Here is a 72,089-nt window from a genome sequence, read left to right on the forward strand (position 1 = left end):
AACTTGCATTTTTGAAAGTGTATACATATGAGAAAGCAGGAAAGGAGCATGGAATCTTATAGATGAACCTTACATGAATTTTATAGATGAACTTTACATAAAAGACACAAAACTACATTTTTAAACAAAAATCAAGCCTGAGATACAAGTGAAGTAACTGTTTCCTTGTAGGAAAAAGAAGTACACTTGCAATGGGGTGCATGTATCTTTTCTGACCGTGTTTTCAGACCCAATGTTCATTGCAGAAATGTTTACATTAGCCAAGATGTGCAAGCAACCTAAATGTCCACCCACAGAGGAACGGATAAAGAAGCTGTGGTGCACAGGTACACAATGGAATATCACTCAGCTGCTACAAAGAATGAAGCCGTGTCATTTGCAACAACGCAGATGAACCCAGGGATTGTTACACTGAGTGACTTAAGTGTAGAATCTAAAAAGAAATGATACGAATGAGCTTATTTACAAAACAGAAACAGACTCCCAGACTTAGAGAAGAAACTTATGCTTACCGGGGGGAAGAATGTGGAAAGGGATAGTTGAGTTTGGGATGGACATGTACACACCGCTATATATAAAGTGAGTAGCCAACATGGACCTACTGTATAGCACAGAAAATGCTGCTCAACATTATGTAACAACCTAAATGGGAAACGAATTTGAAAAAAGAATAGCTATATGCATAACTTCTTTGCTGTACTGAAACTAACACAGCATTGCTAACTATACTTCAATATAAAATAAAAACTTTAAAAAGTGCACTTGCATATTAAAATACTTCCAAGTAGCAGCAAAATATTGTTCGTTCAGCACATGGGAAGAATAATCGTGTGTGTGTGTGTGTGTGTGTGTGAGCGCCTAAGACAAAACATCTTCTAGAGACCAGCTGAATCAGCAATTGCGACCAAGGGTGGCTTCCAGTTACCACTTTACAAGAAAAAGTGATTGTAGCACCTTTTTTTTCTGAGAAAGGAAATGTTCTCAGAAGGGAAAGAAAAGTTTTTTCTTTTTCTCTTTTGGCTTTGTTATTTACTGCTTTCAGGAGATACACTGCTTGCGGTTTTGAAAGTCTGAATTGCCTGTCACTAAATCTATCTTACCACTCCCACTGGTGAAATGAAGAGTTATTTCATTAGCGTCAGTCACAGCAGTGGTAAAGAACCTGCCTGCCAATGCAGGTAGCCATAAAAGAAAGGAGTTTGATCCCAGGGTTGAGAAGATCTCCTGGAGGAAGAAATGGCAACCTGCTCCAGTATTCTTGCCTGGAGAATCCCATGGGCAGAGGAGCCTGGTGGGTTACCGTTCATAGGGTCACAAAGATTTGGACACGGACTGAAGCGACTTGGCACGCAACCAATGAGTGACTCTTTAAATGAGCACCCCCTGCATTGCAGACAGCTGCTGCAGACACAGCCTCAGGTTCCAGAGAGCTTAGAATACAGAAGAAAGTGGTAGATTCCCTTTTATGGAGCAGCTGACTCTGCACCTCACTTCACTAAACCTCCTTACAGGAGGCAACCAAAGCCAGCAGCATTCCTAGAAGCCACTCTGGATTTTTTGATACAATTAAGCCAATGAAAGAGCCATAAGTAGAGGTTAGAGAAACTAGAGCAGCTTCGTTTTGATGATTTTATCATCTTATGGGAAAGTTATGCTAAACTTTCTGGCTTAATTCTGCTCTTTGTCCATAGCACGTATCAGAATCCTTAGGTGACCACATCTGGAGGAAACTCCCCAGGTGCTTCTGAGGGTTTCCCACCCTCAGCACGATGGAGTGTGGGCTGGTCACTCCTGGCAGTATCTATCGGGGGCACGTGCCCTGTGTATCTCAGCATGTTCAGTGACCACTCAGTGCCAGTAGCCATCACCCAGTGATGACAAAAAGAATGTCTCCAGACATTGCCAGCTGTCCCCTGGGGCACTGTTCCCCCTTCACTGTCCCCTGGGGCGCTGTGCCCCTTCACGGAGTTGAGAACCATGTTCCGGCAGAGAGCTCTGCTCTGGGGGAGAGTGTGCACAGGCTGGCATCGGAGATGGGGACTGAACACAGCCACAGACTGGAAAAAAGGGCATCTTGTGGGCAGCTTAACGAGGAGGATGGCTGGCAACGATAACAGCAACAGTAGCTACAGTTGGAGAGCCTACAGTATACTGGGTTCTCGCTTTCATCCCCAAACATGTCCAAATGTTACCACAGCTTGCAGATGAGAAAGCAAAGACTAAACAGTATCCTTAAGGTACCCGGATACTATGATCCTGGGCTGGGGTCTGAACCTGGCTCATCCATGCTCTTTCTGTTGCTCTAACAAGGACTAGAACTAAAGATAAACCGTGATATTTTGAACAAAATAAAGTGCAATGGGGTCACATTAGAAAGAGCCTAGAGACTCATGCTGAGTGCAGTAAGTCAGACAAAGAGAAATATTTTATGACACCCCTGATATGTTGAATCTGAAAAGAGAGTATACAGATAAATTTAGTTACAAAACAGAAACAGACTCACAGACTTAGAGAACAAATCCATGGTTGCCAGCAGGGAAGGACGGGGGCGAGGGAGAATAAGGGAGTTTGGGATGGACATGTTCACACTGCTAAATTTAAAATGAATAGCCAACAAGCGCCCACTGCACAGCGCAGGGAGCTCTGCCCAGCGTTATGTGGCTTCCCGGATGGCAGGGGAGTCTGGGGGAGAATGGATACATGTGTGTGCATGGCTGAGTCCCTTTGCTGTCTACCTGAAACTCTCACAGCATTGTTAATCAGCTAACCTTTAATATAAAATAAAAAGATTTTTTAAAAAGACTTGGATTACCAGGATAAGGAGCTGGCTTTTTAAATGCAAGTGACTCTCTTCTCACTTATCTTGATACTTTCTCCCAGGCAGTGGCTATTAACTTTGAGCAAGAACATACTTTTTTGGAAAAGAATGTTCAGGGATAATTAAAAAGACACAGACTATATTAAAGGAGACAAGAATCATGGCAAAGCAACTAGTTATGGTCCAGTTAGATGCCTAGAGGTATACATGTGACATTTTATTAGTAGTCTCCACATGAAGAAAGAAAATAGAAACTCAGGGCTTATTTATTTTTTTTGTGTATACTTGAATATGTATGCAGGGAATGGTCCTCTTAAGTGAGAGAAGTTTCCGCTATGTCCTGATGTAAGTGAGAGTAAGACATCTCCTGGGGGCTTCCCTGGTGGCTCGGTGGTCAGGAATCTGGCTGCCAATGCCGGGGATGCGGCTGTGACCCCTGATCCAGAAAGATTCCACATGCCTTGAAGCAGTGAAGCCCCAGCACCAGAACCGCTGAGCCCACATCCCCTAGAGTCCATGCTCTGCAACGAGAGGAGCCGCCACATGAGAAGGAGACAGCCCAGCAAGAGGATAGCCCCGACCCCCACCCCCAACCCCCCTGCGACCAGAGAAAGCCTACAGTGCACAGCACAGCCTGCACAGCGATGAACTCAGCACAGCCAAAAATAAATAAATACACTTTAAAAAAAAGAAATCTCGTGAGATTCCTTGTGAGGCCATCCTCATGTAACCATCACATTACCTTAAGACCACTGGCAAGGTCCTCCCTTACTGGGGTAGATGCAGGGATATGAGGAAAAGAGCAGTGGCTTTCTTGTGGGGGAAAGAGGGGACCCCCACACAAGAGAATGCGTGATGGCCGGAGAGACTAGAGCAGATGGGGGCTCTGGTCCACAGCGTAGGCTGCTCTAGAAGGACACCGGCCTCCGCCCACTGCAGCTGCCAGGTCAGTGAATGCTGCCTCCCCATGAGACCCCCAGAGCAGCGCTCTACTAGACAAGAGTCCCCCATTACCCCCAGCACCCTGTACTTACAACAGAGCCCAGGCTTTCTGTGGTCCAGACCTCCAGCACCACAAGCACCTTATCAGAGCACCCTTATCACAGCCTGAGTGGCAAAGGAAGTGACAGGTTAGAGGTGAGAGGGCCTTTCACATTTGCCCTCTGGGAGAAGGTGCTGGCTTTCTAGGGGTGGTGGTGGTTTCGTCGCTAAATCTAACTCTTGCAACCCCACTGACTGTAGCCCGCTAGGCTTCTCTGTGCATGGGATTTCCCCGGCAAGAATACTGGAGTGGGCTGCCATTCCCTTCTCCAGGAGCTCTTCCTGGCCCAGGAATGGGACTCGGGTCTCCTGCATTGAAGGCAGATTCTTTACCAACTGAGCTAGGTGAAGATCCCTAGTGGTTCAGTGGGTAAAGAATCCACCTGCCAGTTAGGACTCCTGGGTTTGATTCCTGGGTCCAGAAGGTCCCCTGGAGAAGAAAAAGGCAACCCTCTCCAGTATTCTTTTCTGGGAAATCCTGTGGACAGAGAAGCCTGGCAGGCTACAGTCCATAGCGTCACAAAAAGCTGGACACGACTTAGTGACTAAGCATGTGCGCACACAATTCACAGCAGGTATGCTGAGCGCACGATGAACTGTGTCAAAGTTATGCTTGGCTGGACTCAGTCCTGTGAGTGAAATGATTTGAGAGTGTGCAAATTGAGCATTAAAGTAGCAAATAGGAAATCTATCATCTTGCATCTAATGCCAATGGGATTACAACAACGGGTGCCAAGATATTATTTACCACTATATTATGTTATACATGGTGAAGAATAAATTTTCTAGCGATGATGAAATAAAACAAAAAATAATTAACTATGTTACATGTGAACAAACTGAACCACTAGGAAAAAAAAAGTCATCAAAATTGAACTCAAAATTGGATTCGAGACTTAAAAAATCCAAACATGTGGTACTCACTTCATAGTTTATATAAGTAAACTTATACTTTAAAACATAAACTTCTATTTATGTATATACATTTATACACCTTAAACGGATGATTGAAGTAAGTCAAATCATTATGCTGAACATCTTAAACTTATGTCAATTATATCTCAGTGAAAATGGAAAGAAAAAAGTTAAAAATCAAAGCTTGAATATTAGCCACGAGAATGTCACATATCAAACTTTTGGGATATGGTGAAAGCTGTACTGGGCAAAAAGCGAGCAATTCTTTGTTTCTTAATTAAGCATTTATCTTGAGAAGTTAGAAAAGTCAGTTATCACAAACAAAGTTAAAAGAAAGGCAGAGATACTTAAGGATAAAAAGAAAAAGAAATTAATTGACTAGGAGAAAATGTTTGCATTGATAAATCCAAGCATTGAAAGGACTGATGCTGAAACTGGAGCTCCAATACTTTGGCTACCTGAGGTTAAGAGCCCACCCATTGGAAATGACTCTAATGCTGGGGAAGATTGAGGTCAGGAGGAGAAGGGGGTGACAGAGGATAAGATGGGTGGATGGCATCACTGATTCAATGGACATGAGTTTGAGCAAACTCCAGGAGATTGTGAAGGACAGGGAAGTCTGGTGTGCTGTAGCCTAAAAGAGTCAGACATGAGTTAGCATTAGCAACTAAACAACAACAGCAACGCAATGGAAGGGAGAAGATGGAATAGACTTCTCTGCTTGGTCAAAAGGCAGGCGGGAAAAGTGAAAGCAAAAGGAAACAAAATTAGATGAACAAAGAACCATAGAGTATATATTTAAGACGTAAGTGCTTTTAGAAGGATTAATTTATTTATATCTCTCTACAGCAATAATTTTATGTCCACAATTTCTAGAGAATTATAAATTAGCAAAATTGATTTAAAAAACTTTTGTAACCAAATTAATCAATAAATGTGATAGAAATAACACATACAGTGTAAAATCACCATCAAAGTGATACCGTACTCAGACAGTTTCATGGGCAAAGTCTTCAGACCTATAGAATAGAAAGAGTTCCCAGTCTATATGAACACTTCCAGAGCCAATAAAAGACCAAAAGCTTCATAATTCCTTTTATAAAGCCAGCAAAACATCTACAGGCAGAGTTTTACAAAGTAAAGATTTATTTCATTTGTAAATAAAAATGAAAATTCCAAGTAAAATTTGATAAATGAAATGTATCAACAATAAGATTACAGTTGGCATTCAGGAGTGCAAAAATGGTGTAATACAAAGTTACATATTAATATGTTTAATCAAAAAGTCAAAGGAGAAAAAGCCTATAATCATCTTAATATATGCCAAAGACTTGTGATAAAATTCAAGCTCATTCTGATACCTTTAGTAAATTAGGACTAAAAGATTATTAAATTTAAAGCAATTTGAATCTAACATAATTAAAAATCTTAACAACAGCAGCCAACAACATAGCTAAAGTTAAAACATAGAAACATATCTACTCTCACTTCTATGAATAAAATTCTAGACATTCTAACAATTAAAGAAAAAGAAACAAGTACCATAAATAATGGAAAGAAAAAACAAATCTATTATTATTTTCAGATTATTATCTTTTATTACATAAACATCTATGTAGGAAAAGCATAGTTAAATCTGCTCCCAAATATTAAAACTAATAGGAATCAGCCAGTTACAAAACAAAAATACAAAAATCAACAGTATCCCATTAATCAAGAATTAATTTCTAGAAAATACAGGGGTAACAAAAGATCCTAGTAACAATTCCAATAACAACAAAAACAAAATAATTTCTGGGGAGGAACTCCTTAAGAAACTTGGGCAAAGATCTACATGGAAGAAAATTATTAAAGTACAATGTTAAACATTAAACAAATATTGAGTTGAGAGATATTCCATGTTCTTAAAGAGGCATAATGTAAATTAATGCATAAATCCAAGGCAGTTCTAATCAAAACACCTTTAGAAATTTGTTGAAACTTGAGAAATTAATGAATAAACAGGGAGAGTTAGGATAGTGTGGGGGGAAAAGTATAATAGTTATAATAGTAAGGGGTAGGTCATATTTCCAGATGTTAAAACATGTAAATGCAGGCTCAGTTGTGACTCTTTGTGACCCCAGGGATTGTAGCCCACCAGGTTCCTCTGTCCCTGGGATTCTCCAGGCAAGAATACTGGAGTGGGTTGGCATGTCCTCCTCCAGGGGATCTTCCCAACCCAGGGATGGAACTGGAGTCTCTGTGGCTCTTGCATTGTTAGGCAGACTCTTTTATCACTGAGCTACCTAGGGAGCCCCGTTAAGACATAGAGTATAAAAATAGAAACAGTGTTTATGCCCAGATTTGTGAATGCTTTTTCCTACCCTTTTTTTTTTTTTTGGCATTTTCAAAATTTTACTCTAGTATTTATAAACAAGAAATCTTTGAAAATGTAAGCTATATACAAAATCCTAAACCTCTCTCACTGTGTGCCCTGCTTGAGGCTCCCACTCACTCCCTTCCATTCACCCTCTGCTCACTCACCTCTCAGCCTCTCCCTCATTCCGGCTTTATGCTCTGGCTCCAGTTTGATAAGGGGTCACATTTCCCAGAAAGTTCTCCCAGCCCTCCTATCCCCCATCCTCACTGCTCTTCTCATGTCACATTAAAATCATGTGTAAATAAAGGAACTGATAAGAAAAAACACTCAGATTGAAGCTGGTATTTCCCTGGATGAAGGAGGTATACTTTATCTTATGTGGAAAACTCTTCCGCTTATTTCTTAATCAGATTATTTTCAGGATTGGTGGTCTCATTCGTGTTTCAATCTTGAAAGGGAAGAAGAATAACTCTCCTTCTACCCCTCTGGGTTCTGTAACCGAGTGCCCCCAACCACCCTGACACACACACAAAAAGATTCACAACAGAAACACAAACTAAAGTTGAATAACACGCACACCTTCTGTCTGTATGGGTGGTACCCAGGAAATCTTAGTAAAGTCCCTGAAATGACCCAAGTGGCCACGGTAAATACCACCTCCAGCTCAAGACACAAGAAAGATGTTGAGGGTGGGGGACAGTTATGGGAAGTTATCAGTAAGTGGACAATGAAAAAGGGTGAGGCTGGTAGGCAGATATGACCAGGTGCCTTTGCCCTGGAGCAGTTTCTCGTGATGTACAGTCACCTTCTTTCTGGTGCTGAGGGTAGATTTACAAATGGAGACTTCCTCCATGAATGTATATTTCTCTTCGCTGCTAAATCACTTCAGTCATGTCCGACTCTATGTGACCCCGCAGACGGCAGCCCACCAGGCTCCCCCGTCCCTGGGATCCTCCAGGCAAGAACACTGGAGTGGGTTGCCATTTCCTTCTCCAATGCATGAAAACGAAAAGTGAAAGTGAAGTCGTTCAGTCGTGTCCGACTCTTCACGATCCCATGGACTGCAGCCCACCACGCTCCCCCATCCATGGGATTTTCCAGGCAGGAGTACTGGAGTGGGGTGCCAGAAAAGGCTAATTTCTACTCTGTTCAGAGCCTCTCCTATATCGCCATGGCTTAAAAATAATCAGCTCAAAGTATATTCTCCTTAAGCCAAACAGGCAGGTTTTGAGATGGTATATTTTTCTCCTCTCCAACCCTGGGACTTAAAACTAGCTTATCATTCTCAATTGAAGTAGTATCGTTTTTAAACACGAAGTGGTAATGTGACAAGGGATGTTTCTAGCTCTGTTTTTTTTGGGCAGATTTGTTGTCTGGAAGTAGGCACAGAGAAACTTAAACTAGAGAGGTGTTTAAAGTCTTTATACAATAACCCTTTGCTGAGATCTCTAAGGAAGGCAGAAACGGTTCCCATCGCAGGCTTCACTAATTTTCATGTTTTATTGTTGAAAAACTCTCTGGTCTCTGCCCATTCTGTTTACGTTTTACCCTTTCACATCAATGATTCAAATCTCTTTCTGATCTTGGGTGGTTTCCTTTTGAATGTCCGCCCATCAGTGGGGATCTTACAATTCTTCTTTCTTCTGTACGATATTTGCTTGTTGGTTTTTTGTTTTCCTCTTAAAAAAAAAAAAAAAAAAAAAGAAGGCATCCTATTAGTAAGCCCAGCCTGGAAGCAAAACATAAATCCACTCTTTTGTTCCGGAACAACTAGGAGTAAGCAGACTTGTCTTTTCACCTGTGAATTCACACAAGGTAGAGGCGATGAGGCGGTAAGTGAATCAGAGCGTCCTGGCCAGAGAAAACAACTGCATGTTTTTCTGCAGAATTTGTGTTATATTTCTGCAGTTTATCCTGTCCATGGTAGGGAGCAACATCAGAGAAAGAGAGAGACAAAGAGAAAAGAAGATGAAGAAGACAAATGATGAGTAGGAGGAGAAGAAAAGGAGGAGAAAGAAAGAAAAAAGAAAGGAAAGGAGGCTAGAGAGGGGGAAGGAAAGAAAGGAAGGAAGAAAAGAAACTGCATCGTGCCCTGCTAATTCTAGCTCACGGTTTCAGCTAAAATAAAAGACACAGTTAGTAAAGCCATCGCAGACAGCAGGTCCCTTAAGCTCCCCTCCTTCAAACAACCCGAACAGACGCCGAGCCACTGGCATGATCAGCACCCGATTCATTCTGGCAGGTCACCGTTGCATGACGCCCTATCTAAAGCCCGTGATTTACGTGGTCTTTACATCAGGCATTGGGGAAAATACAGAGAGAGGGAGAGAAAGAGGCTTCATCTCTCTGTTTGGTTGGGTCAGGTATAAAAAGGAAAATCCTTCAGCATCCCAATTGGCCCAGTTGGCACCAAGATGGAAAGGGCTCACAGCTGGGACATTCCTCTTTGGGACCTGTGAGCTGGCCTGGCCTGCGATGACAGTCATGCCTCTCACAGTAAAGCCTCCCTGTGCTCAGCCCTCATTTCCGTGGCAGATTGCCTGTTGCCATGCGGAAGCTGCGTCATTTGACGCGTGCTTGTCCTCCTGTCTTGCAGCATCATTTGGACCCCCCAGATATAGCGGTGACAGTGCTATTTCTCTCCTGGGTGTGCTGTCTCTTACTTGCCCGCCAGCTGCCCAGAGGAGACCCACTAATAAAAGACCCATCTGCTGCAAGCTGCTGGATTAGTAGCAAGGACCAGGTCTTACTCATTCACTCCCGACTTGTGGTGGGAAGGCATACTGAAGGAGGGCCAGGGAAGCGTGCCATTGGAGGCTCAGCTTTCATCTCATTTTACTAACTATCAAAAGCATTTATGAGGTTTTGTGTTGCTGTTGTTATTCTTTAGCTGCTCGATCACGTCCAGCTCTTTTGTAACGCTATGGACTATAGCCCGCCCAGCTCCTCTGTCCATGGGGTTTCCCAGGCAAAAATACTAGAGTGGGTTGTCATCTCCTTCTCCAGGGGACTTTCCCAACTTGGGGATCAAACCTACATCTCCTGCATTGGCAGGTGGATTCTTTATCACTGAACCACCTGAAAAGCCTATTTATTTGGCTAGATTATACCAAACAGATACATTAAAAATTGCTTCTGAGCCAGAGTCATTTTATAATGGCTCAAATCCCTTTCATCAAAGGAGATTCAAACCTAATACAGTTCTCTTATCCCTTTTTTTTAAATGGAGAAATAGATACTATTCTATAGGAAAACTTGCATTGCTTGTGGTTGATATCAATAAAAACATCTGAAGAAAAAGGTGAAAATATTGAGGAGGCTTATATTTGTCAGAATTTTTTCAATTGCTAGAAACAGACATCCACCTTAAGCAGAAAGGAGGAAGATTTAACTCCTGAACTTGAGCATTCTAGGGAATTCAGGTGCAACAGGATCCAGCGTCTCCAACAAGGTCATGAGTCAAGCTTTCTCTTTCCAGCTCTCTTTCTCCTTCTCTGATTCTGCCTATCTCTGTAGCTCTGCACTTTGGGCATTATTCTTTCTTAATTCTGACAATTTCTATGTTTATGGGAAGAAAATTTGCTCCTGGCAATCCACTTCCAAGCGAGAAAGAAAGGTGGAGAGAGACAGAGAGGAAAGCAGACAGTTTTCCCCACTTATTCCAGCTGAAAAGAACCATGGAGGATTCTGGTTCACCCAGTCTCGAGACTGTCTCCAAACTGTGCAGACAATGGTTTATTAGGATTGCCTGAGCCTGGGTCATAGACCACAGAGTCCATTTACATACAAGCGGGAGTTTCTCAATGGGATCAAAAGAAGGGTGAGGAAATGCATAGAAATGCATAGACCCCAAGTGTGGTCCACCACAAACCCAGGCCCTGTGTAGGAACAAGAAATAAAACAGGAGGAACACCATCATTTAGTGACATCATGGCATACTGAAGTCTTAAGTCAACTAACGCTGCATTCAAATACTGTTGTGTATTTAGGAAAAAGAGTTAAACTTTGAAGCTCAGTTTTAGCATCTGCAACATGTACCTCACAAGAATGGTGTGAGCTAAGTGATTGGAACATGGAAGATGCTCAATGAAACTTAACCCCCACAGTCATTGAAGTTACCAGGTGTGCCCTGTGACATGTTTACATGTTTTTATAAACACCCACATTCATTTAGCTTTTCCCTTCCTCTTATCTGTAAAGAGCATATACTGCACCCCAGAGTGGGGCCACGATGCCATCTCCCCGCAGCAGCCCTCACTGCATGTCGGTCCCTTGTCCCTTGCCAGTAGCAAATCTCCCCTTTGATAGCTCTGCTCCTTCTCAGCTACCGTCCCATTGTGACACAATCAGCTAACTTTTCCCCTGCAAGTGTGTGAATAAAGCCCCTGGGGACATCTCATTTTAAGGAACCATTCTTCTTTACACTGCATGCGTGGGTGCATGCTAAGTCACTTCAGTTGTGTCCGACTTTGTGACCCTACGGACCGTAGCCCACCAGGCTCCTCTGTCCATGGGATTCTCCAGGCAAGAATACTGGAGTGGTTTGCCATGCTCTCCTCCAGGGGATCTTCCTGACCCAGGGATCAAACCTGTGCCTCTTACATCTCCTGCATTGTCTGGCAGATTCTTAAACCCACTGTGCCACCAGAGAAGCCCAAGTTCATTCTTTTTAAACTGGGAATAAGAATTGATCTGGGGAACATACTACAGCTTTGGTGTTCTCCTATATGTGCGAATACTTCGTTTGCTCCCAAATTTCCATTCTTAAAAACAATGCAACAATAAGTATTCTTTTAACGGGGGAAGGGTTAATTTTAAATTTACACTGGCTCTACTTCTGTGCCTTTAACCCTTTTTTGTTTTTATAAGCATACATAATGGCCTGCCTTGGGGAGATAACCTGAGCTGCCCACCTGTGAAGGGCTGTAAGGAAGTGAAACTAACACATTGCCCAGTCTGAGGCGTGCGGTTCTAGGGGATATTTGCAAGATTGAATAGCATTTTACATTGTTTCCTCACTTCCCCTCCTCCCATTTCTGATCCATAAAAGAGCCTGGCAACCAGACCCTGACAAGGTGGTTATTTTGAGGTGCCATCTTCTCAGTCAGCTGGCTTCCCAAGTAAAGGCTCTTCCTCGCCTCAACCCCGTGTCTCTGATTCATCGGCCTGTCACACGTTGAGCAGAGCACCCTTGGACTCAGTAACATTCTCACGCGTGGGTCTTTGTTCACACATGTGAGAATTTCTTTAGGTCAGACCTTAGACAGCTATGCTGGCTTTTACCAAACTCTCTCCACAGTGATCTTCACCAGTTTGCAGAGTCGTCAGAAGTGGAGGAGCACTCCCTTCGCCCCGGCGTCTTGCCAGTGTTGGCAGACTGTTGGTGCTTTGCCAGTCTGTTGGCTATGCGGCAACATCTCGCCATTTCCTGCGTTTCCCTCACTGCTCTTGAGACTGGGCTTCCCTGTGGGTCTGGGCCATTTCATTTCCTGTCCTGGTTTGGTTTTCCTGTTTATATCACCTTTCTATTTTTTTTTTCTCTCTCTCTTTAATATTTAGGATTTCTTTTCATAGCTCACATATTTACCTTCTGTTATTTTGTGCAAGTAGAACCCGCCTGCCAATGCAGGAGACACAACAGATGTGGGTTCGATCCGTGGGTTGGGAAGATCCCCTGGGGGAGGAAATGGCACCCCACTCCAGTATTCTTGCCTGGAAAATCCCATGGACAGAGGAGCCTGGTGGGCTACAGTCCCTGGGGTTGCAAAGAGTCTGGCACAACCGAGCATACAAACACGGATCTTCTTTGATAGTTAAATTTCTAAAATGTTTCATTTATAAGTCTTCTTCCTGATCAGTAATTTTTAATATACTTTGTAATATAATTTTATATTGTAATGTCATTTTAATTTTAAGGACTTTGGGGAAATTTTCTATGAAAGTCGACTTTTCCTTTGGATGACGTTACAAAGATCAGTAACATTTTCCACCAAGGGTCCTTCTTCCTTTCAATTATGGGTGCTAAAGCTAATCTTCCCAGGGTGCTGCAGGGTGACGCATTTGTCCCGCTGTTACAGATGGGGAGACCAGTGCTCAGTTTTGATAAATGATTTGTCCAAGGTCACAATGCTAAGTGACCACCCAGAAGACAGATCCGAGACTGTGTTTCTGTAACTTGAAAGTTGGATGCTTGTCATTCACAAGCTCTTCACTTTGTCTTTTTAAGAGCTCTCTCCCATTTGAGCCTGTTCCGATCTGTGTCAGGAACACCCCAGATCTGACTTTGCCTCTCACGCTCCTTCCCTCCACCCTTTCTGTCTCCTTTCTTCCTCCAACACTGATTCACAGAGCTGAGTGAACAGAGGGAAGGGGCTACCTCCAGCTCCATGCCTCGGGGCGGGGGGGGGGGGGGTGAGGGAGGGTGGTGATTCTGGAAAGAGCGCTGGATCAAGCGACCTAGGTGAGGCCTTGGCACCTGAACCTTTTATCTTCCTTGTCTGAAAATCTCTGCCAAAGGGAATCTAAGCAGGATCTTTTCTCCTGTCTCCGATTTTCAGCTGAGCCTGAGACGGAGGGGAGAATGTGCTCAGTTCGCCCTAACCTAAGTGCAGACAGTTACAGCCACGGGACCACAGAGAGGCAGGGGTGCTGCAAGGGACATAGCCTTGTTGCTGGCCAAACTCTTGGCCTCCTCTGCCCACCAAAGCCAGCTGAAAAATACAGAGACAGAGTTTGGAGGAAATAGAAAGGTGGCTTTCTCAGCCAGCAGAGAGGGAACAGCAGAGAGAGGCTCGTGCTACAAGAACTGGGCCCCTCCCATGAGGAGTCTAGGGGTGTACATGAGGGCTTGCAGTCAGGTGTTGGTGATGAGGAACAAAGGTGATAGGATCTTGATTTTTTTCTCTTGCATTGTTTCAAAGACAGTCATAGGCTGGAGTCAATAACCCAGTAATCGAGGCTGGCAGTTCAGTAGCTCTGGGTCCTGCTTTCTGATATGTAACTACAAGGGGAAGGGCGTTGTAAAGGTAAACACCAGATACAGGATGTATCACACATAGAGTCCAAGGATAATGGGTGAGAAGTGCAGCCCCTGCAGAGGTGAGGGGCAGAAAAGCAAACTCAGTTACAGACATGGAGAGTTAGGAGCAGTTAAAGTAAAAAAAATAAAAATAAAAAAACTAGGAACGGTCAGGCCTGTTCAATGTTCTCTTTATCTTCTTTGTTCTTGGGGAAGGGAAAGAAAAAAAACTCCTTCTTTAAAAAAATTTCCTTTTTCCTTTTCACTGTAACAGCCCGACCGCTTTCCTCCCCACTCCCCACCCCAAGGAGCAACCACCCCAAGTCTGAAGAGACTCCATGGGCCACCTCTGCTAAGAGTGTTTCATGGAAAGAGCCTATTCCTTCTCCACTCTCCTGGTGGGGGAAAGCCCAAGAGAATTGTCCCTGAGTGAACTGTCAGACCCGGCTGAGCAACAGAAGCAAGAGATATTTATTGCTTTGTGTCAAATCAACGTTGCAATTCTTCCCAGAAACCCTTTGAAACTGAATTTTTTAAAATGCCAGGGCTCCCCCTGCAGGACGCTTAGAGCAACCACCGATGCCTCGAGGGCGGCCTGCACCAGCCCCAGGTTTGAGGTGTGGGCATATTCCCGCGGCTTGTCTGTCTGCTGTCCTGTGCTTAGGCACTTCACTCGTGTCTGACTCTTCAGTCGTGTGACCCCATGGACTGTAGCCCGCCAGGCTCCTCTGTCCGTGGGATTCTCCAGACAAGAATACTGGAGTGGGTTGTCATGCCCTCCTCCGGGGGATCTCCCCTACCCAGGAATTGAACTGGGATCTCATGCGCGGCAGGAGGATTCTTTTCCAGCTGAGCTACCAGGAAAGCCCTTGTCTGTCTGCTGCTGCTGCTGCTAAGTCGCCTCAGTCGTGTTCGACTCTGCAGCCTATTAGGCTCCCTGTCCCTGGGATTCTCCAGGCAAGAACACTGGAGTGGGTTGCTATTGTCCGTCTACAGGGGCGTTTAAAGTCAGTTCTGGTCCTTGAGGGCAGACAAGGGGGGTTCACAGAGAGACTGTGCCCTAGTGGCCTGCCAGCCGTGACTGAGGGCGGGGCAGGGGGCTGGGGGTCGCCCTGGGATGGGGGCAGCAGCCCTGACGACAAGTCATTCTCCTCCAGATTCTCTGTCGGCAGCAAAGCGGAACCTTCCCCGGATCCGGGGCCGCCACCACCCTCCATCCGACTCTCTGTCGTCAGCAAAGCGGAACCTTCCCCCATCTGGGGCCGCCACCACCCTCCATCCCAGTCAGAGTGCGGATGCTTTCTTTTCACCCTGAATGAGATGGACAGAGCCTGCCTCTCGTTCATTCGTCGTGTGTGGGGATTTTCCCAGCTGACTGATGTTATTCGGAACGGAAAAGATGGAAGCCTCGGAAGGGAATGGTTTTCAAACACGGAGGCCAGGAGTACATGTCCTGCTATTTTCCACCCACCCCAGAAAAGGATTTTGCACTGTTGACTTATTCAAAGAAGCAGATTTTTTAAAATTGATTTGTATTGGAGTAGACTTGCTTTACAACGTTTATACGTTTCTACTGTATAGCAAAATGAATCAATCATAGATACACATATATGCCCTCCTGTCCAGACTTCCCCATTCAGGCCACCTCAGAGCATTAAACAGAGCTCCCTGTGCTCTACAGTATGTTCCTATTAGTCACCTACTGTATGTGCCAAGTCACTTCAGTCGTGTCCAACTCTGTGCGACCCCATGGATTGTGTCCATGGGATGCTCCAGGCAAGAATGCTGGAGCGGGTTACCACGCCCTCTTCCAGGGGATCTTCCAGACCCAGGGATTGAACTCACATCTCCTGAGGCTTCTGCATTGGCAGACGGACATTTTTTTTTTTCTTTGTTTTACCTCCGAGCTACCTGGGAAGCCCTATCTATTGTATACACAGTATCAATAGTGAATATGTGTGAATCCCCATCTCCCAGTTCCTTCCATCCCTCTTTCCCGCTTGGTGTTCAAACATTTGTTTTCTATATCTGTGTTTCTATTTCTGCTTTGCAAATAGGATCATCTGTACCATTTTTCTTTTCATACTGTTCATGGGGTTCTCAAGGCAAGAATACTGAAGTGGCTTGCCATTCCCTTCTCCAGTGGACCACATTCTGTCAGGCCTCTCCACCATGACCCACCCGTCTTGGGTTACCCCATAGGCATGGCTTGGTTTCACGGCAGTTAGACAAGGCTGTGGTCCTAGTATGATAAGATTAACTAGTTTTCTGTGAGTATGGTTTCAGTGTGTCTAACCTCTGATGCCCTCTTGCAACACATACCATCTTACTTGGGTTTCTCTTACCTTGGCGTGGGGTATCTCTTCACGGCTGCTCCAGCAAAGCACAGCCGCTGCTCCTTACCTTGGACGAGGGGTATCTCCTTACCGCCACCGTTCCTGACCTTCGACACCACCCTTATGGCAGAAAGTGAAGAGGAGCTAAAAACGCTCTCGATGAAAGTGAAAGAGGAGAGTGAAAAAGTTGGCTTAAAGTTCAACATTCAGAAAACGAAGATCAAGGCATCTGGTCCCATCACTTCATGGGAAATAGATGGGGAAACAGGAGAAACAGTGTCAGACTTTATTTTGGGGGGCTCCAAAATCACTGCAGATGGTGACTGCAGCCATGAAATTAAAAGACACTTACTCCTTGGAAGAAAAGTTATGACCAACCTAGATAGTATATTCAAAAGCAGAAACATTACTTTGGCAACAAAGGTCCGTCTAGTCAAGGCTATGGTTTTTCCTGTGGTCATGTATGGATGTGAGAGTTGGACTGTGAAGAAGGCTGAGCACCAAAGAATTAATGCGTTTGAACTGGGGTGTTGGAGAAGACTCTTGAGAGTCCCTTGGACTGCAAGGAGATCCAACCAGTCCATTCTGAAGGAGATTAGCCCTGGGATTTCTTTGCAGGGAATGATGCTGAAGCTGAAACTCCAGTAATTTGGCCACCTCATGTGAAGAGCTGACTCATTGGAAAAGACTCTGATGCTGGGAGGGATTGGGGGCAGGAGGAGAAGGGGACGACAGAGGATGAGATGGCTGGATGGCATCACCGACTCGATGGACGTGAGTCTGAGTGAACTCTGGGAGTTGGTGATGGACAGGGAGGCCTGGCGTGCTGCGATTCATGGGGTCGCAAAGAGTCAGACACGACTGAGCGACTGAACTGAACTCCTTTACACAGGTTACACACTTCCCCCGCCCCGAGAAGTGTGTAACCTGGCCCTTCAAGCCCCAAATATCCCACCCCATCTTGTTGATCATCTCTTTTGAAGCATACACAAATGTATAAACAAGAATTTTTCCATTGTTATGACCAAAATAACAATTCAAACATGAGCCTGAAATTCTTCATCTATGAATAAAGATTTCACTCTCTGGTATCTTCAACCAGTATGGTATGAGTCACAACCACAAGCTTTCTGAAGGGGAATTTGGAAGGGTGTTTCAGATGTCTTAACTTGGAAATTCTATTTCCAGTCACCTATCCAAGGCAAATCACCAGATGAATGCACCACATTTGCAAAAGCAACAAATTGGAAAAAACCTAAAGACCCTTTTTTTATAAAATTTTTTTAAAGATTTTTTTATGGACCATTTTTAAAAGTCTTTATTGAATGCATTACAATATTGCTTTGGTTTTATGTTTTGGATTTTTAGCCATGAGACATGTAGAATCTTAGCTCCCCGACCAGGAATCGAATCCCCTGTGCTGGGAGGTGAAGTCTTAACCACAGGACCACCAGGGAAGTCCCGAAAGATCCTTAAATCAAGGATTAGTTTAAAAATTATAATACTTCCATCCAATGGGATGCTAGTATTAGTTGCTCAGTTGTGTCCGACTGTTTGCGACCCCCTGGACTGTGGCCCTCCAGGCTCCTCTGTCCATGGTGTTCCCAGGCAAGAATACTGGAGTGGGTTGCCATTTCCTTCTCCAGGGGATCTTCCTGACCACGGATCAAACCCAGGTCTCCTGAAGTGCAGGTAGATTCTTTACTCTTTGAGCAATGAGGGCATTCCTGTAGGATGCTAGGCAACCATTGAAACTGGTAGGTGGGGAATATAGTTAATAATCCTGTGTTGTATGTTTGAAAGGTCCCAAGAAAGGAGATCTTGAAAATTCTCATTACAGAAAGAAAAATGGCAACTATGTGTGATGAGGGATGTTAACCAGACTTATTGTGGGGACCGTGTCACAATAATACAAATATCAAATCATTATGTCGTAACCTGAAACTAGTATAGTTATATGTCAATTATATCTCAACAAAAACCATGTAGTTCTATCTTATTGGATTGTAATTATGTCCATGATATGCTGGCATGCTGATATATTAGTCTGTTATTGGGGAACAATTAGGTACAGATTGTGAGATCAGATCTATGTAAATATTCATATATACACAAAAATATTAGTAAACATTTTTAATACTTTCATGTTTTTACAAATGTTTCCAATGGGCAAATAATCAGGAAAAGGAAAAGCTCTTTATATTTTTGAAAATAAAAGAAAACCACACGCCTTTTCCCTTAGCTAGAAAAACAAATCTTTTTCTTTTTTCATAGGCAAATTTGCTCAAGTGTCTGAGAGATAGTTGTTTTTTTTAAAATCTCCTTTTAACCTACTGGAATGTTCAAACTTATTTTGGAGAAAAGTTCACATATATACAAAAATAGAGAGAATAATACCATGGGCCCCGATGAACATCGTTCACAGTCATCTTTTTTCACCCATTCTCTAAAGGGTTCCTCCTCTCTCTATGCTGAATTATTTTGAGGCTAATCTCTGACATCCTAGTATTTCATCCATAAATGCTTCGTTATATCCCATCCAAAATGCAAGGACTCTTTTGGAAACATAACGATACTATTATTATCACATCAAGACACTTAAGGGCAAAGCTACAGTATCATTAAACACTTAGTGATGCATTTCCCTAGGCCCATTTCTTGCAACTGCTTACTCCTGGGTGACCTCTTATATCCTTAACTTCTTCATTTTTAATGTGGAGAAAATATAAGGTCACTGACAGTAGTAAATGAGAGATTATATTGAAGAGGTTAGTGTAGGAGTCTGGCACATTGTAAGCGTCCTGAACTTGTAGCGACAGGTGACTTGCCATGTTCCCCACTTTCTCTTCTAGGCATTTGCCCTTATTTTATGAATTTCCTATTCATATCTTCTGGCCCTTTTTCTAGTGGGCATTAAGAATAGCAATCCTTATCTTTCTTATTCTTGCTCACATTTTTTTCAGTTTATTCTATGCTTTTCTATTTTACTTACAATTATGGGGGAAAATACGTCCTTCCTTTCCTTTATTTGGATCCAATATAATATATATCTATATTTTTTCAGTGTTTTATGTTTTTACATTTTTTTATTTGGTTCATATAAACTTTGAGAGTCACTCACTAAATGAGCCCCATAATCTATTTTCACTAAAAAAGCAAAAATATTGGGTTGGTCAAAAGCTCACTCATGTTTTTCCCTGTAAGATGTTATGTAAAACATCGAACAAATGTCTTGGCCAACCCGTTATAATCACTCTCTGAATTCATGAGCTTATTTTTTATATATGTAAAATCAGGTTTTTCATAAGGTGGAACTACTCTGAACTCAGTTATATACATTAGTCTTGGGTAAACTATATTCACAGTAATACTGATTAGCAGTTGTGTGTAGGACTTCCAGCCCTTTCCACATATTGCACTTAATATTTACTACTCTCTATCAAGAAAGTATTACTGTTACCTGGATTCTAGAGATGGCTCACTGGGCTAATGGAACAGCGAGACTAGCCACCCGGAACCCAGGTTCTCTGCCTCCCAAGCCCCTCTAACACCAGACCAAGGCTCCTTCCTCACTTGCAAAGTGGAAATCCTTAGGGTGCCTCCTCGCAGCGCTGATGATGAGCCATTATGTACAGAGCATGTAGAAAAATGTCTGAAATGTTGTGAGCGCTCCGTAAATGTTACTTATCGCTGTTATCATTAGTGTGGCAACAAAATTAATAACTGTGAAATAACAGTTATAGTAAAAATGACATCACAGTAAAAATAATATGAAGTATCACTGGTGTTGTTCAGTCACTGAGTCGTGTCCGACTCTCTTGTGACCCCGTAGACTGTAGCCCACCAGGCTCCTCTGTCCACGGGATTTCCCAGGCAAGAACACTGGAGTGGGGTGCCATGCCCTCTCCAGGGGATCTCTCTGACCCAGAGATGGAACCTGCGCCTTATGCATTGCCAGCTGAGCTACCAGGGAAGCCCATGAATTACTGCAACAATGTAAGAATGATAAAAGCCAGCGCTCACTGAGGTCTCACTAGGCACCAGTTTTACTGGCTGATTGTCCTGCAATATTGATACTTGGTTTTTTTTTGTTTTTGTTTTTTTTTACAGAGGAAGAAACTAAAGCAGAATACTGCCTTGAGGGACTAAGAAGTCAGATTTAGCAGATGAACTCAGTAGGTGCGGAGTGTGGTTGGAACCCAGGCAGTATGCGGCGGGGCAATCTTTCAGGAATCACCACCTCAGACCCCTGCCTTGTGGGCATGAAAGCGCAGCCTCCTGGTCCCCATCACAACTCGTGGACAGAGGGCTGCAGGCTTGAAAGCCCGAGGGTTAGAAACTCAGTGGCAGGCTTAGAAAATGGCCCTCTCTCAACCTTTCCCACAGCCTAAGAAGGAGGAGACAAAATGGCCTTAAGGTGGAGACCCCGACAGGCTGCGCGGGCACCTGCGAGGGTAAGGATGCTGCGTTCTCAGTCCGGGATGCTGCAGGCTCCCAAACAAGGGGCGCGTTCACTCGGATTCGCCAGCAGAGGGCGCAGTAGCGCCGCGGGGAGATCTTTGATGGCTCCAAGCTGGGGCGTTAACCTCGGTTCCCCCTGTCTCAAGAGAGGAAATGCTTTTCTCTTTCACAAGATCCTTCACCCACGGGGCTACTTTCTTTCCCTCTTGATGTCATCCTGTTACACAGGCAGGAAGTCCTGTTGGCTCAAGACTTGGCTACAGGGAAGACTTCCGCCGCCCTGCGGTCACAGAAGAACAAAGCACTTTGACCCAGAAGTTATGCAACCCAAGAGGAGCCAGACTCACCACTTGATACAGCCTGTTGATGGGGGTGAAAGGGGAGCGTGAAAAGGCTGGCTTAAAACTCAACAGTCAAAAACTGAAGATCATGGCATCCAGTCCCATAACTTCATGGCAAATAGGGGGGAAAGGTGGAAACAGGGACAGATTTTACTTTTTTTAGTCCCCAGAATCTCTGCGGACAATGGTTGAAAAGTGAAAGTGTTAGCTGCTCAGTCAGGTCTGACTCTTTGTGGCCCCATGAACGGTAGCCTTGCCAGGCTCCTCTGTCCATAGGCTTCCCCAGGCAAGAATACTGCAGTGGGTTGCCATGCCCTGACCCAGGGAACAAACTCGCACCTCCTGCATTGGCAGGCAAATTCTTCACTGTCTGAGCCACCAGAAAAGCCTTGTGGATGGTGACTGCAGCCATGAAATTAAACGTCACTCGCTCCTTGGAAGAAAAGCTATAGTAAACCTTGACAATGTATTAGAAAGCAGAGGTGTGACTTTGCCAACAAAGGTCCGTATAGTCAAAGCTGTGGTGTTTCCAGTAGTCATGTATGGATGTGAGTTAGATTATAAGGAAGGCTGAGCACCGAAGAATTGATGCTTTAGAACTGCGATACTGGAGAAGACTCTTGAGAGTCCCTTGGACAGCAAGATCAAATCAGTCAATCCTAAAGGAAACCAACCCTGAATATTCATTGGAAGGACTGATGCTGAAGCTTCAGTACTTTGGCCACCTGATACAAAGAGCTAACTCACTGGAAAAGACCCTGATGCTGGGAAAGATTGAGGGCAGGTAGGGGATGAGAGAGGATGAGATGGTTGGATGGTATCACTGAATCAATGGTCATGAGATTGAGCAAGCTCTGGGAGATAGTGACGGACAGGGAAGCCTGGTGTGCTGCAGTCCGTGAGGTCACAGAGTCAGGCACAACTGAGTGACTGAACAACACAGTATTTCATTGTGGACAGAGGAGGTCAGGGGTACACAGTCTTCAGGCACAGGCTTTGAGTCCACTGGGACCGCTGGCTCTCACCCCATCCAGCTCTCCTCTGTGGCAGAGCTCAGGTGGGTCTAAGAATGCCACCCCAGCACCTCCTGCATCAGGAAACTGGAGGCAGGCAGGGAAGAGGAGACAGAGCAAACCACAGCAGGAGACGCCCCTTGAAACATTTTAGTGCCACCGTTTCAGCTGACGCGAGTGCAGCCCTGTTCCCCACGGCCCCATTCTGCACCTGCATTCAGAAAAGATGCGCTTTCTGCTCTTCCCAGGGGCTGGGAGGTGGGGGCTGGGCAGCCTCCTGGTAAAGACAAGAAAACCACCTGAGGGCCAGTCCTCTGATGAGTCTCCCTGTGGATTCCATTCTCCTGCTCACCCTTCTCCTTCAGTAAAGTCCTGAGGTCCTTGCAGACCAACATCTGCTGTGCTCCTCGGAACAGTCAGATCAGAGTGTCAGAGGTGGGGCATGGCAGTTGTTGTTAATAAGACAGCCTCTGATCAAGACAGCTTAAAATGCAAACCTTCCCAAAGCAGTCGAGAAAGGTGGGAAAACTAAACAACCATGTGCCATATTAAAGCAGCTTGTTTATATCCTGCCAGAGAAGCAAAAAGCTAATTTTTGTGTTTTGTCAGACTGTTCCTGAAAGGCGTGGTGTGGGTCTGACTGCTCGATGCCCAAAAGCCAATAAACAGGCCAAGTTGGTGGAAAGGAAAGTTTGCTTTATTTCAGATGCCAGCAACTTGGGGCTAAGGGCAGACATCTGTCTGAAAGCCAACTCCCCCCGCAGAACTTTTATAGGCTGGGGTTGGGGATACATGCAGAACAGCAGAGTCAGCTTGACACTCATCTTCAGATTGTCACTGGTGGCCTCACCAGTGTCTTCTTGACTGTTTTAGGTGAAGTTAATCTTCAGTTCCAGGGTCCATTTGTTCCCATTTCTCTGAGGCCAGTTCTTGGATTTGTGGCAGCTTATGTCCTCTGTACAATCTTTTCTTCATGTAGTTAACTTCTCCCATCTGGTGTTTTAGTATCTATAAGACAGCTCACAGGATACAGCCGAGAATATTATCCATAGCCCTTGACAAGAAACTAAAGGTCCTTGACTGTGCTTAATGACTGCCTCATTATTCACTCTCCTCTGACTGTTTCCCTTTGTTTCTGCGTTTCTCATTTCTCTGATTAAACTTATTCTTTGACTAAAGTTTTCCAAGGACAGAGGGGAGGCAGAGGACCTGCTGGGGGAAGGACCATAAGGTCCTGCTCTGTTTCAAGAGTTTGAGTCAATGGTAGACCACAACCAACAGATTATTTACGGAAAAGCAGACACATTCCTGAAAAATCTACCTAAACAGATTGGCAAATGTGCAGGTTTCGGAATCTGTGTTTCCCTTTACAACTCACAGGCATGAACTGCACTGGCTTTCTCAATTTTGTGGATTTGATTTTTAAAATTAAGAAGAATAAAAGAGCCTCTGGGGAGAGGTGACTCACGAGGGCAAGAGCCAGGGCTCACAGTCTGCTTCCGCCTTCCTCTAGGAGGAAGAAGAGGAGGGTGAGGTTTCAGTTTGACTGTAACAAACACCAGCATCCCTTAGAAGCTGCCTGGGCTTGGCAGGGGAAGAGGGACAGAGACACAGAGTTTCCATCCTCCGTCACTCAAGGGCCCCAGGAGAATTCTGTTCGAGACGTGTGGCCTCCAGGACTTCGTCCCAACGTCCTGTAACTCTGAGGGCTCCCCAACCCCCATCATCTATTCCAGATGTTGTGGGCTCGTCATCTGTAGAGAAGCCTCTAAGAAGGAAACCAAGGAGGAATTTTCCACTCTCTGAACTTTGCACACACACACACCCTGGATAAATCAACCACAGGAGTGAGCGTGGAAGGAAAGTTTATAACTGTGAAGTGGGATGGAGCGCTGGGGAAAGGTCAGCTGCCTGGGGCCAGCAGGAAGCCTCTGAGTCACTGTGGGGGGCAGGGGGACGGAGGGGGTGCCAGGAGGCACTGAGGAACCAGCCCTGCCACCCACTCCCTGTTGGTCAGACAGCTCCTCGTCGGACCTCGGAGTGTGCCAAGCACTTTCACGTGTGTGTCTACGTCTCAGTCTTTTGGGGAAAGACCAGCCCTCTCTGGACTCTTTGTTTGACATGACTCAACCTTGAGGCTGCCCTTTCTCGGGGACAGATGCATGGTGTTCGAGGGGAGAGACCAAAGGAAGTGGGTTTTGTGGGCGACTTAGTCATTACAGGAATGAACCAGAAGCTAGAGGGGTGTAGCACCTGCGTGTCACCTTGACTGACCTCTTCACCTCTCACTGTAAGGGAGCAGGACCCCGTGGGGCCTTCCCCTGCTTCCTCCGCTTGACCTCCTCGCTGAAGCACCTGGATGACAGTATTTGGTGCAAATTTCCTGAGGTTTTTTGTAGATGTAATAAAAATCTCCCTCTTCAACAAATGGAAAATGTTAACGACTTGACAACCAGCCCCAGGCCTCTTGGAGCCTAAGGACTGATAATGTTTTGTTTTTAAATGTTTATTTTTCTGCTCCAGGTTCTAAGTTGCAGTGGCACATGGAATCCAGTTCCCCGACCAGGGATTGAACCCTGGGGCCCGTGCCCTGGGACTGATGATGCTTGTCCCTATGACATCACCTGCTGCCTCACCATCAGCCAATCAGAATCGTGCTCGAGCTGATCACACATCTGTGATCCTCCTCGCTCATCAGGCTTTTAAAAGGATTTTGTTGAAACCCTCAGGGAGTTCGGGGCTTCTTAGGGCACGAGCCACCCATTCTCCCTGCATGGCCCTGAAATACACCTTTCTCTGCCCAGCCTCCGATGTTTCAGCTTTGTTTGACCTCACTGTGCGCCAGGCGCATGAACTTGTGTTAACATCACCCCTACCTCCAGGCCAGCTTCTGTCCCCTGAGGTTCGCCCAGGCGACATGGGACCCACCCCCAAGGCCGGGGGACACAGCGCCTTTCACCTCACCAAGCCCAGCCGCTGAAATGGGTGAATGCAACCTGCCGTTGTTAACCTTCTGTTTTATGCCCATTGAGTGTGAGCCCTTGTCAGCTGCGTTGCTTCTCTGATGGCTCAGCATTAAAGAATCCACCTGCAATGCAGGGTTCAATCCCTGAGTCAGGGAGAACCCCTGGAGTAGGAAATGAAAACCCACTTCAGTATTCTTACCAGGGAAATCCCACGGACAGAGGAGCCTGGAGGCTACAGTCCATGGGGTCACAGAGTCGACAGGACTGAGCGACTGCATACAGCTGCACGCACGTTTTGTCAGCTGAAAAATGAACATTCTCAACCCTTTACCGGCCAACCTACATTTCAGGGGCAAAGCCAGTCTAACTGAATTATTTGTCTTTTCACCTTTTGCTTTCTGACAATTTCATTAAAAAATGAGTGGAAATTAAAACCGAAAGTGCTGCAGCTGCTAGTAATAAAATGGAATTTGAGAATTCTTGGGTATTCACAATGGCAGATATTTCACTTGAGGTTTACACTTTGTGATCTTTAGCAGCTTAGAGATGTGTTCAGCTGCTGCGATAAAATATTAAAGGATGCCCCCAAACTAGTGAAAATGCACACATTAAGGACTGCCCACAGGCCAACCCCCTCCAGCCTCTATGATGCTTCATCAGGGCCATACTCTAGTCTCCTTGGCTGCTGTAACAAAATGCTATAGACTGGGAGGCTTATAAGCAACAGAAATTTATTTCTCAGTGTTCTGGAGGCTGGGAGTCTGAGACCAGGGTGCCATCATGGCTGAGTGAGGGGGTCCCCTTTCCAGGTGGCAGATTTCTTATATTCTCACGTGGCAGAAGGGGCAAAGGAGCTGTCTGGGGTCTCTTTTATTTTGAGCACTGATTCTATCCACCCAGGCTCCACCCTCAGGACCCAGTCACCTCTCAAAGGCTCCACCTCCTAAAAGTATGACGCCAGGAGTTGCTGTTTTTCAATCGCTCAGTCATGTCCGAGTCTTTGCAAGCCCATGGGCTGCGGCACACCAGGCTTCCCTGTCCTTCATTATCTCCTAGAGCTTGCTCAAACTCATGTCCGTTGAGTCAGTGATGCCATCCAACCAGGGCATCCTCTGTCATCCCCTTCTCCTCCTGCCCTCAATCTTTCCCAGCATCAGGATCTTTTCCAATGAGTCAGCTCTTCGAGTTAGGTGGCCAAAGACTGGAGCTTCAGCATCAGTCTTTCCAATGAATATTCAGGGTTGGTTTCCTTTAGGAGTGACTGGTTTGATCTCCTTGCTGTCCAAGGGACTCCCAAAAGTCTTCTCCAACACTGTAGTTCAGGTGTTAGCATTCAAATATATGACTTTTGGGGACAGGAACTCTCCAAGCACAGCAGCCACCTTTGCAGGCTGCTGTTGTCAACCACAGCCTGGAGAAGGCAATGGCACCCTACTCCAGTACTCTTGCCTGGAACATCCCATGGATGGAGGAGCCTGGTGGGCTGCAGTCCATGGGATCGTGAAGAGTTGGACACGGCTGAGCAACTTTGCTTTCACTTTTTACTTTCGTGCATTGGAGAAGGAAATGGCAACCCACTCCAGTGTTCTTGCCTGGAGAATCCCAGGGATGGGGGAGCCTGGTGGGCTGCTGTCTATGGGGTCACACAGAGTCGGACACGACTGAAGTGACTTGGCAGCTTAGCAGTTGTCAACCACAGAATAAGAGCCGGACTGTATCTATGCTCCTCCATATCAGGGTTTGAAACTACTGATAAGGCTTTATAGTCGATTTTAACGTCGACAATCCTTCTGAGTTGTTCACTCATGAACTGACCTGTGAAGAAGGCAGGTCACTAGGTGGGTGACTTTGTCTGCTCAGAATGGAGCTCCATCCTCTTGGTGTGGTGACCGTGTCTACCACAGGTGGCTCAGAATTCTGGCTGCCAGAGGCCAACTGGGAAAGATAAGGGCCTCATGACTTGTTTTGGTTGGACAGGCAAAGCAGGAGGCCCTCCAGCAGGGGGGATTCATTGGCAACCAGAGTTGGTCCCCACAGGTCTAGGTGACTTCCAAGTTGCTTCCAGTGCCAAGGTGCCCAGACTGCAGCGTCGCAACTGTTCAATTGCACAAGAGGAGTGAGAGGGGCTGAGGACAGGGCCCCAGCAGGCTGGTCAGGCGTGGCCTCTGCCAGGCCTCCCCAAGCCCACAGGGTCCCCCTGTGGCTCTGACCACCCAGGCTCCCATCTCCAGCCTCATGGGGGTCAGACCATGTGCCAAGCCTCCTGACAGCTGAACCCCAACTCTCAAACCCGCCAAGGCTCCTCCCCAGGGGCTCAAAGGCTACTCCTCCACGTTCACAAGTCTTCCTGAGTGCTCAGAGACAGCCAGTTAGTGAGGGCTTCTCGAGAGGTGCTGTCTTTCCCTACAGAAATAGCTCTGAGCAAAGGCAGCAGATAAACCCAGGTCCTTCCATAAGGACACAACAAGAAACAGTAAGATTCAAGCAAACAGCCCCGATGCAGGGCTTCCTTGTCTAACTGTGCACAACCTTTGGGATGATATTCTTTCCATCAGGGGAGATGAACCCCGCACGGGCCTCCCACTTGCTGGCTGTGAGGTCAAAGGGCGTGTGCTTCAGCAGCTGGACAAGAAGGTGGCCATCTCTTGGGAGGCATGTGATATCTCACTTTTTTCCAGAACTTGGTCTTGGCGCACTGGGACTGCTCTGTGAAGTCTCCACTCCACCGGACAGCCCCATGCTTCTGTTTGATATACTGAATGGACTCCGGCAAGGCAGTGTAGTCCTTGACCTTCCCCAGTTCAATCAGGATGACCTTTATCCCGTCCTGGATGAGGGCACTGTAGACCGCAATTTGTTCTTCTGACAGGTTCTTTAATAGGTCAAAGCTCAGCTCATCGGGATCGATAACGATGATCAGTCTTCTGCACAGCCTAATATTTTCATCGATGACATTGACCACAGCTGGAAATTAAGGAAGAAGATGTAAAACAGCTCACAGTGGAGACAGCCCCACAGGGGCTTCCCTGGTGGTCCTGTGAGTAAGAATCTGCTTTGCAATGCGGGGAACACGGGTTCAATGCCTGCTTGGTGAACTAAGATCCCAAATGCCTGGAGCAACTAGGTCCTCGAGCCACAACTCGAGAGTCTATGCGCTTTAACAGAAGATCCCATATGACCAAATGCAGCCAAATCAATAAATTTTAAAAATAATAATAAAATAATAAATGAAAAAAACAGCCACTGGTTATGAAATACTCAGAACAAGGATCTTATTATGTCTAACCATTTTTTTTTTTAAGGTTTCTGTCTTTTTTATTTCCCCAAAACAGCATTCTAATGGGAAGTACAGGGCTTCTAGAATTTTCTCCACCTGAATAAATAAATTTTTAGTAAAGCGTTTTCTTTATTGACTAAGATCCATAATATCTAGAATCCACTGTCTGAATTAACTATTCTAGTGAAAAGTCTATTACTATCTGTTTTATGGTAAATCATTCTGGATTAATGCAAAACTTATTAAGCTCATAGTATATAATTTACTTGCATATGTATAAATATTCAGTATTTGTTATAATTCCCATTTTTATCATGTCTAACTTTGTCTATTGAAACTTAGCTAAAAGTCTGGTATATATTAGAGGATAAATGCTTTTCTTTTTTTAAATAACAGACTTTTAAAGGATAGGACATATGTACTCAGTTCAAATGTACTAATCTTATTTGTGTTTCCCTCTTGTGCTTCGTGGCTATTTAAATGCCCAAGGCTTACAGGACTAACTTGAAACCAAATAACATATTCTGCTGACTTAGGGAAGGGAGATAAACTTGGGGTCTTTTAAAAATAAAGACCAAGTTTTATACATTCTTATCCTTAGGATATAAGAACAGACTGTAACATCCCCAAGAGCATGTCCTTCTTCTCTTTGGTTTATTTTAATATTTCTATATAAAATTAATTTTATTTAATATTAATATTTATTTTAATATATTAATATTTCTAGTGCCTACAACTTTGCCTGGCACAATAAATGTTTGTTGAAGAAGTGAATGAATGAACCGTTATTGAAACATGAGCTCTTCTGCATGTTTGTAACAAGCCCTGGATCACACTTTCATTTCTTTCTGGAGAAGGATTTCATAATTTGAAAAGATGTGATAAGCTGTGGATAGGAGCAGCCTACGAAACCAAGGTACTTAGACACCTTTTCTTCATTTCTTTAAATCATATTACATATTTTTGGCTGGGCTAGGTCTTTGTTGCTGCAGGGGTTTTCCTCTGGTTGCAGCAAGCGGGGGCTACTGTCTAGTTGCGGGGCCTGGGCTTCTCAATTCGGGGGCTGCTCTTATTGCGGGGCACAGGCAGCAGGGCACAGGCCCAGTGGTTGTGGCACATGGGCACAGCGGCTCGGTGGCATGCGGGATCTTCCCAGACCAGGGATCAAGCTGTGTCTCCTACATCGCAGGTGGATTCTCCTACCACTGAGCCACAGGGAAGCCCTATTCATTTTTTATCCAATTATTTATTTATTTGGCTGTGCCAGGTCTTAGCTGTGGCACATCGGGTATTTAATATTTGTTCTCACATGCAGGACTTTTAGTTGAGACAAACTATTTGATCCTAAAGGAAACCAACCCTGGATATTCATTGAAAAGACTGCTGCTGAAGCTGAAGCTCCAATACTCTGGCCGACTCACTAGAAAAGACCTGGATGCTGGGAAAGACTGAAGGAGAAAGGAGAAAGGGGCAGCAGAGGATGAGATGGTTAGATAGCATCACCGACTCGATGGACATGAATTTGAGCAAACTCTGAAAGACAGTGGAGGAGAGAGGAGCCTGGCGTGATGCAGCCCATGGTGTCAGAGTTGAACACAACTTATTGACTGAATGACAACAAGAGGAGGACTGGAGGTGACTGGAGTTCATAAAAACCAGCTTTAAACATGTATTCATTTACATATTCAAACCAACAGAAAGTACTCAGTGATTAGGCTCCAGGATTCCACAGCCAATGACCAGTTGTCTGTTTTGGGTCTCTTGGTCAAGGCTAGGTATCTGATTGACCGGCTGGTCATACAAATGCGTCAACCATATCCATACCCAACCAGGAATCACAGTTATCCTGTCAGAGGAATGAGCCTAAGGAAAGAAGAGAGATTGATCCTCACCTCCTCAGAATGGGGGCTGTGGGCAGAGGAGGTGAAGGGCTCCCTGTGGTTCCATACAGAAGGCAATCATACTTCCTGCCATTTGCGAAGTGAAGGAAGAGAGAGATCCCTTTCCATTTCCTTTCTCTCTTTTTTTTTAATTGAGTCTCAGCGTGATGGATCTTAGTTCCTGGACCAGGGATAGAACCTATGCCCCCTTGCAGTGGAAGTAAGGAATGCTAACCCCTGGACCACCAGGGAATTCTGATTCCTTTTCATTTTCTTCATTTCTTATTTTTATACCTCACCGAAAACATACCTTGTCCCGGAAACTCATCCCTGCCAAATATGAATAACTTGTATCCACACTGCTTCTCCAGCACCTCAGGAAGAATTTTCAACACCAGCGTGTCCACATCATGACTCTGGCTTTCCCTCTGAGGCTTGGGATATAAAACATAAGCATCGTACAGCTTCCCATCTGAAAAGGAAACAGGGCAAGCTCGTGGAATTATTCTTACCAAACTGTGTCTGTGTGAGTCGCTCAGTTCCGTCCAGCTCTTTGCAATCCCATGGACTACAGCCCACCAGCCTCCTCTGTCCATGGACTTCTCCAGGCAAGAATACTGGAGTGGGTTGCCATTTCCTCCTCCAGGGGCTTTTCCTGACACAGGGATAAAACCCCTGTCTCCTGCATTGGCAGGCAGGTTCTTTACCACTGAGCCACCTGGGAAACCTCCCTAATGCAAACAGCTTCTTGAAGATATAAAATACTGATAGATGACTAATGAGAACCCACTGTATGGCACAGGGAACTCTACTCAATGCTCTGTGGTGACCTCAACGGGAAGGAAATCCAAAAATCTTGCAGGAGGCCCTTTTGTCTTGTCACTCAGCAAAGCTATATTTCAATTTAACCTTTTACATCAGGCGCCTCCATCCTTAACTCATCTCTGTCTGAAGCACACCTTTCAAATATTTTGATCACATAATACCTTGCCTAACCTGTTGACTCCATTCTTAAAGAAGCTAAAATGAAGAATAAGTAATTTGCGATGACCAGATCTCTTCCCCAGCTTCCCCTTCAGTCAGCTCACAGGCTCACTGTGTGAACAAGAGAGCTCCTAAAGAAAGACCCCAAGGAGTCAAGGAGCCTGCCTGCAGTGGGAGATGGCAACCAGCCTGGCCCCTATCTTGGTGATTAACTAAAATTACTTCTCCTTTTCCCTTTAAAAACATTCCTGGCCAAGCAGAATCTCAGGGAGTAGTTCTGGGACATTAGTCCACCCTCTCCCAGGTTGCCGGCCTCCTGAATAAAGTAGCCTTTCATTTTCCAACCAATCCCCGTCTCCTGAATAGTGGCTTTTGAGAGGTGAGCAGTTGGAGCTGAGTTTGGTAATATGTTTGCTACTAGGGCTTCTCCGGTGGCTGAGACAGTAAAGAATCTGTCCACAGCATGGGAGACCCGGGTTCAATCCCTGGATTGGGAAGATCCCCTGGAGAACGGAATGGCTACCCACTCCAGTATTCTTGCCTGGAGAATTCCAAGGACAGAGGAGCCTGGAGGGCTACAGTCCATGGGGTCGCAGAGTCAGACACGACTGAGCGACTAACACAACACAATAACAGGCTACTGGTCACAAGTCCAGAGTGTCCCCTTTGCTCCTGACCACCCAGCTATAAACTGGAGATTCCCATGACCCCCGCCTTGGGTTCAATTATTTTGCTAGAATAATGCACAGACTCAGAGAAACATGCTACTATTAATAACTACATCATTGATTTATTATAAAAGGATTTTTAAAGGACATGAATCAAAAGGCAGATGAGAAGATGCACAGGGCAAAGAATGCAGAGGCTCAATGCCCTCTCCAGGGCCCCATTCTCCCTAGACTCTACCTGGTCACCAGCCCAGAAGCTCTCCAAACCCTGTCCTTTAGGGTTTGTATGGAGGCTTTGTTATAGAGACTCGTTTGATGAAATTAGGAAAGGGAAGCTTCACAAAGTTCATCCCTGAGTCATTATGGGCAACTGGGTCAGATTGTATTTTCCAAAAATAGCCCCAGAAGTATTTCCAGTCCCGCAGGCTCTTTCCAAACTTCGCCACACCCATAAAGAGAAGGACTCAATTCAGTTTCCCCTCCCTTAGCACTGGGTAAGACTCTGCAGCCGCCTTGATGCGTGAACGCGGTAGAACTGACGCTAGGAATCCAAGGTCTGAGTCATTTTAAAAACTATGTGGGTGAGAGGCGAGGGCTTCCCTGGTAGTCCAGTGGTTAAGAATCCGCCTGCCGACGCAGAGGACACGGGTTCAATCCCTGGTCCAGGAATATTCCACGTGCTGCAGGGCACCTACACCTGTGCGCCTGTGGGCCACAACTACAGAGCGCCCGGGCTCCGTAACAAGAGAAGCCACTGCAGCGAGAAGCCTGAGCACTTCAGTGCTCACTCCAGTATCTTGCTGGGAAAATCCCACGGACAGAGGAGCCTGGTGGGCTAGAGACCATGGGGTCGCAAAGAATCGGACACAACTGAAGGGACTGAGCAGGCATGCATAAAATATTGACCAATAACCAATGAGAACCTACTCTAAGCACAGAGACCTCAATGCTCTGTGGTGACAGACCCTAAATGGGAAGGAAATCCAAAAAAGCGGGGATGTATGTACACATATAGCTGAATCACTTTGCTGTACAGTAGAAACGAACGCAGCGCTGCTAAGCAACTATATGCCAAAAAAAAATTTTTTTAACAGACAATACATAGAACTTATGGACTTTAGCCAAGGCCATCCAGAACTACTTAATAAAACTCTGAATTAGACACACCTCACTATGAATCACTTCTGCAGCCTGACTAATCTGGTTGGAATAAACTTATCAGGAGAAGGACACACTTTCTCTTCTTCATTGGTTTTTGCTGCTGCTGACTCCGTATGTTCCCAAATAACCAGAGAATGTCCTCAAAGGACACAAAGCTGGGAACAGCATCTGGGTTCACCTCAAGAGTCTCATCACTCACTCACTGTTCAAGTCACACTCAGAGGGGAATCAGCGACTGAGCTGGAGGGAATGTAGCCACAAAGGACGCGTGCACTTCGCTGACTTAAAGGAGAAGAAGAGAACCCCTGGCTGACTGGCCGTTCCCGTCTCAAGTCCTCAGCCCACTGGCTCCGATCCTGGTCAGCAGCCCGGTCTGAACAGAGGGCGGGGCTCCCTGAGTCGCTTGTCTGTCCAGCTTCCCCCGCTTGGGATGAGACACCATGCAATTCCTTTTCCTCTTCCTGCTACATCTGACTTCACCCGCGGCAGCTTCACCATGCACTTTGCACTCACGCTCCCTGGAATCCCAGTGAGTCAGAGAGACGGAGCTCTGGGGACACCCCAGCAGGGCCCTGTCCGTCAACGCATGAAGCAGCTCTGTATCAGGAAAGACAAACAGCTTTGCTGCCCTGAAGCCTCTTCTCAGATGGATGCAGGAAGATCACGGGCAGAGATGGGCTGACACAGAACAGGCTCTCCAGGGACCACAGCCCAGCTCAGCCCAGCCCACTGCCCACAGCACTAAAAGAGTTTCAGGGCATACATAGGGAACAGCCGTGTGCACAGAGCCAGGGAAGGAGAGGGTGGGAAGAACATGCAAACATACACGTTACCATGTGTAAAACAGATAGCCCATGGGAAACTGCCGTGTGACACAGGAGGCTCAACCCAGTGCCCTGTGACAACCTCGAGGGGCGGGACGGAGTAAGAGGTGGGAGGGAGGTTCAAGAGGGAGGGGATATATGTCTGCCTATGGCTGATTCATGCTAATATATGGCAGAAAACAACACAATACTGTAAAGAAATTAACCTCCAATGAAAAATACATTTAAAAAAAATCTTAAGAAAAAAGAGCTTCAGGTTGCACTGGTCACACACAGCCAATTTCCACAAGTGAATTTTGCTCTCAAAAAAGAATTCATTGTTTCCCAGGTTGCTCAATGGCTGCTGATTTTGAACTCTGAAATTTCATTTAAACTCTAAGTTAGGACACCTATGCTTCATCAAACCTGTGCACAAGCATGTGTTTTTTTCTATGCAAAGGCAAGCACTTCGTGTGAATATCGCCCTTCTGTGCAACAAGGATTCTTAACGCGTGCCAGGACCCCCCAGCGCCCGAGTTCCCATCAGCATTGCAAGTCTGTGGACCTGAAAGTGATGCCTCCATGGATCTCCTTGCAGAAAGCTGCACAGTCAGACCTCTCTCAGCCGTGTATGCCTTTTTCTATCCAATTAAAAGAGATTAAAGCAGATTTAATGATGATGAAGCTGAAGCTCCAATACTTTGGCCACCTGATGGCCCTGATGCTGGGAAAGGCTGAAGGCAAAAGGAGAAGGCGGCAGTAGAGGATGAGACGGTTGGAAGGCATCACTGACTCAATGGACATGAGTTTGAGCAAACTCTGGGAGACAGTGAAGAACAGGGAAGCCTGGCGTGCTGCAGTCCATGGCGTTGCAAAGACTCGGACATGACTTGGCGACTGAACGACAGCAAGTACACTCACCTTCTATGGGCCCTGCAGAATGGAAGGAACTTCGATACCAAAGTACAATGTCGATCTTAAAAATGTTGTAGATACACATGGCAGACACCACTGCACCAGTCAAGATGAGAAGCCCTCCTATCAAGTAAGCTTGAAAATCTGGAACTGCAAATGACAGCAAAAATAAATAAATAATAATACTACAAAAAGTCAATTACACACTTTACTTATACAGATTGCATGACATATGCCAAATAGAAATGTATTGAATGTTAATGAGAATAACACAAAGACTTCTTTACAGTTAAATAATAGGTTTTCGTGATTGCTGTTTAGTCACTTGTCATGCCTGATTCTCTGCGACCCGTGGGCTTGACTGTAGCCCACCAGGCTCCCCTGTCCATGGCATTTCCCAGGCAAGAACACTGGAGTGAGTTGCCATTTCCTCCTCCAGGGGATCTTCCCAAGCGAGGGATCAAGCCCATGTCTCCTGCATTGGCAGGAGGATTCTTTACCACTGAGCCACCTGGGAAGCTGAAAAATCTCTTCACAGTTAAATTATAGGTGTGGGGAGCAGATTAACCTGGTCTCGGCCATGAATCTGAGGAATAAATGTGCTCCTGGGAACTTGGAGAGGGAAACTCTGTAGACGCCTAGCTCCGGATGGTAGATGCTGTACGGCTCTGACTGCAGAAGACTGCTCACCTGTCAAAGCACACCTGGCCAGGTAACTCCTTACTCATCGCTAGACTCTCCAGAGGCAGAGCCTGAGCACATTTATTGGCCATGTTCTCCAGGTGATTCTGTTGCACAATTTTTTTTTTTTAAAGAAAATAATTTTTTTAAATGCGAACTATCTTTAAAGTTTTTATTGAATTTGTTACAGTATTGCTTCTGCTTTATGCATTGGTTCTTTGGCTGCAAGGCAAGTGGGATTTTAGCTCCCCGACCAGGGGTAGAACCCTCACCTCCTGCATTGGAAGGCGAAGTCTTAGCCACTGGACTGCCAGGGACATCCCTTCTTGCACATTCGTCATTATTTTTTTTTTTCTTTTAGCTGCTATTGACCGTCTTTACTTATTGTTTTTTAATTTAACTTTTTATTTTATATTGGAGCATAGTTGATCATTGGGCTTCTCAGGTGAAGAACAGGGAAACCTGGAGTGCTGCCGTTCATGGGGTCAGAAAGAGTCAGACACCACTTAGTGGCCGAACCACAACAGGTGGCGCTGGTGGGAAAGGGTCTGCCTGCCAATGCAGGAGACACAAGAGACATGGGTTCAATCCTGGGTGGGGAAAACGCCCTGGAGCAGGAAATGGCAGCCCACTCTAGCAATCTTGCCTGGAAAATTCCATGGGCAGAAAAGCCTGGTCATCTACAGTCCATGAGGCAGCAGAGAGTCAGACAACACGGAGCACATCTATCTGTCTACCTATCTACAGCTGATTAGCAATGTTGTATTAGCTTCAGGTGTACAGCAAAAGGATTCAGTTACACATCCACAGGTATCTATTCTTCTTCAAATTATTTTCCCATTTAGGTTGCTACGTAATATTGAGCACAGTCTTGATTCTGTTCTATGACTGTTATAATCACCTTCCCAGTGACTCAGAATTGAGCAGCAGGACCCCCATCGTGGGGCTTCCCAGGTGGTACTAGTGGTAAAGAACTCGCCTGCAATGCAGGAGACATAAGAGATGCAGGTTCGATCCCTGGGTCGGGAAGATCCCCCTGGAGAAGGAAATGGCAACCCACTCCAGTATTCTTGCCTGGAGAATCCCATGGACAGAGGAGCCTAGTTGGCTACGGTCCATGGGGTAGCACAGAGTCGGACACTACTGAAGTGATTTAGTATGCATGCACACGCCCCCATCATTGATAAAGAACCACCAGTTGCCGCCCCTGGAAGCCATCCCCATGGCTGCACAAGACTGGCCAAAGCCAAAGTCCAGCCTCATCTGCCCTGTTCACCAGCAGCAGCCGGGGAGGCACCTGTCTGCAAGGCACTAGCTCAGGAAGGGCGTTTACACCTGGTTGTGTTTTGTGAGCACCTTGCTGAGCAATTAAGGCAAAAAGCAGTGGGCAGATGTCCAAGGAGCAGAACCAGTTTCTCTGGAACTCCAAGTCCCTGAGAACATGCTTCTACGCATCTGAGAAGAGGAACAGCCCACAGCTTTCTGCTTTACCATGGCCCAAAGTTGTGCTGCCAAAGAAGGAGGCTCCAGGAGGGAGAGAATCAGAAAAGAGGAACCAGGAGAGGGGAAGAGAAATTCTGTCCATTCTTGGAATCCACCACACGTCTACCACTTCCTTCATCCTCCCTGGACCTCAAGTCCCCACTGGAAAGTGTGCGTGGGTAGGGAGTAGGGGGGTGGGGGGAAGGGGAGCTTACTAAAGAGCCAATCACAACCTGCACCAGGCCACACCATGTTGCAAACATTTTGCAAAGAAATCCTTATGCATACTTGTATGTCTTCAAATACATGGCACAATAAAGCATGATAAATAAAAACACCTTCTGTACCCTAAAATCAATCCACTGATGAAGCCCCAGCCCTGCCAACTGGAGCTGCTCTGCACGCTGGTGCCGTTGGTCCTGACCTCTTGTCTGAGCCTCTAGCTCCTAACTATTTGATGGATTCTCCTCCTCCTCCCTCCCACCACCCCTGATTTCTTCACCCTTTACCAGCTCTTGGACCAACTGTACCACCTGTCTCTTTAGGAACACTGCGTCTGGGGACCTTCACTGTACACGTCAGGGATATTGGCATTATAAACGATTATGATAAAGAGATCAGGCCCACAATATTTATGAGATTCTAAAAGCCCCCGGTAAAGTAGACAGGAGTGATGCCCTGAAATTCTTGGATTGATCATTCACTGCATTGAGGAGTGTCGACTCCCTCTGCTCTGTAAATGAGCTAAAAGACGATGACATTCAAAACAGGAAACAATGAATACGTTCAAAGGGAGTATTGGCTTTGAAACTGAAATAAGTGGGAAACTCTCTGTTGAGACATCAGGTATCCGAGTGAAAACTCTATTTAAAGTGGGATTCCTCATTTGGGTCCACATGGCCACCACCAGCCTTAAGCTGAGATGGTAAGCCAAGAACAAGTGATTAAAAGAAATTTATAGAAGGGCACACCCAATCCAAACAACTCTCTGGAGATCCTACTTCTCATAAACAAAATCAGATTCACACCTATAGGTGTCTTCAAGAAAAATCAGGAAGTCTAACGGAGAAGCTGTGATCTTACCTCTGGTTTCAAGTAAACGAAGATGAGGCTTGAATTTAAGTTCCTAAGAATTTAGGGAAAACAAACCAGAGTGCACCTGTCCAGAAATACCTTGCATGTGAGATACGAAATAAGCGTTAACAGGAACAGTGACGAATTCAGTAAGTGTAGGTTTCTTAACTAACCGAAAACAAAGCGGAGAAAGGACCCTTTCCTTCTCCTGTATGATCAAGCAGGTGTTCACAGCTAGCACCATTCATTTGTTTTGAGCCTCAGAATCCTGAACACAGTGCTTCCACGATCAGTATCTATAAGTCAGTATTGACACAGAACTCTCACTGCTCATCCTCAGTCTAGTTGAGGCAGATTTCAGTCATAGCCATTTCAGGTCTTGAGCGAGCTCCAGCATTTCCCACAGTCAGAGTCCCCTCTTTCCTCTGGGCTGGACGCTGAGGTACACTGTCCAGCAATTCTACTCCTGATGATGAACCACAGAGAAACGCTTCTCCAAGAGTACTGCTGGCAAATCAAAGCCTTCTCTCTTGTGTGAAGCAATCCGAAAACTAAAGAGTTGATGTTAATAGAATTATTTTTTAAAAGCTGTCTTGGGAAACCACAGGCCAGTCTCCTACAAGGTACTTCAAACCCTGCCTCTGACTTTTCTCCAGATAATTTCACCCTTCGCTTTCCACTCTCGGATTCCATTGCCTCCATCAGATAATGAGCACACTCTGTATGCTGCTAAGTGCACTATCTGCACACACACAGGGAGGCAGAGTCCAGGCTCCAGGCAACTAACGATGTTAGCAATTCACCCCTGCTGATGACACAAGAGAAGAGAAGGGTGCTTCCTGCTCGAACACTGGAATTTGGCCTCTATCGATAATTTTACAAAGCTACATGATGAAAATATACATTGGCATTTTACATCACATGACTTCTAATAAACAACCAAAAAGCTGAACATCACAAGCACATGATTTTACCAGTTGAGCAAATCAGGTGTAATAAAGGAATACCTCTGCTTCCTGGAGTGCTGATGCATAAAATCTCAATGTATGTTCAGAAGGAGCTGTCTAAGGACATTGCAGTGAAAAAACAGCCTGACCCCGAGAGCATATTCAGACAGGGTATCAGTTTTTAATTAGATTTCATATTGAGTCTCCTTACTCAGAACCACTCTGCTGTCTCACAGCAAGCATTCAATGCTCTTTTCCTGTGTGCTTCCTTGCCATCATCTGGAACTCTCTGGGCAGTCACCCCCAGCAGGACATTACCTGGGAGCTTCAGTATAAAGAAAGCAGCAGACACCCCAGCATGGCACATGAAAGGGCGGCCATAATCTTCCATTTTCACTTCTAAGAAGGTTATGTTCACGGTATAAAAAATGTGTTCTGGAAAAATAGTGTAGTTTCTATAAAAGAAAAGAGCCCATCATTAATACGTACATGAGCTGTCTTTACCCACCAGGTTTTTATGAACTTTTGTCTGGAGGATAAAGTTCTTTCTTGGAGTACACTTGGAACCATTATTTTACCCTGAGAATACCCCGCTGGCTCAATGAGGCAATGGATTATGTAGCTCCAAATGTAATGTGCATTTTCTTTCAGACAGTGACACAAAAGTGCGCTCCTTCTCATTCGAGACACCGTCCTCAGCCCTAAGGGGTCCTCCCCTGTTCCTCTCCACCCGTTCTAACTTATTTACACTGCAACACCCAATACACATTGGTCTGTCCTCTGACTTCATGCGCCTTCTTTTCTACCACTCGGCTTAAACCATCATCAGTTGGGTTTGTACCGCTCCATTAGCTAATGATCACGCACCGTCTCCCCTAAGAATCCCCATGTCACTGTCCACTTCACTGTTTAAGCCTTGAAGGCCCACGGCTCATGATATAACTAAGCAGGAATGAAGGAGACTGATTATAAGGCCTAGCTAAGGATGCTTTAAGCCATGCTTAATTTTTTGCCTCCTTTCTCTAAGATGTAAGCAGGATTGGTAGCATGAGCATCTTTTTAAAAATTATTTTTACTACTGATTGATTGATTGGCAGCCCTGCGGGACATGAGGGATCTTAGTTCCCTGACCAGGGATGGAGCCCGTACCCCCTTTGGTGGGAGCTTGGGGTCTTAACCACTGGACCACCAGCAAAGTCTCTGAGCATCTTCTCAGACCCAGATGCTTGGCTCTCTGAAGCATACCACCAAACGGAGTGAGGGAGAGGCTGTGAGAGTCACAAGCAGTACTGGCACCAGTGTCATTCAGATGGGGAAATTAGCGCTAGGTTGCAGAGAAGCCAGGAGAGCGAGACACCCACTCAATTCCTTCCTGAATGCGCTTGGATTCCCCATAGTAGTCATCGACCAGGGTATTGTTGACCCTCCAGCAGCGTGGGTTTGTGTTGTCCCGCGTGTCTGTTATGTTGCAGTTGACAATGAGCATGGAGCCTGTACAATCAAATTCAGAAACACTTAGTGAGATCCCAACCAAGGTGACGTGCATCATAAAGGCACCTTGCTTCTGAACCTTGAATCGCTTTCAATTACCAAAAATATCCTCCCTGAGGTCAACATCCATCTGCTTTATTCTCTCCCTGGACAGAGATGAGGAGGACATGAGACCATGCAGGATGTGTACTGCACAGACAAGAATAAGCGGTGAAACACTACCAGGTTGGGGCCAGTGTTTATCACAACATCAGGGGCACAGATACTACTTCTACTCTTAGCAAAGAACATTACAATTTAAAAAGTATTTCACACATGTTTTGGTCTCCATCTCTAAACCACTCCTACAGAGCAGAAAAGAAGTGGTGCTATTACGTCCATCTTACAGATGAGAACATTGAGGTCCAGATAGATCAAGTGACTTGCTCAAGGTCACACATTAGAGGAAGGAGCGAGACATGAACTCTGGTTTTCTAATTCCAAATCCAGTCAGATTAAGCACATTACGTTTCATTTCTAATTTTAAAAGATTTTTATTTTTAAATGATGAATTCCTAGTTCAAGTTTTCTAAATGACTTTTCGGTATCTACGCAGTAAGCGTATCATTTTTTTTTTCTCCTTAAGCTAGTTTATGCAAAAGATGAATTATCTAACATTAAACAAGTTTGCATTGCTCCATGTAACCCCCAGTTTTGCCTTTTACGTACATTGCTAAAATAAATTTGCTAGCAATTTGCTTTACATTTTTCATCTGTATTTATGAATGATTTGGTCTGAAATTTTCCTTTGTAATGATGTCCTTTTTGGGTTTGGGTGTCAAGGTTTTCCTGACCTTATGAAATGAGATAAGGATTATTTCCTCTTTTTCTTCTCTCTTAAACAATTTGTTGAAAATTGGTATTAATTCTTTATTAAATGTTTTTCAGAATTCACCAGGAAAGCCAAATAAACCCCAGTTTCTGTTTGTGGGAAGATTTTAAATTAACTTATATGACTATTTTGCTCTGCCAAGGCTTATCTTTTCTTTCTTAATTATCTAAGCACAATGACTAGAATTTTCAAAGACAGGAGAGGGGAACAAAGTTAATTGAGAGTTAATAACAACTATACTTATCTTTTCTAGGTGTTTATGAAATCCGCAAGAGTATTCACATGGTGAGTGATTTGTAAACAAATATCCTAATTGTTATTATTATTATTGAACTTTCCTTGAAAATTCGAAAGAACTAAAGAACCCTCCTTAAAACGTGTGGGTCCAGAGGCTTTTAAGCAAATGGGCTTCCCTGGTCACTCAGATGGTAAAGAATCTGCCTGCAGTGCGAGAGACCTCAGTTTGATCCCTGGGTCAGGAAGATCCCCTGGAGAAGGGAATGGCAGACCACTCCAGTATTCTTGCCTGGAGGATCCCATGGGCAGAGGAACCCGGTGGGCTGTAGTCCATGGGACCACAAGGAGTCGGCCATGACTGAGAGCACACACATCCGATTTCCTATTTTGCTTTATAAGCTTCCTCATCTCTGTCTTTAATGTCTGAGTTTCTCTGCATTTGAGAGACTCAGTTTCCTGGAGCTTCCTCTCCCTCTTTTATTCTGCCCCATACCTGCCCCAAGCCTTCGGCCCTTAGCAACTTCAGAGGCTCCGATAAGTTTACTCACCAAGTTTTACTTCAATTGAATTGTTTTTTGGATAAATGATCTTAGGGATTCTTCCTCCACTCCCCACTTTTTCTGCTAAAAAAATCATAACACATGAGATTGTGTTAGAAACATACTCAACTACTTGACTGCAATCATAACATAAAATATGGTAGACCTTCAATAAACATTGGTCAAGAAAAAAACAAAACTCGTAGTGGGACAAAATATCACTCCATAAATGCATATTTTTCAACCAGGTTATCATTGAATTGCTAAGGGAAAAATCTGAAAGCTGGGCTACCAAAAGTCATGTCACTGTTATATATAGGACGTAAATATAAACGGATGAGATTGTGTGATAAATTCTCACTGCCTAGTCATCCAATATACTTCCTAAGCAGTGGCAATAAGTGAAGCTCTGACCTGAGTCCTAGACAGAGAGAAATAGTAACCCTAACAATCTATCGCCAATTCCATTCTTCCATTCTCCGACTCTGCCCTCCTGTATTCTTCACGCCGTTTGTCCCCTGTGTCCCTCACCTTTTTCATCCCTCTCCCTCACGTTATAACCGTCTTCCTTGTGTTGACTCCCCAACCCTTTGACTTTCTCCATGTCTTCCCTTCTCCATTTGCCTACCAATATTTGGCAAGTGGGCCTCAGTGCTAAAGAATTCACCTGCTGAGGCAGGAGACACAGGTTTCGATCCCAGGTCCAGGAAAATCGCACATGCCTTGGAGCAACTAAGGAAGTGCGCCACCGCTGCTGAGCCTGTGCTGCAGCAGCCGTAACTGCCAAAGCCGGCACATCCGAGGGCCTGTGCGCCGCGAGAGAAGCCAGTGCAATGAGAAGCCTGCCCACCGCACCTAGAGAGTAGTGCCACTCCCCACGACTGGAGAAAAGCCCGCGCGCAATGAAGCCCCAGCGCAGCCAAAATGAAAGAAGTGAAAAAATCACCCGTCTCATTCGCGAATTGTCTGATTCATCTCTGCCTCTTTCCCCCTCAGACTTCAGGGCTCGGTCAGAGCAGCGGTCACGGCTCTTCCCATCATCATGATCTCCCTGCCCGGCACCGGACCTGAACTTGATGAGCACCCAGTAAAGGGTCCATCCATGACTGCCTGAAGAGCAGTCTCCCACCACTTGCAGCCAAGTGTGGATGACCAGACCCAGAAGGTGCTATGGCAGCTTCCTAAGCGGTCTCCAGATCTCAAGACCCTCTTCAACTCCTTCTCGAACCATCTCATAACTGACCTTGTTCATCAGGAGTGCAGCCTTGGGGCTCTGCACTTGCATGCGTTCAAGGACTCCTCAGTGGCAACTTGGTAAAGCCAGTGTACAATCGGCCCCCTTGACCTTGCCCCTCTTTAACTCCACGACCTCAACTCCCATCACTCCTCAGCTCACACTTGTATATGCCCTAGCAAGATTACTCTTAAAGCCAATATGAACTATGATGGTACACATTTCTATGCATTGTCTGAGGCTCTCATCTCTGCCTTTCCCCTCTCTTCTTTACTTCTGTAAATCCTGCTCATCCTTCAAACTTCAGTAGAGAAGATACTTCCTCTTGGAAGCCTTCCAAGACCATTTATTTATTTGCCACCCATGCATCTACTTTTGATTTTTTCCTGCTTCCCCAGATCCTGTCTATAACTCTCTCTTTGCCACATAATGTTAAGACAATCCATGTATATCTCTAGCTCCACTGCAACTGGGCTGATAGCTCCTCAGTAGAAGAAAGAATTTTAAAGTTTTTCTTATTATCACATTTTAACAAGTTCTGTCACATAACAGATTACAAGTAAACGTTTATTGCAAAGATGTGCATATGGATGATTGGACTCAACGATTCCTTCAGGTATTCTTCATTTTGCCTTTGAAATTTCACCTGATAAAGAACTCCCAATGTAATACTAAAGCATAAGAGTAGTCAGTCATTCAGTTCATTGATAGATTTGTGTGTAGTCTAAGTCAGGCTCTGGAGTACGTGTTGGGAATTCAGTGCTGAACAAGACAGGATGGGGCCTTGTTCTGGGGAGACATATTTGCTGTGGTTCAGTTGCTGTCATGTCCCACTCTTGGAGATCCCATGGACTGCAGCACACCAGGCTTCCCTGTCCATCACTCTCTCTCTGAGTTTGCTCAAACTCACGTCCATTGAGTTGGGGATGCCATCCAACCATCTGATCCTCTGCCGCACCCTTCTCTTGCTTTCAATCTTTCCCAGCAACGGGGTCTTTTCTAATGAGTTGGTTCTTCGCATCAGGTGGCCAAAGTATTAGAGCTTCAGCTTTAGCATCAGTCCTTCCAATGAATATTTAGGGTTAATTTCCTTAAGGACTGACTGGGTTGAATGCTTGTTGTCCAAGAGATTCTCAAGAGAGTCTTCTCCAGCACCACAGCTTGAAAACATCAAATCTTTGGCGCTCTGCCCTCTTTACAGTCCAACTCTCACCTTTACTGAATATCTATACTTTTTCAGGCACCCCATGAGCTTCTCTATAGACACAATCTCATTTAATTTTCATGCACAAACCAGGAGTTTTGAGTCTTCTATTTTTTCAGATGAGAAAATTAAACTGCTCATGGCCTTTCACCCCACTATCCCTAACCTCTGATCCTAATAAAGACATATTTGAGAGCTTGTTAGTCCTCAGGAAAATCAGGATGGAGAAACCTTCTGCCCAAAACCACTCATCTCGAGCAAACCCACGAGCAGTCAAGGTGAAGGGTAAGCGCGTACTTACTGACAGTCACAGAGATGCTGTTGAAAACAGTGTGCTGTTTCTTTGCATGTGTGAGGCTGGCTTGACATTCATAGTTCCCTCTGTCCTCCACCGAGACATTCTTCACTAAGAGCTTTTTTCCCCGAGAAATAAACCGTTCTCCTTCTATCTCTATACAGTCCTTAAAAAAAAAAAAAAAAAACACTTTTTTCAATTCAAAGAGTATCTTAGGGTGTCAGTTACATTCCTAATTAGCATCAGTCCATGAACCATGGGGAGACAAGAAATCTATGTGATCTCTAGACCTTAGATAATTTATAAGCTAATTGAAGACATACATATTTATATAGTGAAGCAGGTCAGGCGTGTTTGACTCTTTGCGACCCCATGGGCTGTACAGCCTACCAGATTTCCTCTCTAAGGGATCTTCCTGACCCAGGGATGGAACCTGGGTCTCCTGCCTTGCAGGCAGACAGACATTTTATTGTCTGAGCCACCAGATATTTATATAAGATATATATTTTAGAAGATACATATATATTATCTCCTGGAGAAGGGAATGACAACCCACTCCAGTATTCTTGCCTGAAAAATTCCATGGACAGAGGAGCCTGGTGTTACAGTTCATGAGGTCACAAAGAGTTGGCCACGACTGAGCATAACAGTATATGTATATATATATATATGAAGCATATATCCCCAGAAAATTTGACAAAGAGTATTCTACAGGCCAGAGTGAGTGTTATAAATATGAGTTGAGAGAAAAGAAGCCTGCATAGACAGGAAGTGAGACTTCACGGGGAAGGATTACATCTGCTCCATAAAGGAGTCTGGTCGGAGGATGTGATCAAGCAAGAATGTCCTCCACCCACAGGAGCCCAAGTCCCCCAGTGCACCACCATCCAATGGCACCAAGTGAGGCTGCAAGCCCAGGTGAGTAAGGAATGCCCCCTCATTCCATCCGTTCTTCCTCACACACTATTTGGATGATCCCCACTTCCTAACTCAATTTCTGAAATAGCCTAAAGATCAATGCGGAACCATACTCAAGTCCTTCTGATTGATTCACCAAGTGAGGGCTTGACTGAAAAAGCAGGCATCAACAAATGAGTGGATAAAGGAGATCTGAGGTATATATCTGCAACTATCTATCTATATCTCAATAATACTCAGTCATAAAAAAGAACGAAATAATGTCATCTGAAGCAACATGGATGGACCTAGAGATTATCATACTGAATGAAGTAAGTCAGACAGAGAAAGACAAGTACCATATGATATGACTTCTATATGGAATCTAAAACATGATACAACTACTTATTTACAAAAACAGACTCAAGATACATGATTGTCAAAGGAAGGGATGGAGGAATAAATTAGGAGTTCGGGACTAGCAGATATAAACTACCATATATAAAACAAACAACAAAGACCTACTACACAGCATTGGGAACTATAGTCAAGATTTTGTAAGAAACCATAATGGAAAAGAAAAAATAAAATAAAAGGCAGGGAAAAGGACATTCATTGCCACATTCCCGTGAGAGAAGAAGACAGAAACAAACTCAATGAAAGCGAAATGTACAACAGAGACGGTCAATAAAGGCGAAGACCGGTTCTTCGAAAGGAGTAACAGAACTGACAAATCTCTTACGAGACTGAATAAGAGAGAGAGTGTGTGAGAGAGACAGACAGAGATGCAGAGAAACACAGCGTAGTAGGGAGCAAAGGTAAACCTTACTATAGAAGGAGACGTGAAAAGCAGAGCATTGAAATTGTTTAGTGATTTCACACCAGAGCATCTGTAACATTTAATGAAAAGAACAACTTGCTAGAAAACAAAATCTTACCAAAACCCATTCAAGAATAAGCAAGAAATTTGTATAATCCTATGGCCATTAAATAAATGGAGTCCGTAGATGGAAACATTCCCACAGAGAGAACTTATGACCCAGGTGGTTGTACTGGCAAGGGCTAATGGGCAGCGGCGGGGAAAAGCTAGTTCAAATATTAAATACTATGCTAGCCTGTGCTCCTGCTGGCCCAGGATAAGAAAGGAGAAAGTCTGAAGGTGAAAACACAAGGTGTAGAAGGGTGAGTATATGATGCCCCATTTCCATAAAAAAGGAAAGACTAGGACATATAGCAACCTTCTCCAAAAGGGCTTATGCCAGCATGCTGAGGCTCCCAGGACGGCTGCTACCAGTATGCTTGTGTGGAATTATACAAGGATGATGCAAAGCCTGCAAGGAACTAATGATAGCAGCCAATGGGCCCCGGAAATATGGATCAGAACTGAGAAGGAGACTTTCCAGGGTGTGCCTTCCGATACTTTGTGATTCTTGAATCCTGTGCGTGAACTGTGCATGCAAAGAAACCATTATCCGTTCAGTGAAACTACTTAATTAATCTTAAATGAAAAAGAATAATGAAGGATAGTCTGAAAAGCCAGAATAACTGGGGGAGGGGTGGATACAAATAAGCAATTACAAAGCTCTAATAACTATAAATTAAAAATAAGTAATTTGCAGGGTTAAATTATCAATTGCAATTAGGTCACAAATCTCTCTCTTTATCAGTTTCGCTTTAGAAGGTACAACGTAGGGTTTCCCTGGTGGGAAGACCTGGGGTTCGATCCTTGGGTTGGGAAGACCTGGAGAAGGGCAGAGCAATCCACTCCAGTATTCTTTCTTGGAGAATCCCCATGGACAGAGGAGCCTGGTGGCTACAGTCTATGGGGTCGACGAGAGTCAGACACAACTAAGCGACTTAAGTACAGCACAACACAGGGCTTCCCTGGTGGCTCAGTGGTAAAGAATCCACCTGCCGACGCAGGAGACATGGGTTCAGTCCCTGGTCTGGGAAGACCCCACATGCCACAGAGCAACTAAGCCAGAGCACCCCAGCTACTGAGCCCACACACCCCAGAGTCCATGCTCGTCAACAAGAGAAGCCACCGCAATGGGAAGCCTGAGGACCACACTGAGAGTGTATCCCCTGTAGCCACAACCAGAGAAAAGCCCACGCAGTGGCAAAGACCCAGGACAGCCAACGAATAAAGTTATTAAAGAAAAAAAGGTAACTTTAAAAAAAAAAAAAAAACCCAAGGTTTCAAAGAACAGGAAGGAAAATAACATTAGGATTTTTATTTTTTTTTTACCTTATACCACTTTACTGAATCCAAATAAAAATTGTTTGGGAAGTTGAGATGACATATAAGGATGTCATCTCTTCCGACCTGCAGAATCTGCTTGTACTCATGAGGCATGTTCAGTTGACTGTTTCCAGAAGCACCACACCAATATTTTTCAAACACAGTGAGGTTGACTCGCATTCTGGGACAGATGTCCGTATCACTGTAAGAAAACAACAGATTGTAACTTCAGGAACTCAAACAGTCGCAGAACCAAATGATTCCGTCCATCTCCAAAAATTTCCTGATCCTCTTCCAGGCACTGTGCCCAACCCTTTACCTCAACAAGACAACATACATCTCACGAGTAATTCATCACAGAAGGAAAAAAAAAAAGTATTTGGATTGTGGAAACATGGGAGGACATCTTATCCAAATAATCAAAATGAACATCCCCAAGAACAAGCATGTGAACAAGAGGCACCTCTGAGTGTGCTGTCTGAAAAGAATACAAACCACTTCCATAGCATTCCAGCCAAGGAGGCTCAGCCTGAACCGACTGAGGAAGAAATATCTGTCAAACCCAAACTAAGAGATGCAATATAAAATAATTGCCTGTACTCCTTAAGAATGTCAACATCACACACACACACACACACACACACACACACACACACACACCAAGCTGAAGATCTTTTCCCAATGAAGAGATTTAAAATAAGTCTATTCTATTCATCTGAGTCTCTCTTCCACAAATAGATTCATCAATACTGTTTTTCTAGATTCCACGCTGCTGCTGCTGCTAAGTCATTTCAGTCGTGTCTGACTCTGTGCAACCCCACAGATGGCAGCCCACCAGGCTCCCCCATGCCTGGGATTCTCCAGGCAAGAACACTGGAGTGGGTTGCCATTTCCTTCTCCAATGCATGAAAGTGAAAAGCAAAAGTGAAGCTGCTCAGTTGTATCCAACTCTTCGCGACCCCATGGACTGCAGCCTACCAGGCTCCTCCGTCCATGGGATTTTCCAGGCAAGAGTGCTGGAGTGGGGTGCCATTGCCTTCTCCACTAGATTCCATATGCATGCATTAATATACAATATTCATTTTTCTTTTTCTGACTTCACTTCTGGACGTAGCGGGAAGGAGAGGGTGGGACGAACTGAAAGAGTAACACTGACATATTCACACTACCATGTGTGAAATAGACAGCTAGCACGAAGCAGCTCTATAGCACCAGGAGCTCAGCTCGGGGCTCTGTGATGATCAAGAGGGGTGGGACGTGGCGTTGTGGGAGCGAGGCTTACCAGGAGGGGATACATGTATACTTATAGCTGATTCGCACTGTTGTAGCAGAAACCAGCACAGTGTGTGTGTGTGCTCAGTTGCTTCAGTCATGTCTGACTCTTCATGACCCCACAGACTGTAGCCCATCAGGCTTCTCTGTCCGTGGGATTCTACAGGCAAAAATACTGGAGCGGGTTGCCATGCTCTCCTCTTGGGAATTTTCCCTTCCCAGGGATTGAACCCATGTCTGCCTGCGGTCATCTCGGGCATTGTGGGTGGATTCTTTACCCACTGAGCCAGCAAGAAAGCCCACCAACACAACACTGTAAACCAATTATCCTCAAATTTAAAAAGACAAAAAATACAGCTAAATGCAATGCAATGCAATGATCCTGAATTGGATCCTCTACAGGAAAGGAAGAAAAACATTTATAAAAGTCATCCTGTAGAAGATACATAAAACTACTATATGAATTGGGGAGTAGATAAAAGCATTGTGTTGGTTAAATTTCCTGAATGTGATAACTATTTGGTGACGATGTAAGAAAATACTCTTGTTGAGAGAAAATACATATTGAAATGAGAGAAATACATCAGGGTCCCTGATGTCTCAGAAGGTAAAGAATCTGCCTGTAATGCAGGAGACCAGGATTTGATCCCTGGGTCAGGAAGATCCCCTGGAAAAGGGAATGGCGACCCACTCCAGTATTCTTGCCGGAGGAACCTGACGGGTTACAGTCCATGGGGTCGCAAAGAGTCAGACACGACTGAGCAAATAAAACTTTCACTTTTCATATGTGTATGTATAACTGACTCACTTTGCTCTATACCTGAGACTAACACAACATTGTGAATCAATTATCCTCCAACAAAAATAAAGAAAAATAAAGCCCCAGTTAGAGTAGAAAACGAATAAATCCAGACTGGACAGCCAGATTCACGTGACATAAAATCTCCAACTCCAGTTAATTAATAACCTAGAGGAAACCAGAAATCAGACCCCATAAGACATGGGCGGCTGGTCTGCAGAGAGTGAAATTGTGGGGATGAGACTACCGGCGCTTGCACGTGTGTCGCTGAGTAACAGCGTACCCTGAGTCAATCACTCGGAAATGAGAAATCTGGCAGGAATCAGAGAGGCATGTGGTCATCTGGAAACACAGAAAAGGACCTAGAGCCCCTAGGGACCATGAGAGAGGAAAGATGCAACTGCATTTCTGGGGTATTTCACATGGGATCTGGGGTAATTTTTACTTCAATCCTATCTGACTGGTCTGATTTCCACTTTACAGAGAAGAAAGCCAGGCTCGTGGAGGTCAAATAATTCATGCAGGTCATGCCCATTGGCTGCTGCTGCTGCTGCTGCTAAGTCACTTCAGTCGTGTCCGACTCTGTGGGACCCCATAGACAGCCCACCAGGCTGCCCCATCCCTGGGATTCTTTAGGCAAGAACACTGAAGTGGGTTGTCATTTCCTTCTCCAATGCATGAAAGCGAAAAATGAAAGTGAAGTCGCTCAGTCGTGTCCGACTCTTCGCAACCCCATGGACTCAGCCTACCAGGCTCCTCCGTCCATGGGATTTTCCAGGCAAGAGTACTGGAGTGGGGTGCCATTGCCTTCTCTGGCCCGTCGGCAAAGGAGGACAACAAAATGGGACCCTCAGCCAAAATTAGGTCTGCAGAAGTGTTTTAATTAGGACACACACACAAAGCTTATTGGAAAGGTAACCACATACACACTCATTCTAATTTCCAGGTTACCTTGACAATTTGGAAGATGTCCTTGAACTGAATGAGTATGTGTGTTAGTCACTCAGTTGTGTCTGACTCTTTGCGATCCCAAGGATTATAGCCTGCCAGGCTCCTCTGTCCATGGGATCCTCCAGGCAAGAATACTGGAGTGGGTTGCCATTCCCTTCTCCAAGTGATCTTCCCAATTCAGGGGTCTGGGTCTCCTGCATTGCAAGTGAATTTTTTACTGCCTGTGCCACCACTGAACTGAATAGTTTGCCGATTTTGGTGAGGCATATGTTTTCCTGTTCACTGCAGTCCCCGCCAGACTCAGTTACCTCCCACCAGATCACTCACTCACGTTACTTCCTAGCACGAGCCTTAGCGTGAGATCTGGAACACACCTGATGTTTGGACGCTGTTAAATTCCTACAACAGATTCCTTAGAAAAAAAGGCCTTAAAGAAGGCATATACCTATCTGGATGAGCTTCCAGTCACAAAAACTTTTATTTCAAGAAAGAAGGCAGTGATCATATTGGATAAATAGGCTTTATAAGCTGGGCTGATCTATAAGCTGGGCAGCATTTCAATGAGAAAAGATGCATTTCCTGTTTCAGCAGCTGATTTACAAATCTCTTCTGTTTAAAAGCCTGTTCATTGAAACCATCTCATAACAATCACAAAAACTATATTGTTCTCATTGAGTTTTCTACATTGATTAAGAGTTTATCAAGAATTTTTCTAAAATAATTATACCCATATGTATATACACATATATACACAGAGTTTCCCCGATGGCTCAGTGGTAAGAAATATGCCTGCCAATGCATGACACTTGGGTCCAATCCCTGGGTCAGGAAGATCTCCTGGAGAAGGAGATGGCTGCCCACTGCAGTATTCTTGCCTAGGAAATCCCATGGACAGAGGAGTCTTGTGGGCTACAGCTCATGAAGTTGCAAAAGAGTCATACACAATTTAGCGACTACACAACAACAGCGTATATACATATACATATATGAGTAAGAGAGAGCTCTATTTTGAATGAGGAACTTACTTTGTATGACACTGGTAGATCCCAGAGTCCTCCCCTTTCACTGGGAGAAACAAAATCCAATTTTGGTTCTGGTAAATTCTAGACTGTGTGTTTTTAGATATTGGGATTTTGCTAGGATATTTATACCATGTTGCATCTGCTTTCCCCGATGTTGGCAGAGAGTAGATGCAATTAAAAGCTGTAGGCTGGTCTACTGATGCCATCTCTTGCAGAGTCAAGTCCTCGCAAGCATCTAGGGAAGGAAAGGGAAAAAATAATCACCACTGAGAGTGCTGGTGTTGGTTTTTATTTGTTTGCACAAATACCTCAATTGTCTTGCTAATTTGAAATTTTATTTATAAATTTTCTCAGCATGAGAGTTTCCTAAAAACAGTCTGCTGATGTGGAAGTATAACCCAAACTCCTTCCATCTGTCCCTAAGAGGGAATTTACTGAGTCCAATCCTTCCCCCATCCCCAAATCATCTTTCCCATTTGGAATGATTGTCTCTTTCCCTACTATTCCCTTGTGGCTCAGCTAGTAAAGAATCTGCCTGCAATGCGGGAGACCTGGGTTCAATCCCTGGGTTGGGAGGATCCCCTGGAGAAGGGAAAGGCTACCCACTCCAGTATTCTGGCCTGGAGAAGTCCATGGACTGTATAGTTCATGGGGTCTCAAAGAGTAGGACATGACTGAGCAACTTTCACTTTCTTCTATTCTAAGACCCTAACTCCCTCATCCTCCTCCTTCAGAGAAAACGTTCCTATTATGAGCCCCATTTGACCTGTTTTTCTTCAGCACTGCCTTCCAGTTAATTCAATCTGTCCCAAATAAAACCTGTAAGTATTTTGTCCCACAAAGGATTGTTAAACAATTCCCTCACATTAAAGTTCGTTTCTAACACATTGCTTAGCTTTTCTTTAGAAGTAATTTGTTCCATTGCTAGTTTCTTTGCTTTTTACCTTGGTCTAAAACGTCCCTTTGACATATACAACAGAGGCATCACAATCTCTTTGTGCGTTTTAACTCGAGTCTTGACTTGCAACTTTGCCCAACTCCTCCCGCTTCAAGTCACTTCAAAGCTCAAAGGTGACATTCCCCGCAGGGCATCAGACACTGGGAGCTGAAACCTGCAGTTTCACCATCCCACGGGATTCTGCCTGGACCACTGGGGCAAGAGTCACCGCACGCGATGCTCCAGGGCTCGAGAGGGGGCTCGCACAGAGAGGCGGGGAGATCGGGAGGGAGGGCAGCCGATGAGACCCGAACTAACCGGACGTACCTGCTCTGATAAAGCGCGGAAGAGCGATGGACACGACGCAGAGGAGCAAGGACAGCATTCCCCTATCAGCTGCGAGAAAGAAAGAGGATGGCATGGGAAGGGGTGCAGCGGCACGGCGCGCGCTCCTCTGGCACAGAGCCTGGGTAGTGAGACCTTTGAATCTCAGAGATCCCAGCCGGGCCACCCACCTTCCCTTCTTCACCCGGAGCCCTCCAACTCTGGCACCCCCGTGTACCCGGACGGACGTGTCACCCAAGACTGCTCCCTCCCCGGCCCCGTTCTCGCTCTGAGCGGGCATCTCCAGAATCCGGCATCAGTGGGAGCCTCCACGCCCCGGGAGGCGCCATGGGGGCCTCGGGGCGGGTCCCTTCTTCCAGGCTGCCCAGTCCTCCCTTGGGGGCTCAGCGACATCCCCTCTGTCACCCAGCCCTCGGCCCCTGCTCCCCGTGGTGGCGCCCGGGTCCCCACCCGCGCGTCGCGCGAAGACTCCCCTGCGGGCCCTTGACCTCGGGGATCCTTCTCGGCCGGGCAGTCTGCACGGAAACTCCAAACACCCACTCACTCCGGAGAAGCCAACTTAGGCCTACTTGGCAAAGGCCGGCAGAAACAAAGGCAGGAAGACGCACGGGCAGTGGAAGGATGGATGCTCCACACCTTCGTCCAGGGACGGAGTTGTCTCCCCCAAGGTCGCCCAGACGGACAGGGGCCGCCCGGGAGTGCAGATCGCCGCCCCCCGCCCCAGTCGAGAGCATTTTCGCCACCTCCTTCCCTGAGCACCTTTCCAGTGCCTGGCACCCCGCCTCGCGCTGCTCACCGCCGACCTCAACTGGGTGTGTACCTGCCCGACTGGATGGGAGCGCAGGATCACACAGAAAGTGCAGACTGACAGCCCAGGGTTGAGCCCTGTTGTGGCATTTCCATACCAGGCTAGTTCCTCACCACTGTGGGCGGGGCAGGCCTGCCTTCCCAATGGGAGCTTAAGGAGAAGACTACCATCACACTAGGAAGTGGCTTTGAAGGGTTTTGGCCAGATTGTCTGGCAGCTGGAAAGTTCTCCATATCCAGTAGTGTTAGTCACTCAGTCGTGTCTGACTCTCTGTGACCCCATGGACTATAGCCCACCAGGTTCCTCTGTCCCTGGGATTCTCCAGGCAAGAACACTGGAGTGGGTAGCCATTCTCTTCTCCAGGGGATCTCCCTGACCCAGGGACCAAATCCAGGTCTCCAGCATTACAGGTGGATTTTTCACCATTTGAGACACCAGGGAAGAATCCCCATCCCCAGAAATGTCTGCTGAAATCTATTCTAAATTATTCCAGCAAATGAACTATTCCTTCCTTTCTGAGCTCCATTTGAGCAATTATTACATGCATTGGCCTGTGTAGGATGCTCCCAAAGTGGAAGCCAACTCAGATGGCTTTTAAGGAACATCATTTATTAATATCTTTCTGAGTCATGTTGGTTAACTTTTGTAAAGCAGACATCCCACTGTTGCCTAGTTCAGGCTGATTTGATAGGTGCAGGACAGGTGAATGAATCTGAGACACAAGGTGTCGAGACAAGGAATATGACTTCATTTGGAAAGCTGACTGAGAAAATGGCAGACTAATGTCTTGAAATAATCATCTTGTTCGGGGTCTGGATGCCAGGTTATTTTATGGCTCAGAAATGGGCAGGGGAGGTCAGGAAACAAAGTAAAAAGGACATTAATCTTGCACATACCTCCTAGAATGACCTGCCTCAAGCAGGGGGGTGTGTTTATTTCTTCCTTCCTACCATCTATAGGTGGACAGAATCCTGAAAAAAGGTACTTTAACACTCAGGGAGATGGGCAGGGGAAGAGCCAACTCATTGGAAAAGATCTTGATGCTGGGAAAGATTGAGGGCAGGAGAAAAACTGGGCAACAGAGGACAAAATGGTTGGATGGCATCGACTCAATGGACATGAGTTTGAGCAAACTCTGTTTGTGATGGGATATATACCATCAATATATATTTATGTACAATTATGTATAATAAAAGCAATGGAAAGCAAGTCAAAGAAACAGTTCCAAGGTGGAGTCAGAACTGGCTTTTCCCTGCAACACCTCTGGAATTCTAGATACCACAAGCAAGTTAGACTGCTCCAGTCTGAAACTTCCAACTATGATGATATGAGGATGAGATGGTTAGATAGCATCATAGACTCAATGGACATGAGTTTGAGCAAACTCCAGGAGATAGTGAAGGAGAGAAGTGCCTGGTGTGCTGCAGTCCATGGGGTTGCAAAGAGTCGGATACAACTTAGGGACTGAACAACAACAAATAATGATATCCACAGGGACTCGTTGCCCTGATCATCAGAAGATACCCAGACACATCCCTGAGGGTGCTGAGACTTAGAAAAAATATATAAAATGTAAGAATTGATGCTTTTGAACTGTGGTGTTGGAGAAGACCCTTGAGAGTCCCTTGGACTGCAAGGAGATCCAATCAGCCCATTCTGAAGGAGATCAGCCCTGGGATTTCTTTGGAAGGAATGATGCTAAAGCTGAAACTCCAGTACTTTGGTCAGCTCATGCAAAGAGTTGACTCACTGTGATGCTGGGAAGGATTGGGGGCAGGAGGAGAAGGGGATGACTGAGGATGAGATGGCTGGATGGTATCACAGACTCGATGGACGTGAGTCTGAGTGAACTCCGGGAGTTGGTGATGGACAGGGAGGCCTGGTGTGCTGCGATTCATGGGGTCGCAAAGAGTTGGACACGACTGAGCGACTGAACTGCACAGAACTGAACTGAACTCTCCTTTCAGAACTGGCCGAGCCAGTCTTGGCGGTCCTTTTGCCATTCCAGGGAGACAGATACCATGGTAGCAAAGGGAGATGCCGGCAAAGCTTTCTGTCATAAACTGGGAGCCAGCAGTTTGCAAATGTCTACATTTTAAAAAAGTGATTAAGGATTCCAAAGTGCTTTTAGTTATGTCTGTCGGTATTTACTATGTTAGAAATTAAGTTGGTGAGTGTTTTAAACATTTATTTTCTTGTTTATTTTCTTGTTAAAGATTTCATGTGGACCATTTTTTAAAAGCCTATTGAACCTGTTAGAATATTGTTTCTGTTCTATTTTTTGTTATTTTGGCTGCAAGACACGTGGGATACCAGCCCCCCAACCAGGGATCTAATTCGCGCCTCCCTGCCTTGGAAGGCAAAGTGTCTCTTCTTATTTTAAATAATGACAATAAACTGTCTATGTATTAATATAAATACTGTATATTTTATGGAAAATAACTCTACTTTCCAAAACAAACAGACATATTGAGAACAGTGGTATTATTCTACATAGCACTACATATCCATACTTAGAGTTTGGAAATGTCTAACTTAACAAAAGAGTTGAATTCTCATATCCAGTCTCTTAGGAGAAGGCAATGGCACCCCTCTACAGTACTTTTGCCTGGAAAATCCCGTGGATGGTGGAGCCTGGTGGGCTGCAGTCCATGGGGTCGCAAAGAGTCAGACACGACTGTGCGACTTAAGTTTTACTTTTCACTTTCATGCATTGGAGAAGGAAATGGCAACTCACTCCAGTGTTCTTGCCTGGAGAATCCCAGGGACGGGCCAGCCTGGTGGGCTGCCGTCTGTGGGGTCGCACAGAGTCGGACACGACTGAAGCAACTTAGCAGTAGCAGCATCCAGTCTCTTGTGATGTAACATGTCATATAACCTCTGAGAATGTCCACTGTCCACAAGTCAGAGAACAAGTATAAAAAGACAAAGAAAGTCTTAATATTACAATGCAAATGACTGACTTCAGAGATCTTTTTAAAGGCTCTTGGGGATGCCCTGGGGCTCTCTGCTCCAAGGTCCCCTAGGTAAGCCAGAAGTGGAGATCTTTATTACTTTTCCCCTGGCATCAGCATTAAGTGAGGTTCCTCTGTATTAAGAGCAAAGAGTGGGACACAACTTAGCAACTAAACAAACAACAACACATTATCATTTTAAGCAGCTGACACCAAAATTATATACCCTCCTTTTCCTTCGCTCTTCCAAACCTCAGAATTTGAAAAAGATTCATTCTTGATTAAATAAATATGTTCTTTTATTTGTACAGATCAAAAGATATAATTAAGAACATATATTTTGGGTCTCCATCTCTGCTGTTGCTAAGTCGCTTCAGTCGTGTCCGACTGTGTGCGACCCCATAGACGGCAGCCCACCAGGCTCCCCTATCCCTGGGATTCTCCAGGCAAGAACACTGGAGTCGGTTGCCATTTCCTTCTCCAGTGCATGAAAGTGAAAAGTGAAAGTGAAGTTGCTCAGTCGTGTCCGACTCTGCGAGACCCCATGGACTGCAACCTACCAGACTCCTCCGTCCATGGGATTTTCCAGGCAAGAGTACTGGAGTGGGGTGCCATTGGATCCCATCTCAGATACTGACAAAAACTTTTTGTAGTAGGGAAAATCTTTGAATTCTGTTACAAGCTAATCACTAAAGGGATGTTGCCTGTAAGCTTTAATTCGACATAATGGCCTATCTCTGAGACCCCTCCAGCCCAAGTAATGATCATTAAGCCAAAACGACCTCAGATTAGCTCCCAGGAGAGAGCCAGATGAGGTTCACCTGTGACTGACTGCAGAGAAGAAGAAATTCACAGGTCCCCTCCAGAGGCTGAGGTGAACCAGGAAGTGTTTGACTTATTTCCGCCCTCCCTTCCCCGCCTCCCTGCCCCGCCCCCCTTAGTATAAAAGAAGCCAGAATTCTAACTCAGGCAAGATGGCTTCCTCAGGGGTTGGCAGTCTGTTTTATTTTGGTGTGCTGGCTTTCTCAATAAAGTCCTTATTCCTTTCCCCAGCGACTTGCCTCTGGTCTATTGTGTGGCGAGGAGTATAAAATTAGACTTGGTAACAAGTTTTGATGAAACCTGCCAGGAGCCTTCGAGCTCACGGCCAGCCATCCTGGTTGGGGAATATTCGGAAAAGGCACTGACAGTTGCCAGGACCACTTGGCCAAGGAGCTTCTCCTCAGAGTTCTGGCTGCCTCAGCACCGGGCAGCTGAAGCAAGGAATCAACATTTAGGAGCTGAAGTGCTGCCCCCATAGATAAGGTAGTCCCTCTGGTCTGTACAGCCAGAAACTTTATTTCCTTTTGTTTGGAGCTTTTTTGTTTTTTCTTCTGTGGAGTAAGCCAGTTTGTTTTGTGTTTGTTTTGTGAGTGGAGCACCCTGTTAGAGGGAAGAATCGCTAGACGTTTTTTAACCCAATTTCTGTGTCTATCCAGCTGCGATTCCTGACATGCTTAGGACTACTCCTCCTTTTTAAAGATTTATTCATTCGGTTGTGCTGGGTCTTTGTTGCATCGAGAGCTTTCTCTAGCGGTGAGCAGGGGCTACCCTCTAGTCGTGGTATGCAGGCTTCTCCTTGCAGCTTCTCATGCTGCGGAGCACAGGCGCTAGGGTACACAGGATTCAGTAACTGTGAGGAAGGAAAGAAGCAGGTTGCGGTGACTGGAGTGACTCCATTTTAAAAGAAAGGCAACTCCATCTTACACTCTCGGTGAACTTTGGACTGTGTATCTGGGAGGCCATGGAGATAAAACACCAACAACCGGCAGGCCTCCCGGGAACCTGGAAACCAGACCAGGCTGACTCCATACCTAGACCTCCCAGGGCCGAAAGGAATGCAGTGACCTCTATGTAATCATTTACTATCTGTAATCTTAATAATACCCATTGATGTAAGTTAGACTGCATGACCAAGAATGTAAATTTATGGCTGTTACCTGATTGTATCTTGTACTAACATTGTCCAGGGTGGCCTTTAAAGAATTTGGGGGTTGTGGGCTTGGGCATGTATGCTTTGGGTATAAAAGGTTGTCACAAAAATCAGGGTCCCTGGCTAGAGAGGAAGCTCTGCCTCGGACCCACCGGTGTACTAAATTGCACTCCACTATCCACACTGTCCTTCTGAGTGAATTTGCTTCCCGGGGCATTTGGCTATAAAAGTTGTGGCTCCCAGGCTCTAGAGCACAGGCTTAGTCATTGTCCTTAGTTGTGTCACGGCATGTGGGATCTTCCAGGACCAGGAATCAAACCTGTGTCTCCTGCATTGGTAGGTGGATTCTGAACCCACTGAGCCAGTAGGGAAGCCCAGGACTATCCCTCCTCATAGGAATCAATTAGAAAATCCAGTGTTAGTTCCTGGGGCACAGGAACTTGGCCTGGTATTGCCATCTAAGACCCAACAGGGCCCCCAGTTTGAGTCAGAAACCACTCCCAAGGCAGGCAATTTCTCTTATGTAATCAGCTATGTACTGTGTTGCTTCAGTCATGTCTGACTTTCTGTGACCCTCTGGACTGTAACCCAGGAGGTTCCTCTATGCATGGGAGTTCCCAGGAGAGAATATTCGAGTGGGTTGCCCTGCCTTCCTCCAGAGGACCTTCTTAACTCGGGGATCAAACCTGCGTCTCTTATGTGTCCTTCATTGGCTGGTGGGTTCTTTACCACTCGCCCCACAATCAGCTTTTAGGTGACCTAAATGCAAACAACCAGCTAGGTGGGTTTCTCAGACTCCTTTAATTGGAAAGACTGCAACCCTCCTTACAGAGAGGATCTGTTCCACCTGAAGCCCTCTTGGCAGCACCCGCAGCTGCACCACACTGGGACCCCGGCGAGGGAAGGGTGCCCTTATCAGAGCACTCCCAAAGGTGCAAGCTGATGGGGGTCTTTGAAAAAGGGGATGAAAGCAAAGCAACTTGAACAAATACAAGAAATTCATAATAAATACTCCTTTGAATTCTTGGGAAAGCTTTATAGGGCCTACAGACATACTAATGCAGGTCCCAAGGCCCCTGGAAATATTAGAACGGTAAGTTTGGCCTTTTTTGAAGAGACAGGGTGCAAAGAGCCTCATAGTAGGAGAAATATTGCCGAAATGAGTGCCTTTGGAATGAACCTAATGCACTTTCTGAATTGGTAGATGTTGCTCTTAAAGTGTTCAGTTTTGGAGAACAAACACAGAAGATAAATATGAAAAACAAAAATGCCATTTTTTTGGCAGTGGCATTGGATTCCTGGAAGGCAAGTAACCCGAAGAAATTAAGCCACCATTGGGGAAGGAACAATGCCCTACTGTCAGGAGGAATAACATTGGAACGCAGAATGTTGTTGTTCAGTCACTAAGTCGTGTCCAACTCTTTGGGACCTCATGGACTGCAGCACACCAGACTTGTCCATCACCAACTCCCCAACTTGCTCAAACTCATGTTCATTGACTCAGTGATGCCATCCAACCATCTCACCTTCTGTCATCCTCTTCCTCTCCTGCTTTCAACCTTTCCCAGCATCAGGGTCTTTTCCAGTGAGTCAGCTCTTTGAATCAGGTGGCCAAAGTACTGAAGCTTCAGCATCAGTCCTTCCAATGAATATTCAGGGTTGATTTCCTTTAGGGTTGACGGTTTTGATCTCCTTGCAGTCCAAGGAAAACAGGTTGCACTAAGCTAAAACTTAAGAGGAAAAATTTTTCTAAATGCACAATGTGAGAGTTGCAAAATTAAGTTTTATTTGGAGCAAAATGAGGATTCTGTGGTCCAAGGGACGGCATGTCAGATAGTTCTGAGAAAATACTCCAAAGATACAGGGGGAATGTCAGTATATATGTGATTTTGGTGAAGAAGTGCATGCCGTCTGCACATATATTTTCACATAAGGTTTCTACTAGTCAAGGGGAGCAGTCATCACTATGAAGGATTTTAATGTTTTTCTAAATAGGAGGGGCTTCCCTGGTGGCTCAGTCAGTGAAGAACCTGCCTGCCAATGCAGGAGACTCAGGTTTGATCCCTGGGTAGGGAAGATCCCCTGAAGAAGGAAATAGCAACCCCGTCCAGTAGTCTTGCCTTGGGAATCCCATGGACACAGGAGGCTGGCTGGCTACAGTCCATGGGGGTGCAAAGAGTTGGACATGACTGAGTTACTTTGCCGACTAAGGTCCATCTAGTCAAGGCTATGGTTTTTCCTGTGGTCATGTATGGATGTGAGAGTTGGACTGTAAAGAAGGCTGAGCACCGAAGAATTGATGCGTTTGAACTGTGGTGTTGGAGAAGACTCTTGAGAGTCCCTTGGAGTGCAAAGAGATCCAACCAGTCCATTCTAAAGGAGATCAGCCCTGGGATTTCTTTGGAAGGACTGATGCTAAAGCTGAAACTCCAGTACTTTGGCCACCTCATGCGAAGAGTTGACTCATTGGAAAAGACTCTGATGCTGGGAGGGATTGGGGGCGGGAGGAGAAGGGGACGACCGAGGATGAGAAGGCTGGATGGCATCACTGAGTCGATGGATGTGAGTCTGAGTGAACTCCGGGAGTTGGTGAGGGACAGGGAGGCCTGGCGTGCTGCAATTCATGAGGTCGCAAAGAGTCGGACATGACTGAGCAACTGAACTGAACTGAGTGACTAAGCAACAACAGATACGAGGAATTTGGGCTCCCCCTCCTCACCTGAGCACAGAATGCTGCATTTCTGCCCTCCACCCTGAACTCCTTTTAGGGAGCGTTGAAAATCAGTAGCTGCAGCAGCACCTGATTTAATCCTTGTAGAGGGAGATGGCAAATGCCGATTTGTAGTTGACACAGCAAAAGAGGAGAGCCTCTATCATGGTAGAAAGAAGGGAACACTTGGTAGAAAGAAGAGTGAACAGGGAGTCCAGGGGCTCCCACGGACCTGAGGTGCCTAATTCCCCACAGGAACCCAGGTAAAAGGTGACAGTGAGGGAAATGAGCTGGTGAACTTTCTGATAGACCTCACCCTGAAGTTTTTCACCAGAACATGGTTGCAGCCTGCAGATGGTGCTCATGAACACCCCAGCCAAGGAGACACAGCTCCATCCCCGCTGAAGGTCGATGAAAAGACCAGAAGTGTGTGTAGGCTTGTATGCAGTCTTCTGAGTGTCTGGTGATCTTTTTTCTTTAAATACTACCTTGTTAACACAGTTTGTTCATGAGATTACTGAGAGGGGATCTAGAAGTAATACAGCTATTAATAGCAGGATCAGTAAGGTCATATGTGTGTTCACTTAGTTGCTCAGTCATGTCCGATGAGACCCCATAGATTGTAGCCTGCCAGGCTTCTCTGTCCATTGGATTTTCCAGGAAAGAATACTGGAGTAAGTTGCCTTTTCCTTCTCTGGGGGATCTTCCCAACCCAGGGATCGAACTTGCACCTCCTGCACTGGCAGGTGGGTTCTTTGTCATGAGCCACCTGGGAAGCCCCAGTAAGGTCATAAGTAACAAGTTATAAAGTTCCACTAGGTGCAGCCCAGTATACCCCAGGTCATCTGACTTAGTCTATACCAATTCTTATCTTCAAGAGAAATTATCTATTGGCATTGTCCATAAGACACCCAGCCCAATTTCCTAGTGTTACTAAGCTTAGCATTTAATTGTTTCCCCCAAAAAGGGAGTTTTTAAGCTTAAATGACCAATAGCCTGATGTTAATCACAAGAATCCATCCATAAAATTTTGGCTAAATTTTTTCTTGTTTCCTTGATTGAGCTTAAGTAACTTTAGAGGAAAATTCATATTTATGGTCAAGGTCAGAGCAATATTAATGATTGGCTAAGTGAGGGAAATCCACCTAGTAATGTCAATAGTCTCCGAAACAGACAATGATTTCTTTCCTCTAGAATAAACGTCCTAAGAGCCAACCAATAAGGGCCACGGAGTGGAGAAATCCACCAAAGTAACCTAAGAATACTGGGTATAGGTGTGTGTATTAGTAGCTCAGTTGCGTTCGACTCTTTATGATACCATGGACTGTAGCCCACCAGCCTCTTCTATCCATGGAATTCTCCAGGCAAGAATCCTGGAGTGGGTAGCCATTCCCTGCTCCAGGGGATCTTCCCAACCCAGGGATTGAACCCAGGTCTCTCACATTGCAGGCAGATTCTTTACCGTCTGAGCCATCAGGGAAGCCCACTGTGTATAGGTAACTGACCATAAACCAAGCAATTGGGTTAACTTAACTCTGCATAAAAGCATGAAATACAGTTGGTTCCTAAGCAAACATGTAAGCAGTTATCAAAGTGGTTGGTATGCATGTCTGGTCCAGCGTCTCGGGTCTGCTCTCACTTCAGATGTCATCCTTAACCTGACCTGGTAGCTTTTTCTCTGAGTAGTGTTTTACGATGATTTTGAGGTCAATAGTCCTCTATATAGACAAGTGCAGTGCCCTAAGTGGAAATATTAATCCAAGAGTCAATTCCCATCGCTTTTGCTGTAGAGGAGTTAGTTCAGAGGAGCTAATAAAGGCCTTTCCATCTTAATTGGAGACAGGCCTTTTAATTACGCATGATCTTCTGGTTGTAGGTCATGGGGCATCTGATCTCTATCCTAATGATTACTGAAATAAGCATTAGAAACTCAGTATCCTTTTAATAAATTAGTTAAACATTGAAACAGTGTAACATAACAGCAAAGAACTATCTGGGAACTCAGCCTTAGTCAATACACCTCAATTAGCAAAACTAGAATTTAATATCTTCTGAAACATTCTTTTTCTCTCTAAAATTACACTTCTACCAAATATAGCCAAATAAAGATTCAGCTTTTTCTTTTTTTTTTCCAAAATGAGCTCTGGTTCTTTTTCACATAGGCTTTTTTTTTTGTTTTTGTTTTTGTTTTTTTTGTTTGTTTGTTTTTTGTTTTATTTTTTTAAACGTGCTCTTTTTGGTTACTTTATTTTAAACAACAAAGCACTATTCGGGGAAATCTCACTAGCCCTCCTTGACTCAGTCAATGTTAGTTTCAGATGTTTAAAGGGGTTACCTACCAGAAATGGGAAAAAAAAGGCTAAGAAGTTTGACAGGGATTTAGCATTTATTCTGGGGTTTATGACCTCATAGTTATGTTCAGTTCAGTTCGGTTCTAGGCTCCTTTAATCTAGACCTGCCAGAAATTTCCACGAAGAATCTTGATATTAAACCTTTTACTTTTTATTGAAGTATAGTTTATTTACAATATGGTGTTAGTTTCAGGTGTACAGCAAAGTGATTCAGTTATACACTTCTATATCTACTCTTTTTCGGATTCTTTTCCCTTATCAGTTCAATTGCTCAGTCGTGTCCAATTCTTCGCGACCCCATGAACCGCAGCATGCCAGGCCTCCCTGTCCATCACCAACTCCTGGAGTCCACCCAAACCCATGCCCATCGAGTCGGTGACGCCATCCAACCATCTCATCCTCTGTTGTCCCCTTCTCCTCCTGCCCTCTATCTTTCCCAGCATCAGGGTCTTTTCCAATGAGTCAGCTCTTCACATCAGGTGGCCAAAGTATTGGAGTTTCAGCTTCAACATCAGTCCTTCCAATGAACAACCAGGACTGATTTCCTTTAGGATGGACTGGTTAGATCTCCTTGCAGTCCAAGGGACTCTCAAGAGTCTTCTCCAACACCACAGTTCAAAAGCATCAATTCTTTGGTGCTCAGCTTTCTTTATAGTCCAACTCTCACATCCATACATGACCACTGGAAAAACCATAGCCTTGACTAGATGAACCTTTGTTGACAAAGGAATGTCTCTGCTTTTTAATATGCTGTCTAGGTTGGTCATAACTTTCCTCCCAAGGAGTAAGCGTCTTTTAATTTTGTGGCTGCAATCACCATCTGCAGTGATTTTGGAGCCCAAAAAAGTCAGCCACTGTTTCCATTGTTTCCCTTATAGGTTATTACAAAATAGTAGAGTTCCCTGTGCTATACATGAGATCCTTGTAATCTATTTTATATATAGTACTGTGTACTTGTTAATCACAAATTCTTAATTTACCCCTCCTCACTTTCCCCTATGTTAACTGGAAGTTGGTTTTCTATATGAGTATATTTCTGCTTTGTACATAGGTTTATTTGCCTAATTTCTTTTAGATTCAACTATAAATGATTTCATATGATATTTTTCTTTGTCTGGCTTCACTTCTCTAGGTCCATCCATGCTGCAGCAGTTGGCATTGTTTCATTCTTTTCTATGGCTAAGTAGTATTCTATTGTATCTATACACCACATCTTTATCCATTTGTCTGTCGATGGACATTTAGGTTGCGTCCATGCCTTGGCTGTTTGTAAACAGTGCTACTATGAACCCTGGGGTGCATGTATCTTTTTGAGTTAGAATTTTTGTCTTTCCTGGCTGGATATATGCCCACGAGTGGGATTGTAGGATCATATGATAGCTGTAATTTTTTAAAGGAATTTTCATACTGTTATCCATAGGGGTGTGCCATTTCTCCAGGTCTTTCTTTCTTCTTCTGGAACCCCATTATTGCACCAATAATGCAAACATTGGTGTATTTGATGTTATTCCATAGGTCTCTTAAACTGTCCTCATTTTCTTTCATTCTTTTTTTTTTTTCCCTCATTCCATGGCAGTGATATCCACCACTCTGTCTTCTCACTTAACTTCTGCCTAGTTTTTCTGCTGTTGATTTCTTCTCATGTATTTTCGTTTCAGAGGTTGTAGGCTTCAGCTCTGCTGGGTGGTTCTTTATAATTTCTAACTCTTTTTCAAAAGTTCCTTTAATTTCTCTTGCTGTTTCTCCATTCTATTCCTGAGTTCTTGGATCATCTTTACAATCGTTGCTCTGAACCCTCTCTCAGGTAAATTGCCTTCTCCACTTATTCTTCTGGGATTTTATTTTGTTCCATCTTGTAAAACATTGGGTTTCCCTGGTGGCTCAGTCAGTAAAGAATTTCCCTGTAATGCAGGAGACTTGGGTTCAATGCCTGGGTCAGAAAGATCCCCTCAAGAAGGGTATGGTAACCCACTCTAGGATTCTTGCCTGGAGAATCCCATGGACAGAGGAGCCTGGGGGGCTACACAAGAGTTGGACATGACGTAGTGACTAAACCACCACTGAAATGTATTCCTTTGCTATCTCATTTTGTGTCAATTTCTATGTGTATTTTTATGCATGTGGAAGGTTAGTTAAGTTTCTTGACCTTGGAGAAGTGGCCTCTGTAGGGAATGTCCTGTTGCCCCATCAGTAACACCTCCCTCTCATCACCCAGGGGCCAGCTGGTCCCAGGGTAGGTTCTGATCTGTGTTAGCAGACTCATCTCTGCAGGCTGTAGGACTGTAATTTTCTTGCTTCTGGTATCTACACCCTAGTGCATGAGACTGTCTAGAGGCTTGTTTGGGTGTCCTGGTGGGAGGGTGCTGGTACTGGCCCACCCGTGGGTAGAGTTGGGTCTTGGCGCTTTGGTGGGTAGAGTCCTGTCAAGTGGTGCATCTAGAGGTGGGTGCTGTGGGCTCAGGAAGTCTTCAGGCCTGTCTGCTCATGGGAAGGACTGGGTTCCCTCCCTGTTGGTTGCTTGGCCTGAGGCATTGCGTCACTGGAGCCTATAGGATGTTGGTGGGGTCAGGTCTTGGTGCCAAAATGCAGCTGTCCAGGAGAGCTCATGCTGATGAATGCTCCCTGATACTTCTGCCCCCAGTGTCCTTCCGCCATAATGAGCCACAGTCACCCCACCCCCGCACATCCTTAGGAGACCCTGCAGACCAGCAGGTAGGCATGGCCCAGCCCTCTAAGAAGCCACTACTTCTGCCTTGGGTCATGGGCACCTTCCATGGCCGTAGTGTCTGTTTCCCCCAGTCCCATGGGGCACCCTCTGTCAAGCCCTGCTGGCCTTCAAATCAAATGCTCTGGGGGCTTCTCCTCCCAATGCCAAACTCCCAGGCTGGTGTGGGACTCAGAACTCTCACTTGTGTGGGAGAACCTCTGCAAAATAATTATTCTCCAGTTTATGAGTCACTGACCCATGTGGTAAGAGATTTGATTATCTAGGCAGTGTATCACCACCTACCATCTCATTGTGGTTTCTTCTTTGTCTTTGGGAGTAGAATATCTTGTTTGCAGCAGAGGATGACAGAAGATGAGATGGTTAGATAGCATCAGCGACTCAATGGATATGAACTTGAGCAAACTCCAGAAGCTAGTGAAGGACAAGGAAGCTTAGCGTGCTGCCATCCATGGTGTTGCAAAGAGTGTGGCTCAACTTAGGTGACTGAATAACAACAACTTGTTTGCTAGGTTCCAGGCTGTTTTATTGATGGTTAAGCAGTTGTGGTTTTGCTGTGCTCATAAGAGGAGGTGAGCTCAAGGTCTTCTACTACAATATCATCTTTCCAGAATTCTCTTGCAAACCCACTGGAGAGCTTGTCTAGTGAGGGGACAGCACTGAATCACTGGGTAGACACATCTTCAACTGTATTAGGTGATCCCTAGCTTTCTCCACGTTAGTATCTTTTAGAGCAGGGGTCCCCAACCTCCAGAGTCTAAAGCCTGATGATCTGAGGTGGGACTGATATAATAATAAGAGAGGTAGAGTGCACAATAAATGTAATGTGCTTGAAAGATCCTGAAACCATCTTTCCCACCCCAGTCCATGGAAAATTTGTCTTCCATGAAACCGGTCTCTGCTGCCAAAAAAATTTAGGGACCACTGCTTTACAGGGTAAGCATTTCTTGCTTCATGTTCCTACCAACATCTGGGACATTTTACATTGTGCCACTTTTTGCCAGTCCAGTGATATAAAGGCTATCACATGGTTTTATTTTACATTTTCTAATTACTAGGAAGGTGGGATATCCTTGCCCGTGTTCATCCTGTGTCCTCTGTGTGAAATTCCTTCTTTCTCATGTTTTTGTTTTTGTTTTTTCATTTTACTCACCTGGCTGTTTGTCTTCCTCTCAAGGCAATGGCACCCCACTCCAGCACTCTTGCCTGGAAAATCCCATGGACGGAGGAGCCTGGTGGGCTGCAGTCCATGGGGTCGCGAAGAGTCGGACACGACTGAGCTACTTCACTTTCTCTTTTCACTTTCACTTTCATGCATTGGAGAAGGAAATGGCAACCCACTCCAGTGTTCTTGCCTGGAGAATCCCAGGGACAGGGGAGCCCCATGGGCCGCTGTCTATGGGATCACACAGAGTCGGACATGACTGAAGCAACTTAGCAGCAGCAGCACTGATATGTAGTGCATGAGTGAGTGAAGTTGCTTAGTCATGTCCGACTCTTGCGATACCATGAACCGATACCAGGGACTGTAGCCCACTAGACTCCTCTGTCTGTGGGATTCTCCAGGCAAGAATACTGGTGTGGGTTGCCACTTCCTTCTCCAGGGGATCTTCCTGACCCAGGGATTGAACACATGTCTCTTGCAGTGGCAGGCAGATTCTTTGAACATCAACATTCTAGGAATCAGCAAACTAAAATGGACTGGAATGGGTGAATTTAACTCAGATGACCATTATATCTACTCTTATGGGCAAGAATCCCTTAGAAGAAATGGAGTAGCCATCAGAGTCAACAAAAGAGTCTGAAATGCAGTATTTGGATGCAGTCTCAAAAACAACAGAATGATTTCTGTCATTTCCACGGCAAACCATTCAATATCACAGTAATCCAAATCTATGCCCCAATCAGTAATGCTGAAGCAGCTGAAGTTGAATAGTTCTATAAAGACCTATGAAACTTTCTAGAACTAACACCCAATGTCCTTTTCATTATAGGGGACTGGAATGCAAAAGTAGGAAGTCAAGAAACACCTGGGATGACAGGAAATTTTGGCTTTGGAGTACAAAATGAAGCAGGGCAAAGGCTAGTAGAGTTTTGCCAAGAGAATGCACAGGTCATAGCAGATACTCTCTTCCAACAACACAAGAGAAGACTCTACACATGGATATCACCAGATTGTCAATACCAAAATCGGATTGATTATATTCTTAGCAGCCAAAGATGGAGAAGCTTTATAAGGTCAGCAAAAACAAGACTGGGAGCTGACTGTGGCTCAGATCATGAACTCCTTATTCCCAAATTCAGAATTAAATTGAAAAAGTAGGGAAAATCACTAGACCATCAGGCATGACCTAAATCAAATCCTTTATGATTATACAGTGGAAGTAACAAATAGATTTAAGGGATTAGATCTGATAACAGAGTGCCTGAAAAACTATGGACAGAGGTTCATGACATTGTACAGGGGACAGGGATCAAGGCCATTCCCAAGAAAAACAAATGCAAAAATGCCAAATGGCTGTCTGGGGAGGCCTTACAAATAGCTGTGAAATGAAGAGAAGCAAAAAGCAAAGGAGAAAAGGAATGATACACCCATTTGAATGCAGAGTTCCAAGGAGAGATAAGAAAGCCTTCCTCAGTGATCAGTGCAAAGAAATAAAGGAAAACAATAGAATAAGAAAGACTAGAGATCTCTTCAAGAAAATTAGAGATACCAAGGGAGCTATGGACAGAGGTTCATGACACTGTACAGGAGACAGGGATCAAGACCATCCCCAATAAAAAGAAATGCAAAAAAAGCAAAATGGCTGTCTGCAGAGGCCTTACAAATAGCTGTGAAAAGAAGAGAGTTGAAAAGCAAAGGAGAAAAGGAAAGATATAAGCATCTGAATGCATAGTTCCAAAGAATAGCAAGGAGAGATAAGAAAGCCTTCTTTAGTGATCAATGCAAAGAAATAGAGGAAAACAATAGAATGGGAAAGACTAGAGATATCTTCAAGAAAATTAGAGATACCAAGGGAACTATGGACAGAGGTTCATGACACTGTACAGGAGACAAGGATCAAGACCATCCCCAATAAAAAGAAATGCAAAAAAAGCAAAATGGCTGTCTGCGGAGGCCTTACAAATAGCTGTGAAAAGAAGAGAGGTGAAAAGCAAAGGAGAAAAGGAAAGATATAAGCATCTGAATGCAGAGTTCCAAAGAATAGCAAGGAGAGATAAGAAAGCCTTCTTTAGTGATCAATGCAAAGAAATAGAGGAAAACAATAGAATGGGAAAGACTAGAGATATCTTCAAGAAAATTAGAGATACCAAGGGAATATTTCATGCAAAGATGGGCTCGATAAAGGACAGAAATGGTATGGACCTAACAGAAGCAGAAGATATTGAGAAGAGGTGGCAAGAATACACAGAAGAACTGTACAAAAAAGATCTTCATGACCAAGGTAATCACAATGGTGTGATCACTCACCTAGAGCCGGACATCCTGGAATGTGAAATCAAGTAGGCCTTAGGAAGCATTACTATGAACAAAGCTAGTGGAGGTGATGGAATTTCAGTTGAGGTATTTCAAATCCTGAAAGATGATGCTGTGAAAGTGTTGCACTCAATATGCCAGCAAATTTGGAAAATTCAGCTGTGGCCACAGGACTGGAGAAGGTCAGTTTTCATTCCAATCCCAAAGAAAGGCAATGCCAAAGAATGCTCAAACTACCGCACAATTGCACTCATCTCACACACTAGTAAAGTAATGCTCAAAATTCTCCAAGGCAGGCTTCAGCAATACGTGAACCATGAACTTCCTGATGTTCAAGCTGGTTTTAGAAAGGCAGAGGAACCAGAGATCAAATTGCCAGCATCTGCTGGATCATGGAAAAAGCAAGAGAGTTCCAGAAAAACATCTATTCTGCTTTCTTGACTATGCCAAAGTCTTTGACTGTGTGGATCACAATAAACTGTGGAAAATTCTGAAAGAGATGGGCATACCAGACCACGTGACCTGCCTCTTGAGAAACCTGTATGCAGGTCAGGAAGCAACAGAATTGGACATGGAACAACAGACTGGTTCCAAATTGGGAAAGGAGTATTTAAGGCTGTATATCATCACCCTGCTTATTTAATGTATATGCTGAATACATCATATGAAATACTGGGCTGGATGAAGCACAAGCTGGAATCAAGATTGCCAGGAGAAATATCAATAACCTCAGATATGCAGATGACACCACCCTTATGGCAGAAAGTGAAGAAGAACTAAAGAGCTTCTTGATGAAAGTGAAAGAGGAGAGTGGAAAAGTTGGCTTAAAGCTCAACATTCAGAAAGCTAAGATCATGGCTTCTGGTCCCATCACTCCATGGCAAATAGATGGGGAAACAGTGACAGACTTTATATTTTTAGGCTCCAAAACCATTGCAGATGGTGACTGCTCCATGAAATTAAAAGAAGCTTGCTCCTTGGAAGGAAAGTTATGACCAACCTGGAAAGCATATTTAAAAGCAGAGGCATTACTTTGCCAACAAATGTCCATCTAATCAAAGCTATGGTTTTTCCAGTAGTCATGTATGGATGTGAGAAATCAAGTAAGCTGAGTGCTAAAGAATTGATGGTTTTGAACTGTGATGTTGGAGAAGACTCTTGAGAGTCCCTTGGACTGCAAGGAGATTCAACCAGTCCATCCTAAAGGAAATCAGTCCTGAATATTCATTGGAAGGACTGATCCTGAAGCTGAAACTCCATTACTTTGGCCACCTGATGTGAAGAACTGACTCATTGGAAAGACCCTGATGCTGGGAAAGATTGAAGGGAGAAGGAGAGGGCAACCACAGAGGATGAGATGGTTGGATGGCATCACCAACTCAATGGACATGAGTTTGAGCAAACTGCAGGAGTTGGTAATGGAAAGGGAGGCCTAGCGTGCTGCAGTCCATGGGGTTGCAAAGAGTTGGCCATGACTGAGCGACTGAACTGAAGTGAACTGAAATGAATCTCCCACTGGTTGAGCCTGAAGTAAGTCAACAGGATCCTGTTAGTCTTGCTGATTCAGGTGGTCCAAGCTCAGCTTCCCCTGTGGCTCAGCTGGTAAAGAATCCAC

The 72,089-nt window shown here is 45.0% G+C and overlaps 1 protein-coding gene across 7 annotated transcripts; it reads right to left on the reverse strand.

Annotated features, from left to right (window-relative positions):
• Positions 1-25,982: 25,982 nt before the first annotated feature.
• IL1RL2 (interleukin 1 receptor like 2) lies at positions 25,983-54,342 on the reverse strand. Of its 7 annotated transcripts, none has more exons than XM_060413927.1 (11): positions 54,297-54,342; positions 53,459-53,527; positions 52,198-52,429; positions 48,157-48,352; positions 45,018-45,177; positions 42,288-42,362; positions 40,502-40,631; positions 39,459-39,595; positions 34,963-35,106; positions 30,736-30,897; positions 25,983-28,232 (listed from the first exon to the last, which is right to left on the reverse strand). In XM_060413927.1, the coding sequence occupies exons 2-11, from the start codon at positions 53,514-53,516 to the stop codon at positions 27,868-27,870; spliced, it is 1,659 nt and encodes a 552-aa protein (XP_060269910.1). In that variant the 5' UTR covers positions 53,517-53,527; positions 54,297-54,342; the 3' UTR covers positions 25,983-27,867. The 7 variants fall into 7 exon arrangements, with proteins under 7 accessions (XP_060269910.1, XP_042102299.1, XP_042102298.1 ...); XM_042246365.1 differs by having other exon boundaries at positions 54,236-54,342; XM_042246364.1 differs by lacking the exon at positions 54,297-54,342 and adding an exon at positions 54,085-54,244.
• Between the last annotated feature and the right edge of the window lie 17,747 nt (positions 54,343-72,089).

This window comes from Ovis aries, chromosome 3, assembly GCF_016772045.2.
Source record: "Ovis aries strain OAR_USU_Benz2616 breed Rambouillet chromosome 3, ARS-UI_Ramb_v3.0, whole genome shotgun sequence".
Classification (NCBI taxonomy): Eukaryota; Metazoa; Chordata; class Mammalia; order Artiodactyla; family Bovidae; genus Ovis; species Ovis aries.

Excerpts from the sequence above, each read along its gene's own strand:
- IL1RL2 (XM_015094484.3), bottom strand. The coding sequence starts at position 54,210 with ATGCTCTCGACTGGGGCGGGGGGCGGCGATCTGCACTCCCGGGCGGCC. Across the intron at positions 40,632-42,287 it reads TTCAATTGAAGTAAAACTTG|GCTCCATGCTCATTGTCAAC; the intron begins GTGAGTAAACTT and ends TTGATTGTACAG. Across the intron at positions 35,107-39,458 it reads CTTTATACTGAAGCTCCCAG|TTCCAGATTTTCAAGCTTAC; the intron begins GTAATGTCCTGC and ends TGTCATTTGCAG.